This window comes from Macrobrachium nipponense, chromosome 36 (assembly GCF_015104395.2).
Source record: "Macrobrachium nipponense isolate FS-2020 chromosome 36, ASM1510439v2, whole genome shotgun sequence".
Classification (NCBI taxonomy): domain Eukaryota; kingdom Metazoa; phylum Arthropoda; class Malacostraca; order Decapoda; family Palaemonidae; genus Macrobrachium; species Macrobrachium nipponense.
Window position 1 is genome coordinate 28,081,229 of NC_087220.1, and position 66,657 is coordinate 28,147,885.

The following is a 66,657-nucleotide window of genomic DNA, read 5'->3' on the forward strand; positions in this document are numbered from 1 at the left end:
AACTAAATATGCTCTAAAACATGGTTAGATAAAACGTTTTGCAGTTGATTTTTCAATTAGATTTCCAAACACTAAACAAGTAAAAACCATTAATCTATGAAAAATCAAGACGATGAAATTACCTATGTAGGAAAAGTCAACAAACAGACTATACTTGCAAATAGTTAAATACTTTGATCCCCATCAACAACTATATCAGTAACACAAGGAAGGTTTTACAGAAAAACAAGAGCAGCGAAAGAAACTTTACGATGAAATCACTGACGATGTAATTACAATGCGGTGAAAATGTATGAGATGTAATTACCATGCAATGAAATTACCACGATGTAATTACTGCAATGAAATTACAGTGAATCCAGTAATTTCGAAGATACTCAAAATGGGAAACACCATAAAACCATGTTTCAGTGCTGAATGACCTCATAGGTCTAAGCGCTTGGCATCTGGCCTAAATTCTAGATTCTGGAACTCTCATAAAAGGAGAAAAAGAGGCAAATTTGGTTGCTAGTCCACCAAACCCTTCTGGTTTCATTTTTGTTATAATAACTGTGTTGTTGAAACTGTTTATCAGCACTGACTCTTATTATTCGTAAGAGAAGTAAACCTCTGGAATGAGGTGTTTTTACAAAGGTTTCATTTTGCAGTATTTCAAGACGAATTATCCCCAATCACTGGAAACTCCCAAGCGTGAGATCTTTGGTTTTAACGGTCTGATGTTTATGATCGTCCTGTGTTGAAGAGTAGCTCAAGGACTAAAGGAAATGGGTCCAAGTTTAGCCACGCAGACAAAATTATATATATATATATATATATATATATATATATATATATATATATATATATAATATATGTGTGTGTGTGTGTGTGTGTGTGTGTGTGTGTGTGTGTGTGTGTGTGTGTGTGTGTGTGTGTGTGTGTGTATAACTGAATCACGAAAGTTAGGAACGTGGTGATGTGACTTATAAAAAACTAACAAGAAATCCCCTTGATCAAGTCATAAAAAACTTCAAAAGCACAGTGAAAAATATCCTTAAAGATAAAACAGAACTACTTGGCAAATTGTCAGTCAAATCTCCTTCGCTACCTTACTTGTACGGATTAGTCAAAACGCACAAAGAAAATAACCCTATGCGGCCTATTATCAGTACTGTTGGTTCAATTTCATATAAACTTTCGAAATATATCACTAAGATCTTGTCCCCGTTACTTGGACCCCTCTCCTATTCTCATATATATAATTCTCTAGATTTAGTTGATAAATTAAACAAAATTGCTCTTTGCCCTACTGATAGATTCGTTAGTTTTGATGTATGTTCTCTTTTTACTAAAGTCCATATAGACTCTATTTTAGAATATCTTAGTAATGAACTAACTCAGCATGAATTACCTCTACCTATAAGTCACATTATTTCACTCACGAGTTTGTGCATTTGTAATTGTAAGTTTATATTCAATGGTGAATTTTATCAACAAATATTTGGCATGGCAATGGGAAATCCTTTATCACCACTACTCTCAAACTTGTACATGGAATTCTTTGAAAAACGCTACTTACCTAATTTCATTTATATTACTGTAAAGTGGTATCGTTATGTTGAGGATATTTTAGCTGTTCTGCCTGTCGGTATTGATGTAAATGATTTACTCTATAAATTAAATAACCAGGTACCATCGATTAAGTTTACTCTAGAATTAGAAAAAGACAATTGCCTCCTCCCTTTATTATGTTTTGATACATAGAGAACCATTTCAATGTAAATCGTATATAGGAAACTGACCAACTACTTAACCTATGTTCATTTCTTCTCAGGCCACCATCTTAACATAAAAATATCAATTTTTTCTTCTATGTTTTTACGAGCATTGCACATTGTCAGTCCCCAATATTTGGATCAAGAAATTGAATACATAAGAAAAATAGGGAAAGATTTATGCTATCCTTCACATATATTAGATATTTGTTATAATAAAGCCCACAAAAAGTTTTATAGTGTAACACGAAGAAAGAAAATTCTAAGAACATTCTCAGTTTGCTTTATTTTAACGGATTTGAAACCATTAAATCATTGTTAAAAGCTTTTAATGTCAACCTTGTTTTTTTCCTATAATAACACACTAAAAGGAATGTTAATAAAAAATGGCCCAGAGAAAGCAAAAACATAATATATAAAATTCCATGTATGGATTGTCCCTCATTTTATCTCGGACAGTCTTGCAAGGGCCTAGAAGTAAGGCTAAGCCAGCATAAATATTCTGTAAAAACTGGGCAAACATCTAATGCAATATTCATTCATTTAAGTGAAAACAACCACCGAATAAATTGAATTGGTAGTACAGTAATTGCAAGGTCAAGAGATGTCTTATCACAAAATCTTTTGAATCCGCTTTAATACAACTTACTTTTCATTGTAATTTCAATGTTAGTCGTGGCCTTTTCATAAGACCCTTGTATTTGTAACATGTTTAAGAATGACCTCAAAGATATAATTACAGACTTAAATAAAAATTAGTTGCCTTAGAGTTATCTTCGTTGTAATGTATGTCTAACATGTATTGTGAATATGGTTTTGTTTACCAAAGTTCTGAATAGCTGTCACCTATAATCCTTTAATTGTTTTGTCCTTGTATCTATGATGATTGTCTTAAACTTTTAATTGCACCCATTGTTTATGCTTGTTTGGGAAGGTTACTCATCTTCCAGGTGTGTCGGATTCTAGGTACTAATGTCTTTATAATCCCTATGTGTCAGTTATACGAATCTTCTTGTTTTGTCTTTTTCCTCATGTATGTCAGTTCATCTGCTTAGTAAAGGACATTTGGACGTCGAAAGGTCTCGCGAATACTCCGTTTTTTTATTTTCCCTCATGGCATATATCTTTATAAATATATATATATATATATATATATATATATATATATATATATATATATATATATATATATATATGAGGCAAGTCCAATGGCACGTAACATATGTGTATATATATATATATATATATATATATATATATATATATATATATATATATATATATATATATATATATAGACTTCAGGAGGGTCCATGATACACATTGCTACTATATTCAGAAAGTACACCGGCTAAAAATTTGGAGATAGAGAACAAAGGACTATGATAGGCAGTCATAATGGGTCTAAGAGGTATATACAAAAGGGAAGATAAAATCAATAAAATGTTAAGGAAAATCAAAAGTTAAAATATTATCAATGAGACTACATATCAACAACTATTTGTGACTGGCTCTTCTTTCAGTATTTTGTATGGCCAACCCAAAATTCACAAGCCTTATATAACTCTTAGGCCCATTATGGCTGCCTATAATAGTCCTTCGTTTGCTATCTCCAAATTTTTTAGCCGGTTTACTTTCAAAAATATAGTAGCAATGAATTTTCCTTAAAAATGGGTACGAATTCCAACAGCAAATTACCAACCAAGATGGAGAGTATTACATGGTAAGTTTTGATGTAGAGTCTCTTTTCACTAATGTCCCACTTGACGAAACTATCAATATTATTCTAGATAAAGTTTTTATTAGCGAAGATACAGTTTTTCATTGTTTTAACAGATCAATCTTTAAACAACTACTTGAACTTGCAGTGCAAGATTCAATGTTCAATTTTAATAAGCAACTCTATTCGCAGGTTGATGGAGTTGCCCATGGGGTCGCCTATGGGCGCCAGTTTTGCTAACTTTTTTATGTCTGAAAAATTTTTTTTTTTCAAAATTCACCGTAAATCTAAATATTGTTCTAGAGACTTCCAATTTGTTTCAAAATGAATACAAATGATTGAATATTACGATACTGTAAGAGTTTTAGCTTACAATTACAGTTTTTGACCATTTCCGACGAGTTAAAAATTACCAAATGTCAAAATTTTTTGTTTAAAAATTTTTTATATGCAACTATTTCGGAAATTAGAAAAGCTACAACCTTCAAATATTTTTCATTTTATTCTACATGAAATTGTGCACATTTTCATATATAAAACTCTATGAAATGCCTAATATGAAACGGAGCAAATTTTCCGAGAATGCGATGTACGCAATTCGGAGATTTATGGCGGAGAATCCGAGCGCGGAGGGAAGGAAAGTTTTTTCATAAATTCACCATAAATCGATATATTGTGCTAGAGACTTCCAATTTGTTGCAAAATTAAGGTAAATGATTGAATATTACTAAAATATAAGAGTTTTAGCTTACAATTGCGTTTTTCGACCATTTCGGTAGAGTCAAAGTTGACCGAACATGGTTTTTTTTCTATTTATCGTGATTTATATGCAAATATTTCAAAAAATGAGAATAGCTACAACCTTCAATTATTTTTCGTTGTATTCTACATGAAATTGCGCTCATTTTCATATATAAAACTTTATGTAACGCTAATTTAAAATGGTGCAAACATTACCACAATCGCAACGTCATGAATTTTTTTTATTCCGTAAGAGTTACCCTGCCCGGACGTAAGGAAAATGTAATTTTTTTCATAAAATTCACCATAAATCGAAATATTGTGATAGAGACTTCAAATTTGTTACAAAAAGAAGATAAATGATTGAATATTACTAAAATATAAGAGTTTTAGCTTACAATTGCGTTTTTCGACCAATTCGGTAGAATCAAAATTGACCAAAGGTTGAAAATTTGTCACTTATCATTTTTTATATGAAAATATTTCAAAACTGATAAAAGCTACAACCATGTTTGTTTTTTAGTTGTATTTTGCATGAAATTGCGCACATTTCCATATACAAAACTTTATGTAACGGCTAATGGTGCAAACATTACCACAATCGCATGTAAGATTTTTTTCGGAAGAGTTACCGCGCTGACATAAGGAAAATGTTTTTTCATAAATTCACCATAAATCGAAATATTGTGCTAGAGACTTCCAATTTGTTGCAAAATTAAGGTAAATAGTTGAATATTACTACAATATAAGCGTTTTAGCTACAATTGCGTTTTTCGACCATTTTCTTCGGTAGAGTCAAAGTTGACCAAAGGTTGAAATTTTGGCACTCATCGTTATTTATATGGAAATATTTCAAAACTGATAAAAGCTACAATCATGAGTATTTTTTAGTTGTATTTTAAATAAAATTGCGCACATTTTCATATATAATACTTCATGCAAGGGATAATTTAAAACGGTGCAAAAATTATGTCAAAGTGACAAAATAATTTTTGAGATGTGTCACTGATACTTTTTAGTGCGATAAGAAAGAAATTCGCGCTTGCGCGCCTGCGTATCGATTGTAAACAAAACAACGCCTTGATCCGTGAACTCCCAGCATCCCCCAAGGCGCGTGATTCAAAATTTTTGGCTGGTAGGCCTATAAGTATTTTCCGCGAATTTTTAAAAAAAACATTTTTGAGTCGACGTATGGTACGTCCATTCGGCAATCGGGGGAGATTTTGACTCGACGTTTAATACGTCCATTCGGCGTTTAAGGGTTAACAACATGTGTATCATGGACCCTCCTGAAGTCTATATATATATATATATATATATATATATATATATATATAATATATATATATAAAGAGTCCAGGAATCCACCAAACATTGTGAAGAATATTTTATTAGGAACGTTTCCATACTACTTCAGAGTACATCTTCAGCCTGTAATTATAAATTGTGACAATTTAATTAATAGTAAAATAATACATTAAGACTAAAATATCAAGATAATAAGTAATTAAAAACCTTAGAGAACACATTTAAAACAAGCAATAGACTAAAACTTTAAGAAATATGTTAATTAAAATTTACAGAAACATTTAAAACAAATAATGATAGGGCAAGTACCCTAAGTAAAAGTAGAGAAGGGAATGATTTACTTAGGTACTTGTCCTCTCATTATTTGTTTTAAATGTTTCTGTAAATTTTAATTAACATATTTCTTAAAGTTTTAGTCTATTGCTTGTTTTAAATGTTCTCTAAGGTTTTTGGATTCTAACTTATTATCTTGATATTTTAGTCTTAATGTATTATTTTTACTATTACTTAAATTGTCACAATTTATAATTACAGGCTGAAGATGTACTCTGAAGTAGTATGAAACGTCCCTAATAAAATATTCTTCACAATGTTTGGTGGATTCCTGGACCCTTTTTAATGCTCTCATCTGATTGAATATGTATATATATATATATATATATATAATATTATATATATATATATATATATAGATATATATAGTTACGTGCCATGACTTGCCTCAAATTTCCTGCCTTCGCAACAGGACAACGAATCAGTGACTATGATGGATAAACAAAGAGGCAGCGAACAGAATACTTATGTAATACAACAAAAATATACTAGGGATTGCAGTTAGTGGCCGAAGGGAAGTTACAAAGAACCTTTAGTAATGCCTACAGTGTACCACATAAAGTGCACTGACGTCACAACCGCCTAAGGGTGAGGTCATGAGTGATTTCTCAATATCTGCATGATGGTAATGCAAAAAAAAAAAAAACTATCAAAGTACGCCTTCATAAAAGTGCTAACAACCCTGTTTATAAAAAAGGCAACTTGCTCTAAACAATTATTTCATTCCCTGTTGATTTTCTTTGGTTTCAAAACGAGACGATGGTTTCTCAAGCTTTAAAAAATGGGGCTGGCTCTGAGCACCTCAGTGGCGTGGTTGGTATGGTGTAGGCGTGCCATCTCATTGGCCGCGAGTTCGATTCTTGGGCGTTCCACTGAGGGGTGAGAGATGTGCATTTCTGGCGATAGAAGTTCACTCTGGACGTGGTTCGGAAGTCACTTATAAAGCCGTTGGTCCCGTTGCTGAATGAGCACTGGTTCCATGCAACGTAAAAACACCAGACAAAGAGACAAAGAAACAAGGGCTGCTCTGGGACCAGAACCTAGACAACCACAAAGCTTTCATTTACCAAGGAAGTTTAAAGGGACTTCCACTTGAAACTTTATAGAAGGAAATTCGGCTCTGAGCTGCTTGGGAAATATGGCTCAGAAATGATGAAGTTTTATGCCAAGACTCAGTATGGTAGAGATCGATGGACAGTGTTTGAATATATAAATATACATATATATAATATATATATATATATGATATATATATATATATAGATATATATATATATATATATATATATATATATAATATATATTATATATATCAACTGTCATGTATGCTCACTACAGCAAGATGACGCACAAATCTAATGCGTGTATTACTGTACGGACATGAATCATGGTGTGTCAATGAAATTAAATGCCAATAAATATTGTCGATTTCAGCAGAAGAATCGAAGAAGAAATGTCAGGAATCTGGAGACAGGAGAGAAAGAACAGAAGTCCCAAGTGTGGATGGGATAATGATGAACAGGAGGTGACGGGAATGAAAGATAGAGCTGAAGGACAAAAGGACCAAGCGCTGGCACCTGTGAGGTCATTCAGCGCTGAAAGGGAAATTAAGATAAAAAAGGGTTGAAAGGTGAAACAGGAGGAAAACCTCGAAACAATTGATAGTAGAGAGTGGAAAGAAATATATAAGATAAAATATGAACGGAGGTACAGCAAAAGGAATGAAAGGGTTTGCAGCAGCTAGGAGCCGAAGGGGCGCTGTATAGAACCTTATGTAATTCCTACAGTCAATATGTAATGCCTACAGTCAACCTCTAGCAGAAAAATGTATGTGGACGTGTCCCTGAGGCTCTTGTGGTCACCAGAAGTTAGAAGACCCGGTCCTTTCGGATGAGAGAGAGAGAGAGAGAGAGAGAGAGAGAGAGAGAGAGAAGAGAGAGAGAGGAGAGAGAGAGAGGAGAACTGGGAATGATGAGCGGTGATTTGCAGAAGATAAAACACAGGAAGGACATGACTGGCGGAATTGTGCTGAAGTCCTATAAACTTATTTATTAATATATTTAAGTTAAATTTCGATTCTTCGTCCTCCTCCTCCTTCAATTCACCTCAAATCTCTGTAAGAGCGAATTTGCTTCTAGTTTCGTCTCCTTCGTTCAATTCTATTCATTCCTGTCTTGAAATGAAGTAAGCCACGAATTCAGGGGTATCCTAAGTAACTCGAAATGCCAAGAAAGCATCGCTTTGGTATAATTTTATCAATCGGTGTGTTACAGCAGAACTTGGATCACATTTGTCCCTTGTGTCCCCTGAGGGATGTCTCCTCCTCACAGTGGATATAATTGTTCTTCCCTCGTCTAGACAAAGAGATTTTTTTTCTTTTATGATGGACGAAAACAAGTGATTGTGTCCTCACCACAGTTGGTTTCCTCAGGAGAAAAGAAATTTGTTTCCTCGTCATAATAAGAGAAAGCGACTCGCAGATGCGAATAAACACCTTATTCTCTGGAATCTTGAATTACAAGTCAGTGGCCCCTTTGGTGGGCTCGTTCCATATGAATTGTGTTCTTCTTCTTCTTCATATTAATAATAATAAAAATAATAATAATGATAATAATAATAATAATAATGATAATAATAATAATAATAATAATAAAAGCCATAAACCATAAAAAACATGGGCAGTGCCAGTAATCAGATACAGCGCAGGAATAGTGGAATGGACGAAGGCAGAACTCCGCAGCATAGATCAGAAAACCAGGAAACATATGACAATACACAAAGCACTACACCCAAGAGCAAATACGACAGACTATACATAACACGAAAGGAAGGAGGGAGAGGACTACTAAGTATAGGGGACTGCGTCAACATCGAAAACAGAGCACTGGGGCAATATTCTGAAAACAAAACTAGTGAAGACGAGTGGCTAAAAAGTGCATGGGAAGAAGGATAATAAAAGCAGACGAAGACCAGAAATATACAGAGACAGGAGAAAGACAGAAAGAACAGAGGACTGGCACAACAAACCAATGCACGGACAATACATGAGACAGACTAAAGAAACCTAGCCAGCGATGACAATTGGCAATGGCTACAGAGGGGAGAGCTAAAGAAGGAAACTGAAGGAATGATAACAGCGGCACAAGTCAGGCCCTAAGAACCAGATATGTTCAAAGTACGATAGACGGAAATAACATCTCTCCCATATGTAGGAAGTGCAATACGAAAAGTGAAACCATAAACCACATAGCAAGTGAATGCCCGGCACTTGCACAGAACCAGTACAAAAAGAGGCATGATTCAGTAGCAAAATCCCTCCACTGGAGCCTGTGCAAGAAACATCAGCTACCTTGCAGTAATAAGTGGTACGAGCACCAACCTGAAGGAGTGATAGAAAACGATCAGGCAAAGATCCTCTGGGACTATGGTATCAGAACGGATAGGGTGATACGTGCAAAACAGAGACCAGACGTGACGTTGATTGACAAGGTCAAGAAGAAAGTATCACTCATTGATGTCGCAATACCATGGGACACCAGAGTTGAAGAGACAAAGAGAGGGAAAAAATGGATAAGTATCAAGATCTGAAAATAGAAATAAGAAGGATATGGGATATGCCAGTGGAAATCGTACCCATAATCATAGGAGCACTAGGCACGATCCCAAGATCCCTGAAAAGGAATCTAGAAAAACTAGTGGCTGAAGTAGCTCCAGGACTCATGCAGAAGAGTGTGATCCTAGAAACGGCACACATAGTAAAGAAGAGGTGATGGACTCCTAAGGAGGCAGGATGCAGCCCGGAACCCCACACTATAAATACCACCCAGTCGAATTGGAGGACTGTGATAGAGCAAAAAAAAAAAAAAAAAAAAAAAAAAAAAAAAAAATAATAATAATAATCAATAATAATAATAATAATATAATTTCTCTGAGTAAGAAATAGTAAAAGTGTAATACTGAACTAGCAACCTAGTTTGAGGAGTCCCCATAAAATGAATTACGGAGAGATTTAAACGCGAAAGAATGAAATTTGTTCCTGAATACAGAGGATATTCTGTCAGTTTGTATAACTGAAAGACAGGGCTTACTAGAATTAGCGTTTGCAAATGCATTTTCATTCATCAAATGCATTTATTTAAATCATTCATCTACAGCAGTATTTAACCAGATACGATTATTGAAAGAATATTTATTACACGCTTTCATATTTAACTTTACTTTTGGGTCTGTCTGTCTGGTTGGGTCAAGTCTTATAACTTGATTTTCGATCTTTTCCCTTCGTCCGATGGACTTGAAGTCTTGCCTGGTTACTCAATCCTCACATGATCAGGAGGTCAGCAGTGACCTCTCCCATTGTCTCAGGATGAGTCTGAAACTCTTCGGATATTTTGCAATTTCTTTGACTCTGTAGAATCCACCTTCTTTATAATCCCTCCCATTCTTATCAAAAAGAGATGACAGAGGTGATAAGAGAGTCACGATTGAGATGGTATGGACATCTGTTGAGGATGGATGACGAGGAGGGAGTGATGAGGGTTTGGGAGGAAGAAGATCGAGAGGGAGACAAAGAATGAGATGGCGAGATAAAGTGAAGGAAGATATGGAGAGAAGAGGTTTGGTGGAGGATGATGCCTTTGATAGAAGGCTGTGGAGAAGGAGCATCAGGCAACTGACCCTTTAAAAGGATAATGGTGGGAAAGAGAAAGATTTTTATGAAAATGCTCTAAGAAGTTTTTTTTTTTTTTTTTTTTTTTTTTTTTTTTTTTTTTTTTTTTGAAAAAAATTTTCGAGTCGCCAGGGATTTTGTAACAATTGAATCATGCCTACAAAAATAAAAGTGTGGGCCCCAAATCATCATCTTTTGCCGCTTCATTGGTGTTCAAGAGGTCTTGATCTGTGCAGGTGGGTCCCAGTTTACATTCACGAGGAAACTCAGGAGCAGGAGGCGGGGCAGAAACCAGCGGCATCCTCTGTACTGGAGGCAGATCCAGAGGAGAGCTCTTGGGACACCGGAAGTCAGGGAGTGGAGCAAGAGCTGCAAAACCAGGAGGCGGCGACAAAGAAAACCTCTTCACCTCCGGCAGCAGCGCCTGAACAACAGCTGTCGGGGTAACCATGGCAACGCGCTTTGTATAAACCAGGTGTGGTGGAGCAGCGTAGCCAGGTGTGGACACCGTCGCGGTTGTCGTGGTGGTTGGGCCGTGATTTACCGACCTGGCCCCTCTCGCCAGATGACTATGTCTATGTCTATGTCTGACGGTTTATCAAGTATCCCTGCTTTCGCTATTAAGCGTTCAGACGGGATTTCCAAATCAACTTATATTATAGTTAAAAATTTTTAAAAGTCTATGTAATGTAAGCGGGTTAATTGCATTTGTCTCAGTTATAGCTGAGTGAAAATAAATGGGTTTTTCAATAGCTTTTTGAACTGAAAGATATTTCCAGCACACTTAACTGATGCCGGAAGTTGATTATACAATCTAGGAGCGCAGTGCTTAAAAGTTCTCGTACCAAGAGTGGTCATTGCACGAGGCTCATCAAGTCTGAAATCATCACGGGAAAGGCGTGTATGAACACCAGGCCCTACTACGTATCTTTTCAGGCAACCTTTAAGATACAATGGCTCTCCCGTGTTAATAGCTTGATATGTTAAGACGCAAAGTTTAAAAATAATCCTTGCTTTGACTGGTAACCAGTGTAATTTAATTAAGGTTGGAGTAATATGTTCTCGCGGGGATATACCAAAAATTAGTCTAGCAGCTCTATTCAAAATCATTTGAAGTTTCTTAAGACGATAATTAGGTAAATTGTAATACAACGAGTTACAATAGTCTACTCTGCTAACTACCAAACTATTAATTAGCAGCTTAGTGGCATCTTCGTTAAGATATTTTCTAATGGATGCGATATTCCTCAGTATGATAATTTGCGGTCCTAACCACATTGTTAATATGTTCATCAAATGTCAAAGAACCATCAACTACTACCCCGAGATCTCTGACTTTATCAGTTAACAAAATATTTTCCTTATTGATGGAGATGCTATTAACGTTATCAAACCTTCTTAAGTTATATTTAGTGCCAATTAGGATACATTCAGTTTTATTTCATTTAGTTTCAGCTTTTTCTTTTGCATCCATTTCGAAACATCTGCCATAAGTCTATCAATAACAGCTTGATCTTCAGTAATGTCATCTACTATTAAATAGAACTGGGTGTCATCAGCAAAAAATTTACATTGAACGCCATGTAATTTAAATATCCAAGACAACTCGATTGTATAAATACTAAAAAGAACCGGGCCAAGTACGCTTCCTTGTGGAACACCCGTGGTGAGCTTTCTACTTTCAGAATATCTATCTTTAACCTTCACCTTGAAAGATCTATTTCGATAAATAGTTATTAAACCATTTAAGAGCATCCCCATCGATCCCAATAGCAGTCATATCCTCCTAATTAACACTTCATGAACCACTGTATCAAAAGCAGCGCTAAAGATCTAGGAGAATAAGCAAGCTACATTTACCGTCATCGGAGAAACCTAACAAGTCATTAATTACGGCACAAAGAGCTGTTTCAGTAGAATGGAATTTCCGATAAGCCGACTGATCTTCAGGAATAGCTCCAATTACTTTTAAGTGCTGATTGAGTTGATCTAAAACGGAAGTCTCGATCATTTTTGACAAAAAAGACAAGTTAGAAATTGGTCTGTAAGATTTCAATCTGATGATCAAAGGGACCCTTTAAGAGATGGTTTAATGATAGCAACTTTTTCAGAGGACGGGACTAAGCTCTTAGTAATGCTCAAGTTGACTATTCGAAGCTGCAATTGCAGTAACCTATCTATGTTCGGGGCGTCGATGACCTCATTTATTGGAAAAGGATCGTTACTGCAATAAGGAGCGGCCAGAAAAACTAATGAACATAGTTTTGTAAGCATCGAGTGAAATTGGCCTAAACTGCAAAAAACTTTGAGAAAGGAAAATCAGGAAAGTAAGGATAGGGGCAAGAAACATCAGTTGTGAAGTTACAAAGTAAACAGGCAACCTTTGACTCAAAGAATTCAGCAAATTCATTTGCCAATTCAAGCTCAGACCTCCCGTCTGGTAAAACATGCCTCTTAATTTTCCCTAAAAGTTCATCGAACACAGAATACAGCCTTTTGATATTGGACCCAACCTCAGTTACTTTTTCATTATAATATGTCTTCTTTACATCTCTTAATAATCTATTTACCTCATTCCTAGCTTCCACATATAACATTCGATTTCTCTTTGTTTTATGCTTATGCCAACGTGACTCTGCCAACCTCCGTTTTTTTCCTAGCTTCCCTAATTGCAGCATTGAACCATGGGGAGCTGTCTTTTATGACAATATCTTTCTCCACCACAGGGCACATTTTATCATATTCTTCAGAAAATACAGAAAAATACAAAGCAACAAGACAGACCTACACATTCACCTACAGAAATATTTCTGCTACTATTTAAGTCAGTACATCCACAGGGTTCATTATATTTTTCCTCAATAACAGTAACACCCACCATCTATTAGTATAGCACAGTCAAATAACCGTTTGTTCCTAAATATTATTTTAGTCCTAAGTTTACTTGGTAATAAGACTGAAATATCAAACATAATAAGCTTGTGGTAAAAAGAGATAGAAAAATCTGGCTCCACTATCAAATTCATAAAGTAATTATCACCCGTAAAGCAAAACACAGCACCAAAATATGATCTGACCTAGAGGTAAATACATTCACCTTATTAACAAAATTCATATTGTTCTTATATCAATAAACTTCTTTACATTTGTATCTCTATAATCCTCTAACCACATATTAAAAATCTCCACATATATACATTACATTTTTGTTTTCAGTTTTCAAAGCAAATCCAAGAATACAGAAAAGTCTTCTAAAAACGTAGCCTTGCTTAGCTGCGGAGGACGATATATCTACTAAAAATAAAAACTGTACATTATAGGCCTTAAACTCCAAGGCTAAATACTCAAAATTCACAACGCTCCAACAAGCCTAGTTCTAACGTTTGTAAATGTTTTGGATAAAACAATGCCAACCCCACCTCCCTGACCAAAATTACGTGGTGTATGAAAAAGTTTATGAGTGTCCGGCAATAGTTCATTAATTTTCAAATTATCAGTAGCACTTAGCCATGTTTCTGTTATAGCGAACACATCTATTCTTGTTCACAGATTAATTCTCTTATTCTGTTGTCTTGTTGCGTACTGACTGCGCATTCAGTAAGGCACATTTTATTCTTCTATTACTGGAATCCATGATCAGTCTGTTGGGCAATTCGCTTCCTCTCAGCAACATTCGATGGACAATTCCAGTCAAAAACAGCATGTTGATTATCGGAGAGGTCATTCGCGCACAATGATGACATTTCAAACTTTCAGACTGACAATGCCTTGTCTCATGATTCAGTTCCGTTACAACGTCCACATATCCGAGATCCATTCGAAGCAGCTACTGCACACTCGGTGTCCCTTGGAGCACCAACGAGTACCAGGCCCAGCTGAGATCTTCCTCCATGGCAAGCAAGTCTGAGGAAGCAAACAGAGTCGGGTTAGCAAGGGGGGGACAGTTCCCACCTTGAGGCGAATAGACGACCCCGAATACAACTGAACGTCGGGTTACTAAGCCCCATCCTCCACGCTCGACTGATCGAGAGAGAAGGAAGGAGCGAGATAACCCCCCCCCCCCCCGAAGGGGAAGGACCATACGAGGGAGCTGTGATGGAGGGAGGAAAGAAGAATACGTGTCCGTAACCAAAGGAGTAACAGGAGAACCCTCCGATGACTCCTTGGCTGGCTTACGCGGTTTCTTCCTCCCCCCATAGCGCTCCCACTGCTCCTCTGACCAAACACCACATACATCACAAGGCTCGGTGCGAGAGCATTTTCGCCCTCGACACCGAGTACTAAGTTCATGAGGATCAACCTCTACAGAGGACCGAAAGGCCCCACACTTACGGCCCTCCACACCAGGGTATAATCTGCGTCTGATGGGGGGGGGGCGAGGGGGTCTCTCCGGCTCTCGGGATTCCATAGTTAATCACGATAAACACAGTATGAATATACAAAACAGACACGTACTTACGTATAGCCTTGCACACACACAGTAAAAGGAAAAGAGAAAAGCAAAGCCTTCACGCAGTGAAGAAAACAAAGCATACGACGAGAGGCGGGCAGAGAGGCGAGCAACACATCTAACCACCAACACGGCCGAAAGCAAAGTGACTCCTCTCCTTGCAGTGGGACTGACCGCCAACTGCTGGACAAGTAGTTAACTACCGAACCCTCTTGTTCAAAGCTTACGACTGGTTCAGCTGCCGCTAAGTACCTTCCTATTGTTAAAGGACCAAGGGTTTGTATACGTATCGGAACAAATGTTGTTTTATTGTGCTGATTACAACTGCAATCTTGAGTAAGATCAATAAACGTTACATATATATGCTAACATTGTTCAAATGAGTGCTGGGAAGGCTGGGAAAGATGGTGGATTGCTGCCATATTGGATTTCAAAACTGCCTTGAAAACATATTTTATGAAGGGCTCACATGCTTATTTTAGTTCGCATGGGGCTTTCATATATCACATTATGTTGAGGAAACTTCAATCTTTTGAATAGTATGCTTAAAGTTGTAATTGTATTTTTGGTGCCCCCATTCGGGGAGAGGTGGCCGCTATGTCGCCACTCGGTTATTTACCCTATTGCTTAGATTTCCCCAATTGCTTGAGAGGGTGGATAGCCGGACGGAAGAGAGAGAATATGAAAAGGGGTGCTGTAAATGAATAATGCAAGGGGTTGCAGCTTGGGGCAGTCAAACGGAACGCTGCAACTACCGGTATTTCTACAGAAGCAATCCGCAGTGGCCTAGACGATGGCAATTGGCGTTTTCCTATGTTATTTTACTTACTGAACAAGAATTTTAAGTAATATTTATTCGGACGACTGTAATTAACACCCAGGGGCCAGTACTAAACACGGAGAAATACATTGAACGCCCCAATCCTTAGTGGATGTCGTATCCGCGGTTACGTTCCTTGCAGTTCGTAGGGAACTATTCTTTAGAATTACCCTGCAAGAAACGTAACCGCGGATAGGATATCCACTAGGGATTGGGGCGTCCAATGTATTTCGCCATGTTTAGTACTGGCCCCTGGGGGTTAACTACAGTCGTCCGAATAAATACCTATTACTTTAAATTCTAAAATTCTTGTTCAGTAGGTAAAACTGCATAGAAAAACCCCAACTGCCATAGTCTGGGCCACCGCGGATAGGTACCCTAGATCTACCGCAACTACCTAGCTACTACCTACTAACTAGCTAGGTACTAGCTAGGTAGGGACCCTACCGTGGCCCTGAGGGGAAATCCTACAAACGAAATCCTACGGTCAAAATATGGGATTTTTTTCCTTCAGGTAATCAGACATGGCCACGTTTGTTACGTCTAGTGACATCTTTCCGAACGTACTTACTTTCTGCGACACAAAACATTCTACAATTTGACAGCCGATATCAACGACAACTTTCTGCACAGGAGAGTAGTAGTAGTAGTAGTAGGTGGGATATTCCTTTGAAACGGCTCCCTTGCTTGTTTTATTCCTCCTTTGTGTTTGTTTGAGTTTCTTCTCTCTGAAATACCACATTTCTTTTATAAAATCTTTCCTATTCTCCACTTCCTCCCTCAGTAGATCTACCAAGAAGAGTATATTTGCTACTAATTCCTCTTTATTTTCTTGATATGGTTGCTGCATAAAACTATATCTATTTCTAATCTCATTGTATGCTGGACAGTAAAGTAAGAAATGTTCTAAATTTTCATTTTGTTCCTCACAGTATAAATATTTTGTATCTTCTCCTTTTATCCTATTTCTATCATTTAATCCTAGTATACCTAGTCTGGCCCTACCGATCAGCATTGTTTTTTTCAGTGTTGTCATACCAGATTTCTTCTCTTATGTTTTCTTCATATTTTCTGTAGATTCTTAACGTTGACTTTTCCTTCATTTCTTTCTGCCATGCTTTTCTGTCCCAATTATTTACCATTTCTCTTAACTGTTTGTCTTTAACTGCTTCAATTTTACTTAAGTTTATGTTTAGTTCTTTCATATATTCTTTTACTTGCATTAGCCAGGTTTTTTTCATGCTGATCCATGGTTATCTCATATAGAAGCCTATTTCCACCACTCTTCAGTGTATGTTTCAGATAGAATAGTTTATTCTTGATATCTCTTGAGTGGCAGGAAGAGGCCCCTATTTCAGATCTTAACGCACAACTTGCTGTGTAACTGTGTAACTTGGCGCTTTCAAAATTGCTCTATATACTTGATTGTCTGTCTTCTGAAATTCATTTATAGTTTTCTTGTCAAGTTTCATGACTTCCATGGCATACATGAATGATGGCATCGCTACAGCTTTTATTGATGACTGCATTAGCCACATTTACCATCTGCTTTGCTTTAATTTAGGCCCTTTTTATCTGTCCTCTGTTCATGTTGTTGATTGTCACTCCTAGGTATTTAATATGCTTAACTAATTTTATTCCTTCTATGTGCTCCATATTTTCCACATCATCGATACTATACCAGTCGTTGTATCTTAGTATATTACTCTTGTCCTTGTTTATGTTTAGGCCACATTCACTTGCTATTTCCATAAGGGTTTTTATTGATTTTGTTATTTCTTCTAGTGCGTGTCGTAGTATTAATCCATCATCTGCATATAATAGTGCCACTATCCTTATTACTTCATTTCTAAAACCTTCTGTTTTATTTTCTAATTTTTCTATTATCAGGTACGTTATTAGTAGAAAGAATATGGTTGAGCCATTGCATCCCTGTCTTATTCCATTAGTTACAATTAGCTATTTTTGTTCTATATTGTTAAGGCATAGGCTTAATGTTACATCATTTGTATATATCTTTGCAACTGCATTTATTACTTCTGCATGCAGTCTATATTTCATCATGACCTCAGTGAGCTTTTTCCTATTAACAGAGTTAAATGCTTTTTGGAAGTCTATTGATACTACAAATAATGGGTCCTTTCTTCTGTACGTTTCTTGTATGCAGTATTGTAAAATATATAAATTATCGATTCCTCTCCTTTGTGCGGTAAAGCCTGATTGCAGTTCATTCATTTTCCTATATTTCTAATATGCTTTCCTATTTTGGTTTTCAGGATACCCATGAAAATGTTATATGATGCATTTGTTAGAGTCTGGTTCCAGGTTCTTAGCCGCTCACTCCACAAACACAGTTGCGGGCACACTACACTATGAGGTGCAAAGCTTTATTCACTTTTACCCTAACTCTCTTTCATTTCTTCTTCTTTATAAGTGAGGCAAAGCCGTGTTACTTAGCATTGACATGCATCGCTTTCCAGGTTAAGAACATTGTTAATTTTGAGGGCTATCCTTACATATTCTCCCAGTTTTCTGTTAGGGGATAACAGTGTCACTAAATTTATATCCTTACCTGATTTTTGTAGCAGTTTACACACGAATAAATGTTCAGTGGTGACCTCCCCCACGCTGCATATTTCACAGACCTCGTCCATAAATTTGTCCCGGATGTTGGCCTTTAAGTTCAAAATATTCAGTCTGACTTTCATTATGATACATGCATCCTTTGAATCCAGTTCCCTTATGTACTTTTTTTCCTCAAAGTCGTCTATGAATCTCAGCTTCTTCATTTCTTTTCTCTCAAAGTCTCTTGGATATCTTGATTAATTTTTATCTTTATTTCCTTTTTCAGTGCTGCTTTAGGATATTCTCTTAGTCCATTAATTTCTATATCATATTTGGTGCATATGTTCACCACGCTTTTTGTCTAACATTGCCCATATGGGACTCTTAACTGATATTCAACTATTTCTGTTACTAACTTTTTCTCCTCCGAATTTATTATGTTGTGGAAAAGCATTATCTTCTTATAATCAATTCTGTAGGCTATTGGCCATATGCCGGACTCAGCTATAATTCCCCAATACGGCGTGCTCTTAGGTTGTTCATACATTCCTCGGAGGCTCCTGTATTGCATTTTCTCTTGCGCATTTAACTCATTTTCCATTACGTTACTCCACGTCTCATTGTTGGCAAATAAGGTTGGTAGTACAATTACTGTTTCATAGATCTTTTTCCTTACTTGTAGTGCCATGTTTCCTACTTTGTTAACGTCCCCATATCTTCTGATTTCTCTTAGTAGGTAGGTACTCAACCTTTTGATTTCTCGTTTTCGGCTGCCTCCGACGGGCAGGGCGTTCTTCTTCTTCCCTCATCGTTCGCGAACGTCACAGTGAGTGACTCACTACTACCCAGCATAGAAGAATATATCTATAACATGTTAATGAAAAAAAACACAAGTATAGAAAAAAAAGAGATACTTTGAAGAAGCATATTAAGAACAAAACCAAAAAATTCAGATAATAATGAAAAAAAAAAGTCTTTGAAGAATATGAGGAAAAGATTTTGAAAGAGATCGTAAATAAAAAACGTCACAGTCCCGCACTCTCGTGAAGAAGAATATATATATATATATATATATATATATATATATATATATATATATATATATATATATATATATATATATATATATATATATAGAGAGAGAGAGAGAGAGAGAGAGAGAGAGAGAGAGAGAGAGAGAGAGAGAGAGAGAGAGAGAGAGTTAATAGTAAAATAAAAAAAAAACCACAAACAGAAAAAATGGGACAATATGAAAAAGCATATTATAGACAAAAACAAAAAGAACAGATAATAATTAAAAAGCTTATAAAGAATATGAAGAACAGGTTTGGATAGAGATAATTAATGAATGACACAAACAGACAGGAAAACCAGGGAATACACAGACATGCTGAGAAAAACAACAAGTATATATAGATAGTAATAAAGAAAGGATATGACTAACATGAAGAAAAGGATAGGAAAGTGATAATGAATGACAAAAAGATACACAGGAAAACCTGGGATTACACCACAGACATGCTGAGAGGTGAGAATACCTCAGAAAAAGAAAGGGTCGGGACAGGCGACGAAAATAAGCGAGAGATTAAGGAAGAGCTTCTAAAAATTCTGGAAGAGAATATATATACTAAAAGGATCCGAACGAGTCCAACTAAAGTAGTAGACTATAGGAAACTAACGTTATAAGGCGATACTTTTGTCATTTTTCATAAACTTCTAAACATTAGTTCCTTACTCTTGTTAAAAGAATAAAGATAATAAATAATTTTTTTTTCCCCCCCCGAGCCTTGCAGCCAACCTCTCCCGCCCTGCAAAATGCTGACGCACCCCCCCCCCCCCCGGGTTTTCAGAACGACTGCACAGTAAGATTAAGTGATCTGAGACAAGGGTGTGTTTTGTGCCGATGGATAAATTGATGCTAGAAGCCAGAGGGAGGACAGTAAATCGGGATGCAAAATTATAAGAAAAAAAAAAAAAAAAGGAGTCGTCAATGGCTGTAGAGTGGTTGAAATCTGAGGGTGATGCAGTCAATGACCGAGCAAAGTGAATAAATATTGCAGAAATAAGTAAAGTTCTTACAAGAGGTGAGGGTAAATTAAAAAAAGGGGGGGTAAGGTTATGAAAGTTTATCAATGAATGCTGGAGTAGATGGTGGATGAATAGAAGTGAGTGATACATATAAGTATCTGAGAGTAAACACTGTGGTATAGTACACAACCCTTAAGTCCACCTGACTGCTACTGATTTCCTTAAGGGGAGCGTTCGGCGACCCATGGGGTCCGGAAGCCCATTTTGGGTTTATGACGGTTTTGGGTAGGAAAACCACTCTACTTTAAGTTTCAAACAGTTTTTTTTATGAAATATGTATAAATCATGGCTAAAAAGACTTTAATCTACACTTATCTATGCCCTCTCTAGCGCGGGGGGTCATGCAAGCAACACTAATCCGGTAGGGAACTTTTTTCTGTCCTGAGTACCTGAAAATTTTTTCCTATAGTTTTCCCCTAATTTAGAGATCCGTTTTTATAAATGAACTCAACGTTTTCTTTGAATGATACGAGTTGGGTAAATGAAAGAAATGCCAGTAAAGTAAGTTCTGTTCATTTCTTCGTCTTTTCGTAGATATTTAGAATGATTTTGCGTCATTATCATATGGATGGTAGCATAAGGTAATAGAGATGATAATCAAGTAAGCTAAAAGCGTGAAATGTGGTCAGTGACAAAGAAAGACATGTGTATAATCGCCCACATGCATTGTTTGTTTACAGTGTCGGCTGTTCATTTTTTTTTTTTTTTTTCGTCTGCTGATAAATAGATCAATATTTTATTTTTATATTTGTTGAAAAAAATATTAAATATCTGAGACAATTATCAAGTAATCGAAATTTGTCATATTTGCCCCAAAATGAAGACAAATACAAGTGTAGTAGGTATTTTGCTTCCCTAATGTCGTTGCCTGTCGTCTGTTTGTTTATCGTTAATAGCCCTATATGGAATCGTGATTATGTGTTTTCCTTTCCTTTTTTCATTTTAATTCATAGTTTTTTTGGACTGAAAACTGTACAGCAGTCAGTCTGTCTGACTGTTTTGCAACATAACTGGGGCTATGCTGAATCATATCCATTGCTAAAGACTGAATTTGGAAATGCGACTGCATCAATCATGAAGTATTTGCAAGGTCGACATTCAGAGAGAAAGAGACATTCATTACAGGTGTCGGGAATTTTCTCGACTTTTATTATATGATTCGTGCCCGGATGTTCTGGGCAGATGACAAGGCCTTGAGGAGGCGCGCACTCTAAAACTCTTAGGGTGAGATACAATAAAATTTGGTCAACATAACAGTTTTATTACGAAAAATAAACATTTAAATACATTAACAAAACACCGAAACTAAAGTTCCTAGCAGAATTCCATAGTACACGCAGTTTCGTACTGCTTTTACCAATTTAATACAAATACTTGAAAATTCTCATGGCCTTTGTATGTTGCAGCACATAGGATCTTTGATGTCACGTGCTTGTAAAGCACTAAGTCCACAACTGGACGAAAAATCTGCACAATACGAGACCCATTGACTCAATGTCACAAACAAATAACGTTCTTGCACTGGCAGCTTTCTTTTGCTGCATAAATAGAGTCCCTCATCGCAGGGATGGCACATATATTCGTGGATAAAGTTAACTTACTGTCAAGACGGAATTCGACCTAGCATGGCGACGGCTGGGAGTCGGAGAATTGAGACACACAAATATTTACGGTACTTACACGGATCAGGTTCTGGGCAGGAATGACGCGTCACTTCGCCCTTCTTCAAAGGAAACTTACGCTTTCCCGCGTGAACTACAGAATCCTTGTAATTCAGGCGGGAATCATCGATTATTTCGACATTACGTATATTACTAAATCTATGTTATTTTTGAATGTGAAATATGACTGTTACGTTATTATTTAAGATCAATGAATTAACTTAAAGTTCTGGCTGAAGGCCATAATCTGCAAATTCTTTAAGGACTATGGAGTCCTTGGCTCCAAATCTATACATAGATAATTTATCTCTTACTAGTGATCAGCGAATTATATTTATTAATGAAAATTCATAAGTCTTCTTTTCTATGAGACGCGCTCCTTCCCCGCCATGCATTTAGGAATTGCGTCATAAACTGTCGTGTATTGGACAGCTTTCTGTTCAATGAATCGCCCGCGAGATCCCTCAGTCTTGCCCCAATTTGACGCAACACTTGTGAAGTTAAATGGCGGGGATTTCGAATGATCAGTTCGAAATTCACGACATACTCCACACCCGAAGTATGGGGCGTTAAAATGTTGGACAATTCAGGAAAGACTGAGCTCAGGGGGGGAGTAACTACTCCTACACTACTCACTCAGGCTCGCTGCGTAGCGCTCCACAACGACTCTAACAGAGTACACAAAAAAACATGACATGTCAAAGAAATTATACATCAACATTACACTCGGGGTAGTCAATGTCATATACAAATAAAACATCAATGGCAGATATATACATAAATGTACCCATACACATAAGGTAGACATGAATCAGCACAGAAACTCAATAGGCAATGGGCCTGCAATAAGATCAAAAGCATAAATGGAAAATCACAATCAAGGAAACATGAATATACACTCATAAGGCATTCTACCTTCACTCAATCAATGGTATGAAAAATGAAACAGTCATATATGGACAACTTTGTATGCAACAAGCATAGACTTTAGGCACTCGCCTCAAAATGCAATACAACATGCAAGAGAAACTTCTATATTAAGCTCTTCATCTTCAATAATCTTCATGCAACACGCATGTTATTCTAGGCTACTCGCCTTCAATAATCAACAAGCATTAATCAGATAGACAGGCCGTTTGCGATTAAGGAAACACAGATTACAACTGATTCAGTATGTACTCTTTTACGGGACACATGCCCTCAAAACGCTTTCCCTTCTCTACAAGTACTCATACATTTTTCTTAATCTACTTTGAGGGTGGGGGCTACCTCTGCACAACGCTCGACTTGTTTGCACAAGAGGGGGCTCCCACTACCTTACGCTAACCCGACGCACTTCCATCCTCTGAGGATTCAACTCACTTACACTTACTTGGGTCCCCCCTCCCTGCCTACCAGAATACGGGACCTTCCTGTTTTCTTTCACTGTTTCTAGCCATAACTTATATATATTCGCTTTCCATTAAGTGCTTCATCAACTCGCGCTGCTTAGCAGCAGCCTTTCTCAAAGGGCGTGCAGAACGTCTTGGTCTGCCTAACTGAACGTCAACGTCACTACCAGTCGATACCTCAGTATCATTCACTTCAGCACTCTCACTTACCGTATTGGTATCGCTCGATTCGTTATTAATATCGTCAGCGTCTTTGTCACTCAAGACCTTTGTGGCTGGTTGTTCGGATGTTGCAGCCAGTGCCATCCCTTTGTCGTCCCCAGACGTCACAACATTTCCTGGAACACCTACTGCTGGGCTGTACGCTCCCTCGTCTCTGACCTCTTTGTTGCCGTCGTCATCACGCACCATCTCCTCCGTCGCACCATCAACATCGTCACGCCGTTCGTCTCCAGCGCCATCATCGTCATCTGAGGGGGCAATTTCCAGGGGGACCAAGGGGCTGACAGCACGCAGGGACTCAACATCTTCAAACAATACCTTGGCCGAACGCACGACGCCGTCGTCGTTCGGGTACGTCTCCACGACGCGTCCAAGGGGCCACGTTGCCCGCTTTTGATTTTCTTGCTTTACTAACACGATGTCTCCGGGGTGCAGCTTGGTGGGTTCCCCAGACTGACAATCGTGTCTGGCTCTTAGGGCACTCAGGTACTCCTTCCTCCACCTCTCTCGGAAGGCTTTCAAAGTGTCTGTTAGTTTAAGATATCGATCTCGTAGCCTCCGGGAGGTGAAGGTAGCATTAAGGTCTTCATCTGGCAAAACAGGTGCCATCAAATTGATTAAGTGACCTCGCACTAAATGATAGGGGGTGAGGACCTCGTGTCCTCGCACTTGTCACCGCTATACATCAACGGCCTATTATTCACTACCGCCTCCGCCTCTTTCACTAGAGTCAATACGTGGGCCTCCGGGAGATGCTTTCTCCCGAGGGCTATCTGCAATGCACGTTTTGTGACACCAATCAGACGCTCGAAAAAACCGCCTTTCCACGGCGCACGGGGGTGTTTGGAATCGCCATTCTACGCCAGCCCTCCTCAGGAACTGCTGGACTTCATCCTCTTCATAAAGTCCCTGAAGGAGGTTGCTGGCCGTCTTGAACGTTTGGTGGTTATCAGAAGTGATTATGGTTGGGGCTCCATGCGTAGCGCTGAATCTTCGAAGAGCTAGAACAAATTCCTCCGCATCTAAGGAGGGGCAGAAATCTATATACACGGCCCTGGTGGCCATGCATGTCACGAGGAGGATATAGCCTGGCCGCGTTTCGGTTTGTATGGCTGTGGTGTGGTCCACGCCGACTGCGGCAAATGGCTTCTGCAAGGTGATTCTTTCCTTCGGCAGGGGTGGTGGTGGTAGTGGTTGTCTCATCAGCGGTTGGAATGCTAGCACGCATTCTGGACACTTCCGTACAACTTGCTTGACCTCAGGCCCGGCGTCCAGCATTTCTGTCGAAAAATCGCCATTAGCGTATTGAAGTGCAAACAATGCAAATACTTTAAGTATGTCTGACTAAGTGTCCCTTAGCAGGCAAAAGAATTAAATGTTTCATCTCTTCAATTTGGGACACTCGTCCCCTAGTGCAAATCAATTTGTCTACTATTATTAGACTTAATTGCCTCACAAAATTCAATATCTCACGAGGGGGTCTGACCTCACCCTCCAAATATGCATACACAGTAGGTAAATAGAATTTTTGTTCTAATAAGACAAGAACTCGAAAAGGATCCCTTTTCACTTTTGCAAACTTTAACACTAATTTGGTTACTCTAATCAAAATTCAGAACTCAACCTCCCTGAGTAGTAGTTCCCATATCTCTCCTGGGGGAATAGACCTTGTTTCTTCCCTCAGTTCCTGCACCGCCGCTACACGGTTCTTGATATTTGTTAGATCTTCCTCTTTGAAGGGAAAACAGGTTCTCCTGGGATTCGCAAGAACTCTGGACCTTGGCGCCAAAGAGGATTCTGCTGCAATTGCTGGATTGTTGCGCCCCTTGACAAGACATCAGCAGGATTCTGTTTGCTGGGCACATACTTCAATCTGAAATCACAAATCTGGCGGAGAAAAACAACTTCCGCCACACGGTTAGATATAAAGATATTTTTGTTGTCCTTGGCATCCGGTGATGCCACCCATGCTAAGGCAACTTTGCTATCTGACCAGATACTAATTTCTTGCGACTCTATTAGCCCTTTAATTGTTTTTGCTAGCCTACAACCTAGCAGCAATGCTAAAAGTTCTAATTTAGGGATGGTGATTTTGAGCATCCCTTTCGGAGTGATTCTCATTTTGCTGATGAGTAATCTTACATTACTTTCTTCTTTCATCTCTGACATATGCTACAGCACCGTATGCCCTACTACTGGCATCGGTGAATATATGGAGTTCGGATCTTCTGACTCCTGCCGCTCTCGGAAATGTTAACTCACGACTGATTTCAATTCTACTAGCAGTTTCTCGCGCTTCTTAGCCTTTTCCTTACATAACACATCATCCCATCCAATCTCTTGTTCCCAAAGTTGTTGGAGAAAACAGTTTTTTGTTTTCCCCTAAAAAATAAAGGTGGACTGACTAGACCTAGCGGATCGTAAATTGATACTAACATAGATAGTACCCTACGCTTCGTAGGTACCCATCCCTCCCCCAATTCACGAATCCTCTCACTCTCTTTCACACACAGACAGTCGACGTCTCGAGCCCATCTCAGCCCGAGCACGCTCACATTCACAGGTTCTTTTCACCCTTTCTCGCTATCGAAGGCTATACTGTTTGTTGCCCACCCTTCTAACGGCATTCTGGCCCTATCGAAAATTGCGTGGACAGATTCTTGTTCCTTTTTCATCTCATCCAAACAGTCAAATGTACTGACATAGTTATCGACATAAAAGGACTTGCTTAATTTCAGGTCTTGTCCTTCCTAACTTTAAAATGATGAATTCAACACTTGTTTGTTAACAAAAAGGGACTAGCCGTGAAGTAGGCCGAACACCACGACTCCGAAAGCGAAGGTCAGCGCTCGACCTGCTACCTCTCGCCACGGGAATCTTGTATATTTGGCATCACAGGGATCTAACAGTACTCTATGAAATGCTTTGCTTATGTCTGCAAGCATGGCGTATTTATTCATTCGAAACTTTAGAAGCAAATTATAGGCCAACTCTACTAAATTAGGCCCAGGTAACAGGCATTCATTTAAGGATTTATTATTCTTAGCTTTGGATGAGGCATTGAATACTATTCTAAGGGGGGTCGTGCGGCTATCCTTCTTAATGCCGAAATGCGGCATGTAGTATCCTTCTATTTTTGGATTTTTTACTTCATATATAAATCCTGCCTCTAGGTATTTGTTGATCACTCCCTGATATTGATCATAGTATACCTTGTCTTTCTGAAATTTGGTTTGCAACGAATCCAGCTGTGATACAGCATTTCTAAAGTTGGTTTCTGGCCTACCTTCTGAACGGAACAGCAAGCTAACCTGATATCCCTCAGGCTTCTTCATTACACTCTGCAAAACCTTTCGCATAGCTTCCGCTTCACGGACAGTGTATTGCTCGGATGGGGCGATGCCTAAGGTGTCTAAACGCCACCATTCATCAACATCAAATGCAATTGGTTCGCTCGCAACCCTACATACCCTGAGTGTTCTCACATGATCTATCTTGTGACCTTCTAATAGCCACTGTGGCACTCTCCCATATGGCGACATGCCATTATGGGTCAGAAAAAGACTTATCCCATCGATCCTTTCTACTCCAATAATAAAATAATTAAAATAGTCTGCACCCACAAGAATGTGCATGTTTCTTAACTTATCGCTCTTACTGTCAGGATCTGCTAACGTGACTCCCTTCCCCACTAGGTGTTGTCTTACTCTTACATAACCTGCGTTATGAATCGGGACGTCTACGTTCTCGTGAACAACTAGTTTCATTCAAACAATTCTATTACCCATCTCTACCCGGCAACTCACTACGTCATACTGGCCACTGATTTCTGCTGAACCAAAGGAAGCAATGTTTAATGCCACTCTGCCTACCACTGGCAGGGCTAACTGCTTTGCAGTTTTAGCGGAGATAAAACTTCGTTGACTCCCAGTGTCCAAAAACAAGCGAACCCGTTTACTCCCCTGCTTATGATGGATCTCGGCCATGGCCGTTGGCAAAATCGTACAGGGAAGATCTACACTAGACGTTTAGGCTACTTTAGCGCTCTTACACGGTTGTGATTCTACTTTCTCTTTGGGCGGACAGGGGTTTCTATCGTGCTGCCTGGTCGTCGCATTTACTACTGGGTGGAAGGTTGTAGCTTGACTGTTACTTACTAAACTGGGATTACTTCGGGACGAAGTGGAGGGAACTGAATGTGCTTTTCTAAAGCTGCTATTATCACAATTGGAAGTATTATGATTATTTCCACAACTTTTACAGGAATTGGGGTTAGTGCATCTATCACTACGGTGACCTGACTGAAGGCAATTAAAACACAGGCCCTTTCTTAGTAGAATGCGGCGTCTGGCAGCCACGTCACTTACTCGGCGGGCATGCCAGTTGAGGCTGGGTGCCGTTCATTGCAAAAGGGACAAGAATTATTCTGCATAGGTTTCGTTTTGGGTCTAACGCTGACATCGTTATTCTTATCAGATTCTAATTTTTCGCCTCGCTGTAACGCGTCATCTTCCAACATGCGAATTATGAAGTCTATAGCTTCAAAAAATTCTTCTAAATTATAGTCACATTTTCTGAGGTGTTCGACCACCTTTCGATAGAGCTTACCTTCTGACAACTTCTGATTGATAAGGCTCATGACCATGCCATGGCCTATATCATTAGTACTGAGCCTCTATTTGCTCAATGATCACTGTTAACTCAAACCTGAACTTCTTCAGCTCTACGGGGTTCAACGAGGGTACGAAAATGTTGGCAAGTTTTCGATGCAAGATCACGAGCGTTTGGTGTACATTACCATATTGCTTATCTAAGAGATCTAACGCTACCTGGTAATTCGCAGCGGTTACACTTAGGGATTTAACGATCCTAAGCAGATCCCTGCCCAGAGTCCCTAATAAGTAAGTAAATTTGGACACATCGTCCAAATCTGCCCTTCGATCCACGTGGATCGCTGAAACAATTCTCTGTAAGAAGCATTATTCCTGCACTTCCCCTTCAAAAGTGGGGAGAGGCAGCGGTTTCAATTTGGGGAGGGAAACATTCCCTGTCCGAGTGACTTTCAGTTTATCGATTCGATTCAACAAAAGGGTAGAAGCTCGCACAGCTTCTGCTAAGGTTTGCCTGATTCTGGCATCTAAGTTAGATTCTAACTTTACGACTTGACGTTTGTACAGCTCTCGAAGCTGACCTTCTTCTTGTCTCAACTGTGTGACCAAATTTTGGTACACGCTCTCAGAATACTTTTCTACTAACGCACGCTGTGATTCGGCGAGTAAGTCCGCGGTGAGACTCAGCGAAGCCTCGAAGTGAACAATCATAGCCACTGCCATTTTGTATTATTTACTCTACTTCTTAGGGGGGTTTTGCAAACTAGGAAATGAGGATTTTTCTTACGTTAGGAAGACGGGGTGCAAAGACTAGTGACACGTGGGGCTAATTGCACATCGGAACAAGCTGAGCCTAGTTATTTTGTCTGTCTCTCTCTCTCCTGATTAATCTCATTAAACGATTGAGGAATGCGTTATGGATTTCTGAATCAAAATGGACTCCGTCCATTTGTTTGCCTTCGCGGTAGGCACGAGAGTTCATTGGCAAGTGTCGGACTCCGTACCGACTTCTTTTGTAGCAGTATTTGGAGATTCTCGCATTAAAGTTCTTTACCTTCTTGACATATTCAACAGAATTTACAGTAAAACGATTATCAGGGAGATACTCATTGATCTCTGCGTCGCAGATAGCAATTATGTCACAAATTTTCCTCAAGCGTTCAATAAGAGTACGTAAATTATCCCAAACGGTTTTGGGGTGATCGTTTGCTAGGTCGTTTCCTCCTACATACAACACGACCAACTCATACCGTCTCTGCCAGAATGATAGAGTACTATCTAAAAATTGACTGACCAGACCTCCTGGCCTTCTAAAGATCTCAATCTGGTTATCTGAACACTGTGGCAGATTCGGTGGGAGCTGACTTTGTCCTATCAGGGCTACCCTATAGACCATACTTTATTGAAATTTCCCTTCAAGCTCTAGAGCGCACTTGTCATCCGGTTCTCGAAGGACCAAATGTCGGGAATTTTCTCGACTTTTATTATATGATTCGTGCCCGGATGTTCTGGGCAGATGACAAGGCCTTGAGGAGGCGCGCACTCTAAAACTCTTAGGGTGAGATACAATAAAATTTGGTCAACATAACAGTTTTATTACAAAAAATAAACATTTAAATACATTAACAGAACACCGAAACTAAAGTTCCTAGCAGAATTCCACAGTACACGCAGTTTCGTACTGCTTTTACCAATTTAATACAAATACTTGAAAATTCTCATGGCCTTTGTATGTTGCAGCACATAGGATCTTTGATGTCACGTGCTTGTAAAGCACTAAGTCCACAACTGGACGAAAAATCTGCACAATACGAGACCCATTGACTCAATGTCACAAACAAATAACTTTCTTGCACTGGCAGCTTTCTTTTGCTGCATAAATAGAGTCCCTCATCGCAGGGATGGCACATATATTCGTGGATAAAGTTAACTTACTGTTAAGACGGAATTCGACCTAGCATGGCGACGGCTGGGAGTCGGAGAATTGAGAGACACAAATTTTTACGGTATTTACACGGATCAGGTTCTGGGCAGGAATGACGCGTCACTTCGCCCTTCTTCAAAGGAAACTTATGCTTTCCCGCGTGAACTACAGAATCCTTGTAATTCAGGCGGGAATCATCGATTATTTCGACATTACGTATATTACTAAATCTATTTTATTTTTGAATGTGAAATATGACTGTTACGTTATTATTTAAGATCAATAAATTAACTTAAAGTTCTGGCTGAAGGCCGTAATCTGCAAATTCTTTAAGGACTATGGAGTCCTTGGCTCCAAATCTATACATAGATAATTTATCTCTTACTAGTGATCAGCGAATTATATTTATTAACGAAAATTCATAACGTCTTCTTTTCTATGAGACGCGCTCCTTCCCCGCCATGCATTTAGGAATTGCGTCATAAACTGTCGTGAATTGGACAGCTTTCTGTTCAATGAATCGCCCGCGAGATCCCTCAGTCTTGCCCCAATTTAACGCAACACTTGTGAAGTTAAATGGCGGGGATTTCGAATGATCAGTTCGAAATTCACGACAACAGGTATCCAAACTTAAAGGTTCAGAGCAAAAAAAGAACAACTAAAAGAAGCAAGGTTGAAGAAGACCCAGATTGTGGTGCTGGGGCTCACTAGAAAAAGGTGAAAGAGAGAGAGAGAGAATGAGTGAATACAAAGGAGGCCCTTTCTTTATCTAAAGTTATAAAATTCAAACTTATGTACTGAATTCTATTCAACCAATCTCAATAAAAATTACAGTATACGTTTATAAGCATGGTTTCTATATATCCTCCAAATTTCAAGTCTAGGTTTACTTCAGAATTTACAGATGTAAATGTAGTATATGAAAACTTTGACGCTCGTTCTCTCAAATCTTAGATTTTCGAGAAAAAAAAATTAATTTAGCTTTTTTGTTTATTGACCGATTTTAGTCATTCAAAAACCAAATAATAGAGCATTAAAATGTCTAAATATTCAAAGCACAGAATTTTTAAATTTGATTTTTACCTATTGAAATTATCGATAAACTACTACGTAAAAATATATATACAAAAAGCTAAAAGTTATTTTTTTTTTTTTTTAATCACAGTTATGAGTTTTTAGTAGAGAAAATTATCTTTCAAATTGTTTTTGAATGAGAAAAGTCGGTTGAAAAACAAAAAAAGTTCATTGAGTTTGAAAACCCCCCATTTTCCCATAAGGTCACCATCCAAAACGTGGACAGAAACCCAGTTTCGATGACAGAGGCTAAGTAGCCACATGTGTCTCGAACTGGTCACCTAACTCTTAAGTGGACCTGACTGATACTGATTTGAAAGTATCGTACAAAATGAGTTGAGACAAAATGTGCCCCAGGAACAGGATGAGTGTGAAATGAGAGTGATCTGCGAGGATTTTGAGAGAAGGAGCTTCTGTGAGGTCATTCAGAGATGAAAGGGAAATTGAGTAGATTGATTGTGTCTATTAAACGTGGCGTCACAACATCTAGGTTATTGGCACCGAAATAAATTTAAATAGAAAAAAATAAATTTCATATAAAAATATTTATATACAAATGTGTGTGTATATATATAAACATTTTGTTCATATATAAGATCTTACGTAGACAATCTATGTATAATTTAAATTTGGTTGAGGAGGCTCATCTCCCCCATAAAGATCTATAACAGCTCTATATTACAATCCTTCCCAAGAATTGTAGCTAGAATAAAATTACCTACTCTGTCACGACCCCAAGACAGGAACCTATGTCTCAAATTCCCGAATCTGGGACATTCAATCAGAAAATGTTTCATAGTCAAGGGCACAGTAAAGTTCTCGCAGGATTTTCACGGGACATCAAGAACCCATGAGTGAGTCTTGTAAGTCCAATCCTCAATCTGCACAACATCGTTTCCTGTCTCCTTGGCATATACGGATATGACCAAGGAGACTGATGACGTGATACTGCGCATTTTTTGATTAGTTAATATATCTTCCCACTGGGACTGCCAACATTTTTTAATTCTCTGACCTACTAGAGGATATAAATCCCGATATGGTAGTAGGCATCTTGTGGGTTCTGGGGAGCTGACTGCCGACTTTGCAAGTTGGTCAGCTTTCTCATTCCCAGCCACCCCAACATGGGAAGGAACCCAACAGAACTTTATTTCTTTCCCTCTTCTTTTCAGTAAAAGCAGCCATTCCAATATATCTAAAACCAGAGGGTTAAAAAGGTTAAAAGATTCCAGCGACTGAAGAACACTTCTTGAGTCACAATATATAATCAAATTATTTTCATTCCGAATAAAAACTTCCTTTAAAGCCTTTAAAACTGCATATAATTCTGCTGTAAAAATCGATGCAACTTATGATAACCTGCCACTTCTCTCTAAATCAGGGAAGGCTACTCCAAAGCCGACGCCAGCATCTGACTTTGAGCCGTCCGTGAAAACTGCAGTGGTGTTATCATGTTGCAAGGAGTGTTCTAAAAATATTGACCTCTGGAAAGTTCCAGGGGGTACTAACTGAATATTTTGCTGGTAAAATCTCGATCATTGGCATATTTGATTCACGGACAATAAAATTTACTCTAAAAGTGAATGGATGGGGTTGCTTGGGGTGATTTTCATAAAACTGCCAATGCCTTTCCATTCTCATACAAATGCTGAATAAAGACTTAGGTAGCCTCTGGAATCATACCACCTCCGAACCAGCAGACGCTTGTAATGAAGATCCAGTGGCACCTCATCAGCATCTACAAGCATGTTCTCGGTGGGAGATGATTTAAATGCTCCTGTAAACAACCGTATTCCTCCATGATGAATCGAGTTGAGCAATTTAATGCTATTTGGCTTCGCAGAAGTGTACACCTCACACCCATAACTTAATTTTGAAAAGACCAAGGCTTTATATAATCTCAACATCTGAGTTCGGTCTGCACCATGAATAAGTAGTTAGGAGAGAGGGTGGATAGCAAGATGGAAGACAGAATATAAATGGAGGTGCATTAAAAGGAATGAAAGGAATACTGCAAAGAACCTTAAGTAATACCTACAGTGCACTTCGTGAGGTACACTGGTGGCACTAACCCCCTATGGAGATGAGGTTCTAGAGATGGATAAGAAGGGAACGGAAATGATTTGAGGAGGCATAATCCGCCCCACCTGGGGAGGGAGGACGAGACTCTATCCATATCTCTTTCGTACTTGAGATTTCAGCTTCACAAAATCAATAATCAATAGGTTCATTCGGACATGGGAAGTCAAGGGGAAAGATACAACAAAATTGCTTCAAATTTAATCATGAAAAGGTTTGAGGATTAATTGCCAGTGGAAAAGAAACAGAACTTATAGACAAATTTACATGATAAAAGAAAGAAACGAATTATCCAGTAAAGCTGAGGTTGAAGTCAGTACAGTTTCATTTTCACGTCGAAGACAGGAAAAGCTGAGAGCTACATAGAGGCTTCTAGTGTTTGTGCAGACATCTGTGTTTTTCCATTCTCCTTTGCCAGACCACAGTTCTCGCCGTTTCGGTTGATCCTGTGGAAAGAAGAAGCACAAAAACTAAGTGAGAGAAAGGAACTAAGCACTGTCACACACACAATCATATAGATGGTTAGTTAGAGCCTTCTGGTTCTCAGCAGTTCTCTAAGGGTGAGGCTGCTAGACCCCAACGCCCTTTTGTCGACCTGAGTTGACCTTGGTGCCTATTTCCATCCTTGGTTGGTTGGTGACAGGGCGGGATCATACCAAGGATCCTGTTAATGAGAGCGGTTGGTATCTTGGAATGGGGTTGCTAGCAACAATCCTCTGTAGATCCTGCCAACATTGCATCCATCATCTAGTTCAGCGGTTCTTAAACTTTGTGTTACCAAGGCCCCTCTAAGAGTTGGTCCTTCCTCGACGTCCCCTTTGCATGCATGAGTACAATTTCCGCCCAGAGTGAAAGGAAAATAAAAAAAAAATATAAAGAGAAGTAGCTTCGAGGGATATGGGGGAAGGCAAATAATCACAAAACATGGTGAACCCAACGAGTCTTAACTAGAGTAGTAGACTATAGGAAACTAACGTTATAAGGCAATACTTTTGCATTTTTTCATAAACTTTTGAATCTTAGTTCCTCTCTTAGGACTTTCGCACCTCCCCTGGAAATTGCTGACGTAACCCCCCCCCCCCCCCCTCCTAGAGGGGCACGTCTCCCAGTTAAATCAGGGGAGTCAATCTTTCACTCACATTCATCTTTTATCTAGTCTTGAGACCGGCTTAAGCGAGAGGTATCCTCGCTGGCAATGCTCTTTTAATTTCTTCATTATACATTAAATTTTCATCTCCCTTTTGGGAAAAGGGTGTTTTCCTGTTTGTTTATGAGTTGCAAGTGAAAATCCTGAATTTAAAAAGTAAACAAAGAAGTGAAGGGAGAGAACTTTTGGTTGTGTCCCCAAGGGATAAATTGTAATACAATTATGTTATAAGAATTTAGCATCATAAGATTTTGAGCATTTTTCCACATAAGACATTTAAGAAGACATACCTTCCATTTCAGTGCATCAGTGACTTCTTAGGGCCTAGTCCCTCCCCTAGGAGGAACCCTAACTCCTCCACCTGCTGTGCTTCCAGAGCTTACTGGGCGTCCTCCAGTTCCACCTCCTGGGCTTGATGGGCGTCCTCCACCTCCACTTCCTGAGGTTGATGTGGTTCCTCCACCTCCTGAGCCTCCAGCACTCGCTGGTCGTCCTGCTCCTGGCCTTCCACCAGTTCCCCCTGGGGATACAGCAACTGAACGACGAACTCTCAGTTCCATCGTTTCTCCCTGTAGCGTGAAAGGCCAGTCAGTGAGTAGTGAGTGATGACAATCGTATAAATCTGATGACCAAAATCTATCCCAGAGGATTATGAACTCTTGATAACAAGTTAGGAGACACAAAGGAATCCAAAGTTCTGTGAGCTGAATTTTCACTAAAATTTGAAGCTGTAAAGTTAGTGCGTTACTGTTATACGGGGCTAGGGACAAGGTGATCCTCTCAGTTGGCAATTGGCAGAGGATATTTGAAGGTTATATAGTCACTAAAATCTTAGTAAATGGACTAAAGAAGAATAATAATAAGGAGAAAACAAACTTTTATGTAACCAGACAATCTTTCTTCAGTATGGCAACGTTGCTAGGGCAAAGCCTCACCCTGAGCTCTGTTCTCTATGATGCTCCTGTCACTGACAAAAGCTGGGTTACCCAAAGGAAATATACAAAAATTAAGCAATTTATACTAACAGTGGGTGGTTTCAGATCATAAAACATGAAAAATGTCACTCTCACTTTCCTGTTTTAACCGTCTGATTATTAGTACAGTCCTTGTACAGAAAACTTACAATATATTAGTCAGTTCATACACCTACCAATTGGAAGTCTTATCAGCTGTAGCAATTCAAATCCCCAACACGTAGACACACATGCTCCCTCCATTCACCTCTGTCTTCCACGAACTCTTATTCGGCATGGAGATTACTTAAGACCCTTTCGTACCTATATTTCTCCCATCCCATTTTTCCAGCATTTTGTAGATCTTCCCTCCTCCAGTTGACTAAAACTTCCTGTTATCCGTCATTATTTCCACATGACTGAACCACTTTAGAAAAAAAAATTCATTTTTTATCTATGTTGCTATTTTACCATATCTCTACATTGTACTTCCAAACTTGCCACCCTTCAAATTCTTTTTGTGTTCTGTATACAACACAAATAATCTCAACATTCCTTGATTCACCAATCCTGTGCTACAGCCCTTCTGTAATGCCGCCATTATCATTCATATTTGCTTTTAAATACTTATCAATATCTCTCCTCCACAATCCACATTAACATTCAAGGCTCCCTTTTTATAGCACTTTTTTCCCACTTCAATACTTATGCCTCAGAGGAACTTCCTAATTCAGGCTCTCTGTACGACTAAATCGAAAAAAGATTCTTCTTAATATCCCGAGAAGAGATGTTGGTTCATACGAGTATTTGAGAGTAAATATCGAGGATAAGACAATACTGAAGAAGAGGTTGTTTGCTGGATTTATAAGGCAAGGAATAGGTATCAGGATGTGTGCCAAAGATCAGCCAGAGACTTTACCTGCAGTATTATAGAACAGAAGAAGAGGAAGAAGACTCTTAAGGGAGGGAAATATGGAAGCAAATCGACTTGGAAAAATGGCAACACGAATGAAAGCGTGAATCACTTCTCTAGACAGGTTTAGTCTCATGTGGAAAAAATGGGGGACGGTAGTATATTTTACAGTGATGGAGAAAAGCCTTAATTAAGTGAGTGAGCAGAATGAAAATTGTAAACAGAAAATGGCAGTTTTAGGAAAAATAGATTGTACACAAGGTAGCGTATTCCAGCACCAATGTTTACTTGTTCATGAAGTAAGCTCAAGAGAAGTCGGCCTATGCATTAAGGAGGCTGATGAAACGAATTATCCGAGCAACAGGTTCTCGGAGGGATTGAAAAGCAGCTGTTAAAACCACCGTTGTTTGAACAACAGGAAACACAGGTTCAAAATGCTTAGGAAATTTGTATAGATCGTTGGTTTACAAAACATGACTAATGACAAAAAAGGTAGGAGTGGACATAGACTATTCGCCTGGAAATAGGTTGTTTAGGTGGCATTCAACACAAGGAAATCTGTGACAGGAAAATCGAGATAGTTTTTGTTACATAAAACTGAAACTTGAGTAAGCATAAAAACCCCTCATAAGATATATCAGGTGCTAATGCTTTAAACACACACTCACACACACAACACACACACACACACACACACACAGAAACTGCAACTCCAGATGGAAGCTCAGATTGCTACAAGTTCGAGGGCTCCAACATGTAAATCAGTCCAGTAAGAGACAGAGAATAGATGGAAATAATGCAAAGTTATTTCAAATAAAATTATAAAGTAAAAATAAAACAGACAAACTATCATATGTGACTTACACAGACTATAGAAATAAAAAGAAAGAAAAAAAATTGACTTGGTTTGAACTTCCACAATTCCCACAACTCGACCACATGACTTGGAAGAACATTCTATATTTTGGTCATATCTGGAACAATACTCGTAAAAATCTGTGTGATACTGAACAATGGAAAATTAAAGGTGAAACTACTAAAACTGACTGCAAATCTGTGACTACGTAGACTAGTCTGGGAAGAACAAGAAGTGAATGCAAAGCAATGGAAATACTCTTATGATAACATACTCTATCATAATAATAATTTCCCCCAGACAAGAGTTTTTCAATGAAGTATCTCTGATAGTAAAAAAAAACGATCCCTTGGAAAGGAGACTCGAAGAAGAGAAATATCAGATTTGAGCCAAACCTGAAAAGTGCTCTGGGTTTTTAGCAACAGTGTTTACTGCTTTTTAGGAGACTGACCTTTGCCTCAGAGGCGATGAGGCAGACGAGGACCGCCAAGACCACCAGAACCTTCATGGTTCGTCCGGAGGAGACTTGTGAGGAGGAAGCCATTGCTGCCAGTTGGCACAGTCGAACTCGAGCCCCCTTTTATACAGCGAAGGCAGTTCTGCATCGCCAATCAAGGACACATCAAAGTCATCGATTTATCTCTTATTCCGTTCAGGAAGCGCCAGATTAAATGTTTTGAAAGAAATGAGCGCAACTGTGAAGACTTCCTTTCATAACGATTTTATTTTCTAATATTTTTGTGTATTCACTTTTTTCCATGCTATTTGTCTTTTATTATAGTTATTAGTGTCTGTCTTATAAGAAATTATTGATTGATTTTCACTGCGTATTGCCGTCTGTCAGGTAATCGAAAGACAGGAACTATGTTACTGTATTTGTATTCATGTGAAAACCAAATACATTCGCTTGCCCATATATTTTGTAAAGATATGTACGTCTATATTGCATGAAATAAGGGTGAAAGAGCCACATCTACTCGAGAATGACACTCTTAACATTATTTTATCTGATTTTGCTATGTTCTAGTACGTATTATCTGTGGTGCGGTTAGCACCGAAAAGATGGTTTCACACGAAGACGAAGTCTTTTGATAAAACGTCAGTAGACAAAGTAACGAAGTATAATAACTGCTTTAGTTATGATAATTCATTTGACCTTATACATATATATGAAATTGCTCTTGGTTAATGTATTGCGCATATCACGTATGGTAAGAGTCGAAGGTGTTATTGGGTCTTGTTTGTGCCTCTCTCCAGAGAAGCCATTAGGAGAGGTCAAGAGATCGGGAAGGGAAAGGAAGGGTAGTAGTTCGCCCCTCTGATCGCTCCTTTGCGTGCCCTTCTAGGGATGTGTATGCGTATGTGCATAGTACACTGTATGGGCGTGATATCTGTGGGAAATTTGTTTCACTTAGTGGAAAGATTGAAGGAATATACTCTTCAAAATTACGAGGGCAATGCCTTCCACTGAGTGTTCTTTGGTAATACAATAAATTGTATGAAACGGGCTGTTAAGCACACAATTCTTCCGTGCGCATAACGTGTTTTCAAAATTGTGTCAGAAAATTCAAAGGATTAATAATTGCTTTGTAAGTTTAAGTAGGCTAGTTAAATTCAGGTAAGAGTAATTTAGGTAACTGCAATTAATCTAATGAGGACTATGAATAGATTAACCCAAGGCCATAAAATTCCCAGGGCAGTTCAGTTTGGTCCCGGAATTCAATTAAGTTTAAAAACGGTATGGAGGGTTGGGTTACTGAATGACACCTTTAATGGGATGTGATCGTAGCCCGTTGCAAGATCATAGCGAATATTGCAGGTCATAATAGAATCATGAAGTTGTGGAGATGTGATGCAGTGGTTCAGCCAGGAGGTTGTAATTGCATCCGCTCTATTATGTACATATGAATAGGAGGAGGGAGGGAGGAGCATTACATCACGAATTTGGAGAGCATGATTTTGACAGAAGCGAGGAAGTTCACTATAATATTGTTTTGTGGGGTGAGAATTAAGGTCCCCGATTATACAAATATGATCAGCAGGAGAATCATGAATAATACTGTGTAACTCCCCTAGGATCATGCGGTAATGATCAAAATTATTGTTATTTTCCCATGGTATATAAACATTAATGATTAGGATTTTAGAGTTCCCTACTGTCACTTGAAGCCCAAGCAATCTGTCACTCCTGTAGGTCGTCACCTTTATCATATTGTCTAACGATTTGTGCCACAGGAAAGAAAGGCCCCCTTTCGGGTGACCGGCTATGATTTGATCTGTAACTTGCATCGATGAAGTCGAGAAGGTTCTGAAGTCTTCATGAATTGAATCGCAGATGGCAAGGTCATGTGGCCAGAGGAGCGTTTCTTGCAATGCAATGATGCCTTTGAAGTTCTTGCAGAACACGTTTAGGAGAGGAATGTTCCGCTTGAGGCCAAAAATATTCCAAGAGATTATGTTTAATGTATCCATGGCTACTGATTATTTGGGGTGGAATGGGGGGTTGGGGGGTTGCCAGGGGGAGTGGGCAGTCACTCGCCGTGGGCGGTTAGCTGGAAACTTGCGGTGGAGATGAACCTGGTTGGGGTGTCAGTAAGTTCCCCAGGGGGGTGGTGGTCCCGGATTGGTTTACATCTTGAAAACTAATATATTAGGACCCGGAAAATTCTCGCCTTTAAGAACGTCGAGGTGTTAAAAATAGGCAGGTAATCCTGTAAGCCACTTTATGTTTACTTCTGCATGTGAGTTCGTGAGAGATGAGTGGGTCAGAGCCAGTGAGAAACTTGACTCTCTCCAATTCACTCCTAAACTAAAAAACAAATCCTATATATTTACTCAGCAAACCCAGCGACCTCTGATTATATTCGTGGGAATAAATGGGTACGTTGATAAGAAATGTTACTCTACTTACCGACTCTTTCCGAAATTCCGACGACAGTTTAGTCTGTATCGCCGTTCAAAAGTTTGTTTGTTTGCAGACAGCGACGGACTGGCCATTTGGAGAAAGGGGACTTTTCCCCTTGGGCCGGTGGTTAAAAGGGGCCTGTGGGCCGGTCTATAGTAAAACAAATATAAATAAATAAATAAATAAAAAACAAGAAGAAAACTTAAAAACCTGAAGAATAAGGGAATAAAGAGAATATAATTGGATAAAAAAAACAGAGAGAGAGAGAGAGAGAGGGCGTCGGGAGGGGAGGGGGGGGGGCGCCGGAAGAGGCGGGACATGAATCTCTTCGCCAGCACACCTTATGCAGCCATTGCAAGAGAGTAATCTTGAAATGTCCCTATCAATGGTTGTTCCGATAATTTTATCAACATTTTCTGTAAGCTATCGTTCATTAGCCATCAGCCAGTATACAATATGCCATCTTTTCCATTTCATTATTGGTAACTGGTTGGTCAACACAGTCCGAATTCTATGATTAATAGAGAAACATAAATATATAATAAAGATTAACACAATAAAAAAAAACAGTTCAGTAGGGAAACTGAACACATGATAACATTCTATTGTTATGTCGAATATAATGATGAAGCCGCTCAACACAGTGCCGTATTGCAATGTTCTTTTCGTTCTGGGCTTTTGGCTATATTGCTAGCGAAAGGTTACACACATCACACAGGCAGTAAGACGCTACTCAATCGGTATTCCTTGTATGTTATTTTCTCGTGGCTATTATTATGCAAGTTAAGAAAAAATCTTTGTTATCTCCAAAGTTTGTTGAATGAAACAGTCATCATATAGAAAATGGCGCAGTGTGTTCAAGAATCAGGAAAATTGTGTCCAAGTTTATCTTGTGAAATGCATGGAATCGGTGTGTGTTGGCGAAGGAGAATTCGAATTTTATTCCTAAGTGACTACGTTTACTCCAGTGATTTTTCTTTCAAAGTAAGGTGTGTAAAGTGTTGTGCTGAAGTGAAGTGGTTTTGTGTAATTTTTCATCATAAAGCCACTGAGCTTTCGGATATTTTAGCATTTCAGGAAAACACTTCAATATATACATTCATACTCAACCACTGTCACTGGGTTACTGTTTCTCAAACAGTCAAACTTTCTTTTGAAAGACAGGGTGACACTTTGATGACATCATATTCTTATACACTGATATGAGACATTGCATTTTTGCTAATGTTACTCAAACTTTAGGGCACACATTAATTATCAGGAAAAAGCGAGAAAGAAAATTTAAATTATATTTGATTAACTAATAGTTGAAATGTAATGATTTGTGAAAAGCTAGATGTGATACAAAAATATAACTCTAACGTGATTACTTAGTGAGCTTAGGCTCATCTGTAAAATGTTTAACTGGTATCAAACAATCGATTTACAGTATTTCCTAATGATTTTTATTGCTTTGGCGTTTTACTTAATAATAATGCCTGTACTGTCGCATTAGGAGACCACACCGTTAAAGATATGAATGATGAGGATGAACACGAGTCACTTGAAGACAGTCATGAGACAATTGCAACGAAATGTTCATGTAAGAATTGCCCAGTCTGCTGTCACCAGATACTCAGTAGGTACAACTTGTTAACTGATCCCTATCATTTAACTGGTCTAGCTTACAAGTATCTCCTGACCTTTGTCAGTTACTCGAGTTTACTTGTCCGTGAGAGAACGGTTTTTCTCCCTTGAAATTCATAAAAAAAATCGTCTAAGAAGCAGACTACTCTCACAGGAACACCTCCAGGAGTTTATGCTAATGACAGTAGAGAGGGACATATTAATGTCTCTCGATAATGATTTAATAATTGACAGAGTTGCATCGTGTGTGTGTGTGTGTGTGTGTATGTGTGTGTCCAGCCTATTTCCCATCAAATGTATGCTTTCATTTCAAGTTATACCTCCCCACTTCTATTTAGCTCCAACTTCAAGTGGGCCGGTCAACATCAAAAGTCCTGGGCCGAAATTTAGTCCCAGTCCGTCCCTGGTTGCAGATAAGGATTCGGATAGGATATGGGTTAGGATAGGTACAAACAGGAAAGGAGATCATACAAACCAATTATCTTAAGGGTTATTAATTTCTAAAACCCTGCACTACGTAAATTAAACTCAAGACGAAGTTTATGAAACAAGTTGTCGTCCGTCTACCGTGAACAAGGGCCTCAAAACCCCGAGCTCGGCCTATCGCTACCCGAAAAAAAGCCTATGCCAGGTCAATGGTTCTTATCACTCCCTAAATCAATTAAATAATTTCTTAACTAATTTGAAGGGTAGATAAATCTATTTATTAAATCCATCTATCGAATATTTTAAATGTTAAGTAAAATTATTCAGGGTATTTAAAATATAATATTAAAATTTCTGCAGAGCTTATACTAAAGAAAATGGGGTAGAGTTATTTGTAGCGCTTAGCAGTGACTTTGTTAAAGTTAGAAAATGGATATGTACAATATAAATTTACAACAATATCGCCCAAAATTGTATTGACACACACCACCAATTAATTCACTACATATAATAAATACGTTGAAACTGCACACTGTTACATTTGGAATTCATTTTTGACAACGAACTTGATAATTATTGTAAAGTTTTTTATGTTCATGAAAACCTTGTAAAGGAAGGGGGAGGGTAATGGAAGGTTGAAGGGAGGGAGATGGAAAGGGAGGAGGATGGAAGAGGGAACGCGTGGAAGAGGGACGGGACAGGGGATGGGAGAGGGAATGGAATGAGGATGGGAGGAAGATGGAAGAGAGAAGGAAAGGGGGAGTGGGTGGAAGATGGCCCCCCCCCCCCCTCCCAGTGCTCGGCCTTTGGCCTAAACTCTACATATTCCATTCCACATATATGACCTCGCTTTCGTCATGAAGACACTCCTGAGTAGCCTTTTCCATTCCATTCCAATAAAACAAAACAAAAAAGACCTCGCTGTTGTCATGGAGTCTCTCCTGAGTAACTTTGCGAAACTCCCGGAAGCGCTGGCCTTGGAAAGGAGTCGTGTACTGCGCATGTCTACTACACATCCTCTTGTTGATAAGAAAAAGATTAGCAGACCAAGTAATTGTTTCCTCTAGGACACAATCTTCGTGGAATCGGCGTCGCGAATTTCACCCGAGATTTCCTCCATAACGGCTAAAGCTACTGCATAGATGCGTCGATTTTTTTATGTTGGGATTTGATGAAATGCTGTTGAGGTAGACTCCTTAGTGGGGTGTTAGTGCCGTCAGTGCACCTCATGTGGTGCACTGAAGGCATTACTGAAGGTTCTTAGCATTGCCCCTTCGGCCCTTGGCTGTAACCCCTCTCATTCCTTTAACTGTACCTCCGTTCATATTCCCTTTCTTCTGTCTTACTTCCCACCCTCTCTCACAATTGTTTCATAATGCAACTGCTTTGAAGTTTTCCTCCTGTTACACATTTCAGACCTTCTTACTCTCAATTTCCCTCTCAGGCTGAATAGCCTCATAGGTCCCAGCATTGGCCTCTGGCTAAATTCTAAATGCCAATCTATTCTGTTGGGTGTAGGAAATCGATGACCAAGGCGAGGATTGTTCTTCTCTCTTCTTCTATTACAATAATAAGGGTTTTATTCATTATTCTGCCAGATCCTTCTCTGTGATTTGAATACTCTTATGTCAAGGGACTTTCTTGCTAGTCTCTGCAACCGACTCGTCCGAAGATGACCTGCGAGAAGGTCGAAAGGTCACGTGATACCAGCTATACCAGCACCAATACCAGCCCTTAAACCAAAGACGACCCCGGCCCCGATCGGAACTACGCCTACGGAATATTACCGGCACTGACGACGACCCCTGCTTGACCTGGACCTGATTATCCTGTTCTAATAAAAGATTACATTCAGCATTTACAAATTTTTTGAAGATTCCCAATATGAATATTGGCCAGTTACGCAGAACATCGCTGAGCCTGAGAAGCGAATTATAAGGAAAATGGAAAAAACAATATATAAAATCAACTCGCTTAACTCTGCCATTCTTTTTAATAGTATTTGCATGCCTAAAAGGGGATCTTCTACCAAATTATTATTATTATTATTATTATTATTATTATTATTATTATTATTATTATTATTATTATTATTATTATTATTATCCGGACTTTGTCCTTGAGAAGCTTCGAAAATATACATTGAGAAATGCGTGAACAAAAGAACCACAAGAGATGGGGGTCGGGGGTGTACACAAGTATTCCGAACAGCCGCCTGTTCGATGCATTGGAGCCCCCCCTCCCCCCACCCCCCCCCCCCCCCCCCCCCTCCCCCCGCCAAACAACCGCCCCAAAAAAGGAGATACTCTCATGGACACCAGAAGCATAGAAGGCAATGCTTTCCAATAACATCATCTTGTGCCTGTGATAGAGTTCTGTCGGACCTGTGTCAGATTCCGGTCTCCCCAGGAGATTAGTCAGTCGCTGAATATTCAACCCCCGTAGGGGGGTAGTGCCGTCAGTGCACCTCATTCGGTGCGATGTAGGCATTACTTAAGGTTCTTTGCAGCGTCCCTTCGACCCCCTAGCTGCAACTACTTTCATCATTCCTTTTACTGTGCCTCCGTTCATATTCTCTTTCTTCCATCTTTCTGCCCACCCTCCCCTAACAATTGTTTCATAGTTCAACTGTTTTGAGGTTTTCCTCCTGTTAAACCTCTCAAACCTTTTACAGTTCTTTTCCGTTTCAACGCTGAATGGCCTTAGTTGCCCCAGTGCTTGGCCTAATGCCAAAAATCTAGATAAATAAATACAATATCAACTTCTCATTGATTGATTGATTACGTCTATTAAAACTAACGTCACACATCTAGGTTTTAACGCCGTAGTAGACTTAAATAGAAAACTAAAAACAAATAAGTAAGTTTAAAAACCATTCATTTAAAAATATCAAGAAAGAAATATGTATATAATCATACTTGTTCAGATAAATTATCAATGCTGATTTACTTCAATATGTATAATCTTGATTTTGAATAGGCTCACACTTTTCACTTCCTGGAAGCCATAAAATAATGTCCTTCAAGATCAAATGTCAGAGGAAAATATGAATATTTTATGGTAATTTAGAATTTCATGCTAAAGTAATCTTCGCTTATTGTCATTGAAGTATTCAGATTTTCCTCCGAACTTTGACCTTCAATGTATCAATAATTTGGTGTCCGGTAATTTCATCGCAGTAATTACATCATGGTAATTTTATCGCGTGGTAATTGCATCTCATGTATTTTCACCGCATTGTAATTACATTGCAATATATCACATCGTCAGTAAGGTTTCTTTCACCAACAATGCCAAAAAATCAATGAACAATAAAATACCATTAACTTGTTTTTCTGTAAAACGTCCAAATATTACTGTAATAGTTGGTGGTGAGATCAAAGTATCTAACTATCTAACCATTAGCAAACGGCCTGATTGCTCACTGTTCTTACACAAGAAATGGTTCATAAAAATGTTCGGTTTTTGTAACCAACTTGTTTTCCGAGTGGCAAACATTCTCGGTTTTTGTAAATAACTAAAACTAAACCCATCAAGATGTCTCTGCAGTGCATCGTGAGCATAGGGAATAATAAAAAGCTCACCGACGACAGTCATCTGTTTGTGGAAGAACGAACAAGTGGCGAAAAACCTATTTGGAAATGTGATCAGTTTTATCAAACAAAGTACCATGCAAGAGTTTATACAAATGGAGATTCCATCGCAAAACGATTGGGAGAACACAGTCATGCAGGAGATACTGCTCGTGTTGAAGCGTCCAAAGTGATTAACTTAACTAAAGTAAAAGCAATCACAGCTCAAGAATCAGCACCTTGCATGGCAACCCAGGCGTACGTTGGAGTATCCCAAGCAGTTGTGGGTCAGCTACCGCCACCTCGGTATAAAAAAAGGAATATACGAAATGCTTGAAATACCACAACACAAATTTCTGCAAATCCAGGATGTTTACTCCAGTTTAGCATTCATCCGCAATAAAGGGTAACATTCAAAGAAGCCTTTTCTTCTGTTCGATAGTGATGATGGATCAGACACGGATTAATTAATTTTCGACTCGGAGAAATTTTCAGGTATTATCTAGTGCAAGCAATTGGTATGCAGATGGGACTTTCAAAACAGTACCGCCTTTATTTAAACAACTATACACAATACATGGAATCATGAATGGTGACGTTTTGCCTCTTGTTTTCGTTTGCATGAGCAACAAAACTGAAGATAGTTACAATAAGCTTTTGTCAGGACTAAAAGGTTTAGAGCCAACCTTATCACCAAGCACAATTCAGATGAAAAAGATTGCTCTTTGAACTTCTCACAATGTTGATTTCGATCTATTGAATCAAATGGTCTGCAACAGTTGTACGAAAGTGATGCCGAATTCGCATTAAAAATGCGTAAGATGGCAGCCATTGCATTTATTTCTGTCTCCGATGTGGTTAGCACTTTTGAATATTTAATTGACAATAATGATTAACTGAGTTAAAAATAAGAAGCATCAAACAACTAATAATCAACGACGCTAAAAGAATAAATAAAGATTAAAAAGAAATTTAAAACCCCCATTAATACTGAAAGTTGTTTGATGAGTGTTAGAAAAATTACAACAAACGTTCTGAAACTAAATTTGCTCTATAACATGTTTAGACAAAACGTTTTACAGTTGATTTTCCAATTAGATTTTCCAACACTAAACTTATATTTTTCATTTTCTAAATAAAACAAATCATGCTTAAAAAGAGACAATATGAAAAGCATAACAACAAGTAACAACCATTAATCTATGAAAAATCAAGATGATGAAATTACCTATGTAGGAAAAGAACAAACAGGCTATTTGCAAATAGTTAAATACTTTGATCCTAATCAACAACTATATCAGTAACACAACGAAGGTTTTACAGAAAAACAAGTTCAGCGAAAGAAACCTTACTATGAAATCACTGACGAAGTGATACATTACGATGTAATTACAATGCGGTGAAAATGTATGAGATGTAATTACCATGCGATGAAATTACCATGATGTAATTACTGCGGTGAAATTACAGTGAATCCAGTGACTTCGAAGATACTCAAAATGGGAAACACCATTAACCCATGTTTCAGTGTTGAATGACCTCATAGGTCTAAGCGCATGGCATCTGGCCTAAATTCTATATTCGGGAACTCTCATGAAAGGAGAAAAAGAGGCAAATTTGGTTGCTATTCCACCAAACCCTTCTGATTTCATTTTTGTTATAATAACTGTGTTGTTGAAACTGTTTATCAGCACAGACTGTTATTATTAATAGAGAAGTAAACCTCTGGAATGAGTGTTTTTACAAAGGTTTCATTTTGCAGTATTTCAAGACGAATTTTCCCCAATCACAGGAAACTCCCAAGCGTGAGATCTTTGGTTTTAACGGTCTGATTTTTATGATATTGTCCAGTGTTGAAGAGTAGCTCAAGGACTAAAGGAAATGGGTCCAAGTTTAACCATGCATACAAAATTAATATATATATATATATATATATATATATATATATATATATATATATATATATATATATATATAGATATATATGTTAGTGGCAAGTCATGACACGTGACTATATATATATATATATATATATATATATATATATATATATAGATATATATATATAGATATATATATATATATATATATATATATATATATAGATATATATATATATATATCTATATATATATTATCTATATATATATATATATATATATATATATATATATATATATATATATATATAGTCACGTGTCATGACTTGCCTCAAACATACATATATATATATATATATATATATATATATATATATATATATATATATATATATATATATATATATATATATATATATATATATATATATATATATATATATATATATATATATATATATATATATATATATACATACATATATTTATATTGTTACGTGCCATGACTTGCCTCAAATTTCCTGCCTTCGGAACAGGACAATGAATCAGTGACTACAGTGGACCAGCAAAACAGGTGGTGAATAGGACAACGAAAATATACTAGGGATTGCAGTTTGTGGCTGAAGGGAAGTTACAAAGAACCTTTAGTAATGCCTACAGTGTACCACATGAAGTGCACTGATGGCAACCAACCCGCCTAGGGGTGAGGTCATGAGTGATTTCTCATATCTGTATGATGGTAATGCAAAAAAAAAGAAAGAAAAAACTATCAAAGTACGCCTTCATAAAAGTGCTAACGACACTGTTTAGAAAAAAAAGGGAACTTGCTCTAAACAAATATTTTTATCCTGTTTCTTCTTTGGTTTCAAAAACGATACGAGGTTCAAGCTCAAAGGCTGCTCTGAGCACCTCAGTGGCGTGGTCGCTATGGTGCAGGCATGTCACCTCGTTGGCCGCTTACTCGATTCTCGGGCGTTTCACTGAAGGGTAGAGTTGTATTTCTGGCGATAGAAGTTCACTCTCGACGTGGTTTGGAAGGTCACTATAAAGCCGTTGTCTCGTTGCTGAATAGAGCACTGGTTCCACGCAACGTAAAAACACCAGACAAAGAGACAAAGAAACAAGGGCTGCTCTGGGACCAGAACCTAGACAACCACAAAGCTTTCATGTTACCAAGGAAGTTAAAAAGAGACTTCCACTTGCAACTTTATAGAAGGGAAATTCTAGCTCTGAGCTGCTTGGGAAATATGGCTCTGAAATGACGAAGATTTATGCCAAGACTCAGTATGGTAGAGATCGATGGACAGTGCTTGGATATATATATATATATATATATATATATATATATATATGTATATATATATATATATATATATATATATATAATATATATATATATATATATATATTATATATATATATATATATATATATATATATTATATATATGTATATATATATAAAATGTTTTCTGTTTGGGGATAACAGTGTCCTAAATTTACATCCTTTCTGCCTGATTTTTGTAGCAATTTACACGCGAATAAATGTTCGGTGGTGTCCTCCACTCTACATATTTCACAGAACCTCTCGTCCTTAAATTTACCCCGGTAAGTTAGCCTTTAAGTTCAACATATTCAGTTTGGCTTTCATTATGATACATACATCCTTTGTATCCAGTTCCCTTATGTACTTGTTTTCCTCGAAGTCGTCTATGAATCTCAGCTTCTTCATTTCTTTTCTCTTTTCTCTCAAAGTCTCTTGGATATCTTGATTAATTTTTATCTTTATTTCCTTTTTCAGTGCTGCTTTAGGATATTCTCTTAATCCATTAATTTCTATATCATATTTGGTACATATGTTCACCACGCTTTTTGTCCAACATTGCCCATATAGGGCTCTTAACTGAATTCAACTATTTCTATTACTAATCTTTTCTCCTCCGAATTTATTATGTTGTAGAAAAAGCATTGATTCTTTTAATCAATTCTGTAGGCTACTGGCCATATGCCGGACTCAGCCATAATTCCCCCAATACGGCGTACTCTTAGATTATTCATACATTCCTCGGAGGATCCTGTATTACATTTTCTCAAGCGCATGTAACTCATTTTCCGTTACGCTACTCCACGTCTCTATGTTGGTAAATAAGGTTGGTACAACTACTGTTTCATAGATTTTTTTCCTTACTTCTAGTGCCATGTTTCCTACATTGTTAACGTCCCCGTATCTTCTGATTTCTCTAAGTAGGTACTCAACCTTTTGATTTCTCGTTTTCGGCTGCCTCTCGTCGGGCAGGGCGTTCTTCTTCTTCCCTCATCGTTCGCGAACGTCACAGTGGGTGACTCACCACAATCCAGCATAGAAGAATATATCTATAACAAGTTTAATGAAGAAAAAAAACCACATATATAGAAAAAAAGAGATACTTTGAAGAAGCATACCATAGACAAAAACAAAAAGTAACAGATAATAATAAAAAAAAGGCCTTTTGAAGAATATGAAAAAAAATTTTTGGAGAGATCATAAATAAAAAACGTCAACGTCCCCGCTCTCGTGAAGAATATATATATATATATATATTATATATATATATATATATATATATATAGTTAATTAATAAAATAAAAAAGAAAAAAAAGCCAAAAGCACAAACATAGGAAAAATTAAACAATATGAAAAAAGCATATTATAGACAAAAACACAAAGAAGAGATAATAATTAATAAGCTTATAAAGAATCTGAAGAACAGGTTTGGATAGAGATAATGAATGACACAAACAGACAGGAAAACCAAGGAATACACAGACATGCTGAGAAAAACAACAAGTATATAGCTAATAATAAAGAAAGCATATGACTAACATGAAGAAAAGGATAGGAAAGTGATAATGAATGACAAAAACATACACAGGAAAACGCCTGGGATTACACCACAGACATGCTGAGAGGTGAGACCACCTCAGAAAAAGAAAGGGTCGGTACAGGCGACGTAAATAAGCGAGAGATTAAGGAAGAGCTTCTAAAAATTCTGGAAGATAATATATATACTATAAGGATCCAAATGAGTCCAACTGAAGTAGTACACTATAGGAAACTAACGTTATAAAGCGATACTTTTGTCATTTTTCATAAACTTCTAAACATTAGCTCCTTACTCTTGTTAAAAGAAGAATAAATAATATAATTAATTATTTTTTTTTTATATTTTTCCCGAGGCTTTCAGCCACATTCCCACCCTGCAAAGACCTGACGCCCCCACCCCCTCCCCCCCCCCCTCTCCCAACCCCGGTTGAGAACCGCTGCAGTAAGAAGTGATCTGAGACAAGGCAGGTGTGTTTTGTGCCCATGGATAAATTGATGCTAGAAGCCAGAGGGAGGACAGTAAATCGAGACCATTATTGACAAATTATAAATGTATTAAAATAAAATATCAATGAAAAAATAATAAAAATCATTATAAAGCTATTTATAAATTTTATGATGTGCAAGTGATGATAATGACGATATGATAATAATAATGAATATGATGATAATGATGATAATAATATAATGATGTGATGATGATGATGATGATTACAACTATATATAATATGATCATGATTACGATGATAATAATGAATATGAAGAGGATGATAACTGTATAATGATATGGAGATGATGATGATGATAATAATAATAATAATAATAATAATAATAATAATAATAATAATAATAATAATAATAATAATAATAAAATAATAAAATAAAAGATAAGGGGTAAGGTTATGAAGGTTTATCAATGAATGCTGAAGTAGATGGTGGCTGAATAGAAGTGCGTGATTCATATAAGTATCTGGGAGTGAACGCTATGGTATACACAACCCTTAAGTCCACCTGACTGCTACTGATTTCCTCAAGGGGAGTGTCCGTCGACCCATGGGGTCCGGAAACCGTTTTTGGGTTATGACGGTTTTGGGTAGGAAAACCCACTTTACTTTTCAGTTTCAAACAGTTTTTTTTATGAAATATGTATAAATCGTGACTAAAAAGACTTTAATCTACACTTATCTATGCCCTCTCTAGCGCGGGGGGTCGTGCAAGCAACACTAATCCGGTATGGAACTTTTTTTCTGTCCAGAGTACCTGAAAATTTTTTCATATAGTTTCCCCCTAATTTAGAGATCCGTTTTTCTATATGAACTCATCGTTTTCTTTGAATGATATGAGTTGGGTAAATGAAAGAAATGCCAGTAAAGTAAGTTCTGTTCATTTCTTCGTCTTTTCGTACATATTTAGAATGATTTTGCGTCATTATCATATTGATGCTAGTATAAGGTAATAGAAATGATAATCAAGTAAGCTAAAAGCGTGAAATGTGGTCAGTGATAAAGAAAGACAAGTGTATAATCGCCCACATACATTGTTTGTTTACAGTGTCGGCTGTTCATTTTTTTTTTTTTTTTTTTTTTTGTTTTTTTTTTTTTTTTTTTTTGTCTGCTGATAAATAGATCAATATTTTCTTTTTATATTTATGTTGAAAAAGATATTAAGTATCTGAGACAATTGTCAAGTAATCGAAATGTGTGATATTTGCCCCAAAATGAACACAAAATATGCAAAATATAGTGTATTTTGCTTCCCTAATGTCGTTGCCTGTTGTCTGATTGTTTATCGTTAATAGCCCTATATGAATCGTGATTATGCGTTTTCATTTCCTTTATTCATTTTTACTCATAGTTATTTTGGACTGAAAACTGTACAGCAGTCAGTCTTTTTGACCGTTATGCAACATAACTGGGGCTATGCTGAGTCTTATCCATTGCTAAAGACTGAATTTGGAAATGTGACTGCATCAGTCATGAAGTATTTGCAAGGTCGACATTCAGAGAGAAAGAGACATTCATTACAGGCATCCAAACGTAAAGGTTCAGAGCAAAAAAGAACAAAAAGAAGCAAGGTTGAAGAAGACCCAGATTGTGGTGCTGGGGCTCACTAGAAAAAGGTGAAAGAGAGAGATAGAATGAGTGAATACAAAGGAGGCCCTTACCTTATCTGAAGTTATAAAATTCAAACTTATGTACTGAGTTCTATTCAATCAATCTCAATAAAAATTACAGTATACGTTTATAAACATGGTTTCTATATATCCTCCATATTTCAAGTCTCTAGGTTTACTTCAGAATTTACATATGTAAATGTAGTATATGAAAACTTTGACGCTCGTTTTCTCAAAACATAGATTTTTCGGGAAAAAATTAATTTAACAGAAATTTTAAATTTTATTTTTACCTATTGAAATTATCGATAAAAAAAATACTACATAAAAATATATATAGCAAAAGCTAAACCAAATTATCTTTCAAATTATTTTTGAATGAGAAAAATCGGTTGAAAAACAAAAAAAAGTTCATTGAGTTTGAAAAAACCCCATTTTCCCATAAGGTCACCATCCAAAACGTGGGCAGAAACCCAGTTTCGATGACAAAGGCTAAGTACCCACATGTGTCTCGAACTGGTCACCCAACTCTTAAGTGGACCTGACTGATACTGATTTGAAAGTTTCGTACAAAATGAGGTGAGACAAAATGTGCCCCAGGAACAGGATAAGTATGAAATGAGAGTGATCTGCGAGGAGTTTGAGAGAAGGAGCTTCTGTGAGGTCATTCAGAGATGAAAGGGAAATTGAGTAGATTGATTGAGTCTATTAAACCTGGCGTCACAACATCTAGGTTATTGACACCGAAGTATATTAAAATAGAAAAAATTAAATTTAAAATAAATTTCACATAGAATGTATATATATAAATATATATATATATATATATATATATATATATATATATATATATATATATATATATATAAATGAGGTGTCTTACATAGACAATCTATGTATAATTTAAATTTCGTTGAGGAGGCTCGCCTCCCCCATAAAGATCTATAACAGCTCTATATTACAATCCTTCTCAAGAATTGTAGCTAGACTAAAATTACCTACTCTGTCACGACCCCAAGACAGGAACCTATGTCTCAAATTCCCGAATCTGGGACATTCAATCAGAAAATGTTTCATAGTCAAGGAAGGGCACAGTGCAGTTCTCGCAAAACGGAGGATTTTCACGGAGATTTTCTTGGAGGATTTTCACGGGACTTCAAGAACCCATGAGTGAGTCTTGTATGTTCAATCCTCAATCTGCACAACATCGTTTCCTGCCTCCTTGGCATATACGGATATGACCAAGGAGACTGATGACGTGATACTGCGCATTTTTTTATTAGTTAATATATCCTCCCACTGGGACTGCCAACATTTTTTAATTCTCTGACCTACTAGAGGATATAAATCCCGATATGGTAGTAGGCATCTTGTGGGTTCTGGGGAGCTGACTGCCGACTTTGCAAGTTGGTCAGCTTTCTCATTCCCAGCCACCCCAACATGGGAAGGAACCCAACAGAACTTTATTTCTTTCCCTCTTCTTTTCAGTAAAAGCAGCCATTCATATATATCTTAAATTAGAGGGTTTAAAAGGTTAAAAGATTCCAACGACTGAAGAACACTTCTTGAGTCACAATATATAATAAAATTATTTTCATTCCGAATAAAAACTTCTTTTAAAGCCTTTAAAACTGCATATCATATAATTCTGCTGTAAAAATCGATGCAACAGATGATAACCTGCCACTTCTCTCTAAATCAGCATCTGACTTTGAGCCGTCCTTGAAAACTGCAGTGGAGTTATCATGTTGCAAGGAGTGTTCTAAAAATATTGACCTCTGGAAAGTTCCAGGGGGGGACTAACTAAATATTTTGCTGGTAAAATCTCGATTCTTGGCATATTTAATTCACGGACAATAAAATTTACTCTAAAAGCGAATGGATGAGGTTGCTTGGGGTGATTTTCATAAAACTACCAATGCCTTTCCATTCTCATACAAATGCTGGTTAAAGACTTAGGTAGCCTCTAAAATCTATACCACCTCCGAACCAGCAGACGCTTGTAATGAAGAACCAGTGGCACCTTAACAGCATCTACAAGCATGTTCTCGGTGGGAGATGATTTAAATGCTCCTGTAGACAACCGTATTCCTCCATGATGAATTGAGTTGAGCAATTTAATGCTATTTGGCTTCGCGGAAGTGTACACCTCACACCCATAACTTAATTTTGAAAAGACCAAGGCTTTATATAATCTCAACATCTGAGTTCGGTCTGCACCCCACGAAGTTGCACCATGAATAAGTAGTTAGGAGAGAGGGTGGATAGCAAGATGGAAGACAGAGAATATAAATGGAGGTGCATTAAAAGGAATACTGCACAGAACCTTAAGTAATACCTACAGTGCACTGCGTGAGGTACACTGACGGCACTAACCCCCAATGGGGATGAGGTTCTAGAGATGGATGAGAAGGGAACGGAAATGATTTGAGGAGGCATAATCCCCCCCACCTGGGGAGGGAGGACGAGTCTCTATCCATATCTCTTTCGTACTTGAGATTTCAGCCTCACAGAATCAATAATCAATAGGTTCATTCGGACATGGGAAGTCAAGGGGAAAGATACAACAAAATTGCTTCACATTTAATCATGAAAAGGTTTGAGGATTAATTGCCAGTGGAAAAGAAACAGAACTTATAGACAAATTTACATGATAAAAGAAAGAAACGAATTATCCAGTAAGCTGAGGTTGAAGTTAGTACAGTTTCATTTTTCACGTCGAGACAGGAAATGCTGTGTAGAGGCTTACATAGAGGCTTCTAGTGTTTGTGCAGACATCTGTGTTTTTCCATTCTCCTGTGCCAGACCACAGTTCTCGCCATTTCAGTTGATCCTGTGGAAAGAAGAAGCACAAAAACTAAGTGAGAGAAATTAACTAAGCACTGACACACAAACAATCATATAGATGGTTAGTTAGAGCCTTCTGGTTCTCAGCAGTTCTCTAAGGATGAGGCTGCTAGACCCCAACGCCCTTTTGTCGACCTGAGTTGACCTTGGTTGCCTATTTCCATCCTAGTTGGTTGATGACAGGGCGGGATCATACCAAGGACCTTGTTAATGAGATCGATTGTATCTTGGAATGGGGTTGCTAGCAACGATCCTATGTAGATCCTGCCAACATTGCATCCATCATCTAGTTCAGCGGTTCTTAAACTTTGTGTTACCAAGGCCCCTCTAAGAGTTGGTCCTTCCCTCACGTTCCCCTTGCATCCATGAGTGCAATTTCGCCCAGAGTGAAAGGAAAATTAAAAAATATATAAAGAGAAGTAGCTTCGTGGGATATGGGGGAAGGCAAAGAATCACAAAACATGGTGAACCCAACGAGTCTTAACTAGAGTAGTAGACTATAGGAACTAACGTGATAAAGCGATACTTTTGCATTTTTTCAAAACTTCTGAATCTTAGTTCCTTTCTTAGAACTTTCGCACCTCCCCTGGAAATTGCTGACGCTCCCCCCCCCCCACCCCCCCCCCCCTCCTAGAGGGGCACGTCTCCCAGTTAAGAATTACTGATTTAGTTTTTCATCTACACTAACAAGTCTAAACAAACACTTTCCTTAGAGTCTCTCTGTCTTCAGTATTTGCGCCGAGATTCTTCTTTACAAACTGTATTGCCAGCTGACACATCCCTTCCAGAAACCGGACCATCATCTTATGAATAATGATAATAATAGTAAGAAGAGTGATGTACTCTTAAGGAGGCAGGATGCAACCGGAATTCCACACCATAAATACCACCCAAGTTGAACTGGAGGACGGATGAAAAAAAGAAAAGAAATAATAATAATAATAATAATAATAATAATAATAATAAAATAATAATAATTAAACAACACAATAGAAGATGTAAAACAGAGGGCTTAAGGCCAAAGCATAGATCCAACGGTACATGAACAGGAATAAGGGATACCAACAGAAAAAATAAACTATTCGGAACCAACCAGAAAAGACTATACAGCCAACTAAGAGGGGAAGGACAACCACCCAGAAATTCCTGAAGCCGAACCAAGTAAGAGACTCTGGGAAAACATATGGAGCAATCCGGTATCACACAACAAACATGCAACATGGCTCCAGGAAGTCAAGGAAGAAGAAACAGGGAGAATAAAACAAAGATTCACAGACATCACGACAGACACAGTCAGACACCAACTAAAGAAAATGCCAAACTGGAAAGCCCCAGGTCCGATGAAGTCCATGGATACTGGCTCAAAAACTTCAAGGCCCTACGCCCACGAATAGCAGAACAACTCCAGCATTGTATCTCAAATCACCAAGCACCCAAATGGATGACCACAGGAAGAACATCCTTAGTACAAAAAGACAAGAGTAAGGGAAATATAGCCAGTAACTACAGGCCTATCACCTGCCTACCAATAATGTGGAAGTTACTAACAGGTATCATCAGTGAAAGGCTATACAACTACCTAGAGGAGACAAACACCATCCCCCACCAACAGAAAGGCTGCAGAAGGAAGTGTAGGGGCACAAAAGACCAGCTCCTGATAGACAAAATGGTAATGAAAAAACAAAGTAGGAGAAGGAAAAAACCAACCTAAGCATGGCATGGATAGACTATAAGAAAGCCTTCGACATGATACCACACACATGGCTAATAGAATGCCTGAAATATATGGGGCAGGGGAAAATACCATCAGCTTCCTCAAAAATACAATGCGCAACTGGAATACAATACTTACAAGCTCTGGAATAAGACTAGCAGAGGTTAATATCAGGAGAGGGATCTTCCAGGGCGACTCACTGTCCCCACTACTCTTCGTAGTAGCCATGATTCCCATGACAAAAGTACTACAGAAGATGGATGGCCGGGTACCAACTCAAGAAAAAGAGGGCAACAGAAATCAACCATCTGATGTTCCATGGACGACATAAGCTGTATGGTAAGAGCATCAAGGAAATAGATACCCTAATCCAGACTGTAAGGATTGTATCTGGGGACATCAGGATGGAGTTTGGAATAGAAAAATGCGCCTTAGTCAACACACAAAAAGGCAAAGTAACGAGAACTGAAGGGATAAAGCTACCAGATGGGAGCAACATCAAACACATAGATGAGACAGGATACAAATACCTGGGAATAATGGAAGGAGGAGATATAAAACACCAAGAGATGAAGGACACGATCAGGAAAGAATATATGCAGAGACTCAAGGCGATACTCAAGTCAAAACTCAACGCCGGAAATATGATAAAAGCCATAAACACATGGGCAGTGCCAGTAATCAGATACAGCGCAGGAATAGTGGAATGGACGAAGGCAGAACTCCGCAGCATAGATCAGAAAACCAGGAAACATATGACAATATACAAAGCACTACACCCAAGAGCAATACGGACAGACTATACATAACACGAAAGGAAGGAGGGAGAGGACTACTAAGTATAGAGGACTGCGTCAACATCGAAAACAGAGCACTGGGGCAATATCTGAAAACCAGTGAAGACGAGTGGCTAAAGAGTGCATGGGAAGAAGGACTAATAAAAGCAGACGAAGACCCAGAAATATACAGAGACAGGAGAAAGACAGAAAGAACAGAGGACTGGCACAACAAACCAATGCACGGACAATACATGAGACAGACTAAAGAACTAGCCAGCGATGACAATTGGCAATGGCTACAGAGGGGAGAGCTAAAGAAGGAAACTGAAGGAATGATAACAGCGGCACAAGATCAGGCCCTAAGAACCAGATATGTTCAAAGTACGATAGATGGAAATAACATCTCTCCCATATGTAGGAAGTGCAATACGAAAAGTGAAACCATAAACCACATAGCAAGTGAATGCCCGGCACTTGCACAGAACCAGTACAAAAAGAGGCATGATTCAGTAGCAAAAGCCCTCCACTGGAGCCTGTGCAAGAAACATCAGCTACCTTGCAGTAATAAGTGGTACGAGCCCACCAACCTGAAGGGAGTGATAGAAAACGATCAGGCAAAGATCCTCTGGGACTATGGTATCAGAACGGATAGGGTGATACGTGCAAACAGACCAGACGTGACGTTGATTGACAAGGTCAAGAAGAAAGTATCACTCATTGATGTCGCAATACCATGGGACACCAGAGTTGAAGAGAAAGAGAAGGAAAAATTGGATAAGTATCAAGATCTGAAAATAGAAATAAGAAGGATTTGGGATATGCCAGTGGAAATCGTACCCATAATCATAGGAGCACTAGGCACGATCCCAAGATCCCTGAAAAGGAATCTAGAAATACTAGAGGCTGAAGTAGCTCCAGGACTCATACAGAAGAGTGTGATCCTAGAAACGGCAGGCACATAGTAAGAAGAGTGATGGACTCCTAAGGAGGCAGGATGCAACCCGGAACCCCACACTGTAAATGCCACCCAGTCGAATTGGAGGACTGTGATGGAGCAGAAATAATAATAATAATATCCACGAGATGTTTCCAGTCTCATTTCCTCCAGTCGCTTCAGACTTATCAAATAAACCACCACTTTCTCTGGACTCTACTTTTGCATCTAAATCACCAAGCTCAGCCACCCGATTTCATTCTACAGACTCTGCCAAGAGCGAAGTCCTACTTCCCAGAACTTTCTCTCATTTTGACTTTCATTCTAATTCATTCCTTTACTACAGTAGTTTACTGTCACTCTGGCGTTTAAACTCATATGAAGGACGAAACATACATTCAATTTCAAAAGATTGAGAGAAAATATTCTTCAAACAACAAGCAGCAGCTTCAGACCATTGCTTTGAAGGGATAATATACACAGGGCACACACACATATTGTACAGAAATCAACTCTTCTCGTAATGTACCTAGCTTGCATCTTTCCTTAAAATTAGAGTAGTTCTCGTGATGATGAATGATACAAAATATATGCCACATGAACTACCCTGTATGAAGAACTTACTTCCATATTTCCATTTTGAGGACCTATTAGGCCTTGCAGTGATTCAGATGACCCTCATACTATACCTAATGGAGAGCAGCTGTTGCTAGTTCAGTTAAATCAGGGGAGTCAATCTTTCACTCACATTCATCTTTTATCTAAGTCTTGAGACCGGCTTAAGCGAGAGGTCCTCCTCGCTGGCAATGCTATTTTAATTTCTTCATTGTACATTAATTTTCATCTGCCTTTTGGGGAAAAGGGTGTTTTCCTATTTGTTTATGAGTTGCAGGTGAAAATCTTGAATTTAAAAAGTAAACAAAGAAGTGAAGGGAGAGAACTTTTGGTTGTGTCCCCAACCCAAGGGATAAATTGTAATACAATTATGTTATAAGAATTAGCATTCATAAGATTTGAGCATTTTTCCACATAAGACATTTAAGAAGACATACCTTCCATTTCAGTGCATCAGTGACTTCTTAGGGCCTAGTCCCTCCCCTAGGACGAACCGTAGTACTTCCTACAACTGGTGTGCGTCTGGGCGTCCTCCAGTTCCACCTGGGCTTGATGGTTTTTGAGTTTGACTTGGATTCTTCCTGGGGTTAATGGGCGTCCTCCACCTCCGAGCCTCCAGCACTCACTGGTGGAAAAAAAACCTGCTCCGGCTTCCACCAGTTCCCCCTGGGGATACACAACTTGACGACGAACTCTCAGTTCCATCATTTCTCCCTGTAGCGTGAAAGGCCAGTCAGTGAGTAGTGAGTGATGACAATCATATAAATCTGATGACCAAAATCTATCCCAGAGGATTATGAACTCCTGATAACAAGTTAGGAGACACAAAGGAATCCAAAGTTCTGTGAGCTGAATTTTCACTGAAATTTAAAGCTGTAAAGTTAGTACATTACTGTTATACGGGGCTAGGGACAAGGTAATCCTCTCAGTTGGCAATTGGCAGAGGATTATTGAAGGTTATATAGTCACTAAAATCTTAGTAAATGGACTAAAGAAGAATAATAATAAATAGAAAACGAACTTTTATGTAACCAGACAATCTTCCTTCAGTATGGCAACGTTGCTAGGGCAAAGCCTCACCCTGAGCTCTGTTCTCTCTGATCCTCCTGTCACTGACAAAAGCTGGGTTACCCAAAGGAAATATACAAAAATTAAGCAATTTATGCTAACAGTGGGTGGCTTCAGAGCATAAAACATGAAAAATGGCACTCTCACTTACCTGCTTTAACTTTCTGATAATTGGTACAGTCCTTGTACAGAAAACTTACACTATATTAGTCAGTTCATACACCTACCAATTGGAAGTCTTATCAGCAGTAGCAATTCAAATCCCCAACACAGACACACATGCTCCCTCCATTCACCTCTGTCTTCCATGAACTCTTATTCGGCATGGAGATTACTTAAGACCCTTTTGTACCTATATTTCTCCCATCCCATTTTTCCAGCATTTTGTAGATCTTCCCTCCTCCAGTTGACTAAAACTTCCTGTTATCCGCCATTATCTCCACATGACTGATCCACTTTAGAAAAAAAGATTCATTTTTTCATCTATGTTGCCATTTTACCATATCTGTACATTGTACTTCCAAACTTGCCACCCTTCAAATTCTTTTTGTGTTCTGTATACAACACAAATAGTCTCAACATTCCTTGCTTCACCAATCCTGTGCTACAGCCCTTCTGTAATGCCGCCATTATCATTTACATTTGCTTTCAAATACTTATCAATATCTCTCCTCCACAATCCACATTAACATTCAAGGCTCCCTTTTTTTAGCACTTTTTTCCCCACTTCAATACTTATGCCTCAGAGAAACTTCCTAATTCAGGCTCTCTGTACGACCAAATAGAAAAAAGATTCTTCTTAATATTCCGAGAAGAGATGTTGGTTCATACGAGCATTTGAGAGTAAATATCGAGGATAAGACAATACTGAAGAAGAGGTTGTTTGCTGGATTTAGGTATAAGGCAAGGAATAGGTATCAGGATGTATGCCAAAGATCAGCCAGAAACTTTAACTGCAGTATTATAGAACAGAAGAAGAAGAAGACTCTTAAGGGAGGGAAATATGGAAGCAAATCGACTTGGAAAAATGGTAACACGAATGAAAGCGTGAATTAGTTCTCTGGAGAGGTTTAGTCTCATGTGGAAAAAATGGGGGACGGTAGTATATTTTACAGTGATGGAGAAAAGCCTTAATTAAGTGAGAGAGCAGAATGAAAATTGTAAACAGAAAATGGCAGTTTTAGGAAAAATAGATTGTACACAAGGTAGCGTATTCCAGCACCAATGTTTACTTATTCATGAAGTAAGCTCAAGAGAAGTCGGCCTATGCAGTAAGGAGGCTGATGAAATGAATTGTCCGAGCAACAGGTTCTTGGAGGGACTGAAAAGCAGCTGTTGAAACCACAGTTGTTTGAACAGCAGGAAACACAGGTTCAAAATGCATAGGAAATTTGTATAGATCGTTGGTTTATAAAACATGACTAATGACAAAAAAGGTAGGAGTGAACATAAACTATTCTCCTGGAAATAGGTTGTTTAGGTGGCATTCAACACAAGGAAATCTGTGACAGCAAAATTGAGATAGTTTGTTTCATAAAACTGAAACTTGAGTAAGCATAAAAACCCCTCATAAGATATATCAGGTGCTAATGCTTTAAACACACACGCACACACACACAGAAACTGCAACTCGAGATGGAAGCTCAGATTGCTACAAGTTCGAGGGCTCCAACACGGAAATTAGTCCAGTGAGAGAAAGAGAAATAGATGGAAATAATGCAAAGCTATTTTCAAATAAAATTATAAAGTAAAAATAAAACAGACAAACTATCATATGTGACTTACACAGACCATAAAAAAAAAAAAAAAATTGACTTGGTTTGAACTTCCACAATTCCCACAACTCGACCATATGACTTGGAAGAGCATTCTATATTATGGTCATATCTGGAACAAAACTCATAAAAATCTGCGCGATACTGAACAATGGAAAATTAAAGGTGAAACTACTAAAACTAACTGCAAATCTCTGACTACGTTGACTAGTCTGGAAAGAACAAGAAGTGAATGCAAAGCAATGGAAATACTCTTATGATAACATACTCTATCATAATAATAATTTCACCCAGACAAGAGTTTTTCAATGAAGTATCTCTGATAGTAAAAAAAAACGATTCCTCGGAAAGGAGACTCGAAGAAGAGAAATATCAGATTTGAGCCACACCTGAAAAGTGCTCTGGGTTTTTAGGAGACTGACCTTTGCCTCAGAGGCGATGAGGCAGACGAGGACCGCCAAGACCACCAGAACCTTCATGGTTCGCCCGGAGGAGACTTGTGAGGAGGAAGCCATTGCTGCCAGTTGGCACAGTCGAACTCGAGCCCCCTTTTATACAGCGAAGGCAGTTCTGCATCGCCAATCAAGGACACATCAAAGTCATCGAATTCTAGTTTCATCCGAGTCAGGAAGCGCCAGATTAAATGTTTTGAAAGAAATGAGCGCAACTGCGAAGACTTCCTTTCATAACGATTTTATTTTCTAATATTTTTGTGTATTCACTTGTTTCCATGCTATTTGTCTTTTATTGTATTTATTAGTGTTTGTCTCATAAGAATTTATTGATTGATTTTCACTGCGTATTGCCGTCTGTCAGGTAATCGACAGACAGGAACTATGTTACTGTATTTGTATTCATGTGAAAACAAAATATATTCGCTTGCTCATACATTTTGTAAAGATATGTACGTCTATATTGCATGACATAAGGGTGAGAGAACCACATCTACTCGAGAATGACACTCTTAACATTATTTTATCTGATTTTGCTATGTTCTAGTACGTATTATCTGTGGTGGCGGTTAGCACCGAAAAAGATGGTTTTTACACAAGGACGAAGTCTTTTGACATAAACGTCAATAGACGTTTTTAGTAACGAAGTATAATTACTGTTTTAGTTATGATAATTCATTTGACCTTATACATATATATGAAATTGCTCTTGGTTAATGTATAGCGCATATCACGTATGGTAAGAGTCGAAGGTGTTATTGGGTCTTGTTTGTGCCTCTCGCCAGAGAAGCCATTAGGAGAGGTCAAGAGATCGGGAAGGGAAAGGAAGGGTAGTAGTTCGCCCCCCTCTGATCGCTCCTTTGAGGGCCCTTCTAGGGTGTGTATGAATATGTGCGTAGTACACTGTATGGGCGTGATATCTGTGGGAAATTTTTCTGACTCAGTGGAAACATTGAAGGAATATACTCTACAAAATTACGAGTGCAATGCCTTCCACTGAGTGGTCTTTGGAAATACAATAAATTGTATGAAACGGGCGGGCGGTAAGCACTCAATTCTCGTGCGCATAACGTGTTTCAGACTTGTGTCAGAAAATTCAAAGGATTAATAATTGCTTTGTAAGTTTAAGTAGGCTAGTTAAATTCAGGTAAGAGTAATTTAGGTAACTGCAATTAATCTAATGAGGACTAGGTGAATAGATTCACCCAAAGGCCATAAAATTCCCAGGGCAGTTCAGTTTGGTCCCGGAATTCAATTAAGTTTCGACCCGGTTATAGTAAAATTAAGGTAAACTAATCCCAAATAGTAATGCTAAGTAAATAGACAGACCTAACTTTGACTACATTTTCTACTACGCCCATGTAATTATATAAACCCCTGTAAAATTGTTCAATGTGAGTCTGTGCCTAATTAATTCTCACAAACTCCAATATTACAATCGCCTAACTACGTAAAAGGGCTCAAAATTTAGTTATGGTAAGAAAACAGCGCATTACGTCTAAATAAGTAAGTTAAACGTTAATAGACGAAACCGCTTCCTAACAAATGACCGTTGGCTGAAATCAGCCGTCCAATCATGGCGGACTAGCCTTTGTGGAAAAATTGGTATGTTGACCTACCTTTAAGTTAGCCCAATTTAGACACACACCTCTAATTAATAATAATAATAATAATATGCTTTATTTCAGCTCAGGGCCATATACATGGAATAGCAAAATACAGACAGTAACATACACAATCTAGAAACATGGAGACAGATAAAAAAAAAAAAATAAAAAAAAAAAATGAATAATCGGCACTTATCCACAAAATAGCTGAGATAGCATAAAAGCTAGTATCATAATACTGGTAATAACAGTAATAATATTGGTGAGGAAAAAAAATATGCATTGAGAGTTAATAAACAGTTAGTGACATATTATATAACTTGAATTTCAACTAGAGAACTAGAGACCTTAGGTGGTTACAGTAGTCAGGTCCAGAGGGCTAAATACGAAAATTGAATGTAGAAAAAAAACTTTTAACTTGATAGTAATTACAGTAATAATGAAAAATTAAAATATCAGCAATAAATGTAATTATGACAAAATCTGTATTTGACATTCTGCCAATACAGAGATTAACCCTTTAACGCCGAATGGACGAATTAAACGTCGAGTCAAAATCTCTTCTGCGATTGCGAATGACGTACCATACGTCGTCTCAAAAAAGTTTTTTTTTAAAATTCGCGGGAAAAATACTTATAGGCCTACCAGCCAAAAACTTTTGAATCATGCGCCTTGGGGGATGCTGGGAGTTCAACGGATCAAGGTGTTGTTTTGTTTTGATGCGTGACCCAAGTGCGCAGGCGCGAAATGCCTTCTTCTCGCCCCAGCCAGCATCAGCGACGCACCGTTCGAGAGCAATCTTTTATCGGAACCACGTTTTTGTTTTCTGAGCTTGTGCGAGACTTTGAACATTTGTGTTGATACAGGACGTTCATAGAGATGTCTGGACGTCGTACAAAACGCGAAAGGCACGTTTTACCCACCCGTCGGAAGGGAACGTGTTAGGAGAGTTTGGACCTGGATGCTGGGGAACGGAACAAGCACCCAACCTGACCTTGCTCCTCAACGCCGTTCTGTGCGACCACGTGTCGATGAAAGTGCTTCTCAAGTGTCTCATTTGCCGTTAGTAACCCCTAGGAAGCATCGGGCCGTCCTTAGGGGCATTCGTAGGAATTTGGGAGGGTGGGCTCCAACAAAGGACATTGATGAATATTTATCAGAGCCTCGATCGAGAGTATGTGGGCAAGTCCTCATTTTGATGGCGGATGGTCGTCAAGTGATGAGGACATAACTCTCGATGAAAGTGATGACGACGATATTTGCCCCCAATGTCCGTTCGAGGGTCCATCCCGAAAGTGAATTAGAGTTCAGTAGTTTCAGTGCGTATGAGGGGGAATCTGAGGAGGGGGATGATGAAGAGTTTAGTTCAAGTTTTCGCGCCGTGATGATGATACAGAAGCGAAGGCTTGAGTGAGGGAGATGGGCCAGTGAGGGGGTCTCGTTTTCGTGTCGTACCCGCGCTCGTGCGCCGTGCGCGCGCACGGGCGCGCAGAAGGTCGGATAGTCGAGCGAGCAGCCAAGGTGAATCTCGGTCGTCCGAAAGCGAGGATGGGTGGACAGAGGACCCCACACCACCTACCATGCATCCATTCGCGGCAAATCCTGGCCTCACCATACCTGTTCCCCTGACTCCTCTGGGTTTCGTTCAGCTTTTCCTTACGCGGGAATTGCTGGAGTACCTGGTAGCAGAGACGGCGGACTACGCCAGGTACTGCCATGATGAATTGCGCACAACATTTTCGTATTATTGGCGGGGTTGCAACCTCCCTGACATGGCGCATTTTTTGGGGCTCCACGTTTTTTTGGGATTGTTGCCTGCTTCCGACGTCAGGATATATTGGAGGCGTAATTTTTTCTTGGGTACGCCCAATGTGCCCAGCGTTATGCCCCGTGATACTTTCCTGGCGTTGGACAGATATTTCAACGCCTTCAACCGAAGGGCCATACCCGGAATAACTCTGATCGCCTCATTTTAGTGCGCCCAGTGTTGGATTATATCCGTGAACGCTGTGTAACTCTCGTGATTCCTGGAAAGAACCTTTCATTGGATGAGGGGATGATGCCTTACAAAGGACGTCTAAGCATCAAAGTGTATAACACCAAGAAGCCGAAGAAATATGGCGTGAAATTTTTTTTTATTACCGAGGCCAACACTGCTACGTCGTGGACTTTTCGGTGTATTCCGGGGTCTTCTCCATGTTGCGTGA

The 66,657-nt window shown here is 38.5% G+C and overlaps 1 long non-coding RNA gene across 1 annotated transcript; it reads right to left on the reverse strand.

Moving 5' to 3' along the window:
* Positions 1-33,594: 33,594 nt before the first annotated feature.
* LOC135203530 (uncharacterized) lies at positions 33,595-37,850 on the reverse strand. Its single transcript, XR_010311948.1, has 3 exons — positions 37,727-37,850; positions 34,844-35,122; positions 33,595-33,852 (listed from the first exon to the last, which is right to left on the reverse strand). It is a non-coding gene; the product is annotated as an uncharacterized LOC135203530 (long non-coding RNA).
* Between the last annotated feature and the right edge of the window lie 28,807 nt (positions 37,851-66,657).